This window comes from Bombus flavifrons, chromosome 8 (genome assembly GCF_040668555.2).
Source record: "Bombus flavifrons isolate JBK064 chromosome 8, iyBomFlav1_principal, whole genome shotgun sequence".
Lineage (NCBI taxonomy): Eukaryota > Metazoa > Arthropoda > Insecta > Hymenoptera > Apidae > Bombus > Bombus flavifrons.
Genome location: NC_138449.1, coordinates 4,084,463 through 4,156,551, shown reverse-complemented (window position 1 = coordinate 4,156,551; position 72,089 = coordinate 4,084,463). Strand labels below are relative to the sequence as shown.

Below are 72,089 nucleotides of genomic sequence, written 5' to 3'. Positions count from 1 at the left end.
ATTCTCTTAACATGCAGAAATGGTTGGTATTCGAAGCTTAACACGGCAGGGATATTACGACTACTCACTGAGATCGTATTTATATTAGTTATTGTACGTTGCTTTTAAACAAAATGCAGATAGAATGCTCATAGGATTTTCAAGTACCCGCATAGTTTCGTCATGTTACACCCTATTACAATAAATGATCTGGAACATATTGCAGTAATCTAATGTGAGGTTTCTAAGCAACCTGAAATGAAAAACATTCGATTAACTAGTTTGCTCGAATTAATCTCATTACAAATTAAATTTCTATTCAAATAATTGTATATTTTAAAATATTAACACCAATTCCGCGTCCTCAAATGCTAATATACTCGTACGAACAACAAATTCTATTAAATCAAACCATAAAATTCCCCATAGTAAAGAATGATAAATATTGATTTAAAAGCCAGTTTATTACAAGTATTTACGATATAACCGAGTTGTTGCATTTCCAAACTAACGATTTTACTCGATCTTCCCTTCTCATTTTCAGTTCGTTGAACCCGACTAAAAAAGTATCATAAACTTACACTTAAAAATATTTGACTGTATTTACGAATACCATTTCTCTCTAACAAAACGCGGCCGAATAAAACAAACGAAAACAAGGAAACCTTCGTCAGGTTCATAGCGATGGCGGAGAGAATCTCTTTATCAGATAGGAAGCTTGATGGAGGGCACTGTTTAAACAGCATGCCGCGTTGGCTGTCACGATGCCATTTGCGAATGGCATAGCGTCAAACGCAGACTGCGTGTAACCGCGATCTCGTATCTCGGCGAGAGGTTCTCATATCCCTTGTGTATTTCGTTCGTTGGCAAGCATCGTTCCCTCAGCCACGGTTATACTCGAGTTCTTGCTTTGGCGCCCGACTAATTATCCGCAATGGTAGATAGTTTCGCCGCATTTCGCGCCGGCTCGCCGCGCATTAATTTCCGTCCGCGCTCGTTTATGCGGATCTCCGCCTTCTGCCTGCCCGGTCGGTCACCGGACTGAACGGCCGACAACGAAGCCGAGTCATCCTCTTTCTGCTCGATTAAACGTTAATACCGAAGATGCCACGGCGATAACCGTTGATAAGAAAAGGTAAGAGGGAAGACGGCACGCCTTGCATCCATCGACAGTTACGTTCTTTGCCCAGTCTGTTAAATTTCGTATTTAAATTCGTCGAATCGCCTGAATATTAGCTCTCGATTATCGCTTTGGCCCTTTAATTCCACCGTTGATGAAAGCATCCGCGGTGGAATACTTTCGATGAAATCGAAGATTCAGTAATACCTAACGTTCATATAGAAGATGTTGATGATAATTGATGATAAGAAAACGAAACTGTACATATTGCCGTATATATCGTTATGATACTTTCGACTGCATTCTTCCATGTTTCGCTAAGTTCCTTGCCCCGTGTTTTTATTCGGTTTCTCTTTCATATTGCTCTCAAAAATCTTAAAATATCTCCTATTACCGAAGCATCGATATAACGTGAATTAAAAATACTGTACGTTTCTAAACAAAATTATTAAGATATCATATTATCTGCTGCTTTTAAGGTATAAAATATTGAGCTGAATCGTACTGGCATATTTTAGTGATTATTTAATTTTCTTTACTTTCCCAGCAAATATAACTATACTAATTGTAACACTTTTGAACATGGGTTTAATTAGATAAATTTATTTTTACTTCATTAGTATTGATATGTCAAAGGTGTCTTTATTAACGAGAAAAGATAACGATTTTCGATTATATTTTTTATTATTTCATGAATCAAATATTATTCTTTTATTTGATTGGGAATTATTAAAAAGGAATTAAGTTAGGAGATAATGGAACATACTTTTTAATTACAGGAGGCGCTTCATCATTCTGTACAGAGTGCACTGTAGTAGACAGGAAATAAAATGCATAAAAATGCAGCTTAGCGTAGTTTCACCCCATTTTATTGCTTGTCAAGCGTCTAGTGAAGTAGTAGATTGACAGGCGTTATGCTATGAATTATAAAAGCACTTGTCAAGAAAAGCTTGGAATTACAATGATAATCATAGTAGTTGCTTCTTGAAATTATGCAGAATTTATTTAGAATCGGGTTTAGGGTCAAGAATGTTTTATCGGCAGTTTGATTAAATTAATTAGTTAATGCAATCTCTCATAAAGTTGGTTATCTCCTACATTCCATAAGTAAATTCACTTGCACGTCTTTATATTTTATTTTTGTTTAATGTTGGGTTTGGCAGGTAGCCTAGAACACCAACATTTGTCAAACTGGATAAACACTTAATAATAATAATATCAAGCGTGAGTCCTAGGAAAGATTTAATCATAGTCTGGCTAGCACCTGGCTACTATGAAATTCAAATTCCTAAATGGAATAAAACAATTCATTTTCTCCTTGAAACTTAAATTTCTTAATGAGTTCATTATTAACACACCTGCTCGTAAAGTTTTCTTAACGTGAAAATAACTTAACGCAATGATTTAAAATAATGATTCTTCGTAAAGATTTGAATCGTATTAATTTTTGTAATATACGTAATTTACTTCTCGATTCAGTCGGCTGTAACGTTCTTCCGCAAACAAAAGCACAAGATCAGCTAGGATTCTGCAAAGTATGCCGCGTATGCTGATAAAGTAACAACAATGAATCTGAACGACGGTCGATAACACGGTTACTAGAATGACTGTAAAGTAGGAAGAGGGTGATGCAGACGCCGTGCACAAGATTAATACGATTCGATGCACGCCACGGAGCACGTTGCAATTCGATTACGCTTGTCTGGGTTAAAAGTCAAACGGCATAAATACGATTAGACTTAGAATTCATTGCTGCTCTTCGTTTCTGATCAAACGCCGCGAAATCAAGCGAGAACGTGAAAGACATCTTCTATGCTGTAGATAATTATCAGTCTAATGAATCGAGTATACGATCTTTCCGTTGCGGAAGTACGGTTTGCTGAGATTTTATAATTTATAAAGATTCGATCAAGAAGAGTTATTGTATCGGTAGTATAATTAAAGAGTCAAGCAGAGAATCGACTTTATTCCCAAGAATATCTAGAAAATTGAGAAATCGATTAATTGAAAAATATATTATATCGGGATTTTCGGAAAGTTTGTGCCGATTTTCGATAGGTAGCATTAGGACAGGCCTCAATATATCAGAATAATTGAAAACAAATGACATGTGTACATATTCTAAAAGGTGATATTTCAGGCATCTTTAAAAAAAAGTTTGATTAGGATACATTAATGTTTGTTAGTTTTATACTCTCTTAAATATGGAAGGAAACAAAGTGCATTATAGGCATTCGATACTTTTCTTTTACCGGAAAGGCAAAAATGCCACACAAGCAACAAACAAGATATGAACTGTTTATGGTGACAGTGCTATAGCTGAAAGAACTGTGCGAAAGTGGTTTCCTAGGTTTAAAGCTGGCGACTTCAATCTTGAAGATCAAGAACGTCTGGGTAGGCCCTCCGTCACTGATAAAGATCAGATCAAAACACTGCTCGAGAATAACCCATGCTATATGAGATGTGAGCTAGCAGAAATATCAAAAATATTAAAATCCACTATCCACGAACATTTTGTGAAGCCTGGCTATATAATCCGCTTTGATATATAGGTTCCTCGCGATTTAACGGAAAAGAAACTGGTGGATCGCATTTCCATTTGTGACTCGCTCTATAAACGCAACGAGGAGACATCATTTTTGAAGCATGTAGTGGCGGGGGATGAAAAATGGATTATTTATAATAATGTTGAGCGGTAAAGATTTTGGGAAAAGCAGAATGAATCACCTTTAGCCAGCCCAAAAGCCGGTCTTCGTCCGAAGAAAGTCATGCGCTGTGTCTGCTGGGACTGAAAAGGAATCCTGTATTATAAGCTTCTACCAAACAACCAGACGATAAATTCGCAAAAGTATTGCTCGCAATTAGACGAATTGAAGATAGTTGTTGAGAAAAAAACGTCTGGAACTAGCCAATCGGAAAGCCGTCGTGTTTCATTAGGACAATGCGCGGCCTCATGTGTCTTTGACTACTTGAAAAAAGCTATTGGAGCTTGGTTGGGATGAGCTACTCCATCCACCGTATTCACCAGACATTGCACCCTCAGATTTTCACTTATTTAGTTCACTACGAAATTCCCTTAATGGCAAAAACTTTAACTCTTTGGTCGATATAAAAAATCATATTGAATAGTTTTTGTTGGAATACAACGATATCAATCGCATGCAGATAAGGTGGTTGATCGTATGGATTCTTCCCTTCATTGTCCAACGCTATCCCCACTAGTGCGCGTTCGTGAGATGTACCATGGCGGCTAGCACGTGCATGCTCTTTCGAGAATTCGGCGGAAGAAGCGTAAGGATATGGATGGAACATTCTCGATGGGCACGTCGAGAAGCTACTAGAAGGTTCTGTAGCACATGTGACGCCACACAGACACCCACACAGGTCACACTCATTACTGCATACAGAGTGGGGTTCTAAACCTTTTTAAGGGCCATGGGTCACTAAGCAAGCCAGTCTGAGAACAACTAGCCAACTGTTAACATTCATAACGCTTACTTGTATTTTACTATAACTTTGTTTAATAAAAATCATATAGTATTGTTTCAATACACACATTGTGTCTTCCACAGTTTATTAATCTTAATTTCAAGATTAAATTCTAACAGTTTTTCACCGAGGAACCTGAGAGGAAGGATTCTGGAAGGATGGAATATTCAAGTTGCGTGAAAGATGGAGAGAAGTTGTGGAACACAACCGATATAATTCAATAATGTATATCGAAATTTAAATCTCTTTAGTCTATTTTTATTATCTGTAGAATCGCAACGAATTGCAACGAAAATTCTAAAAAGAAGTTTAACTAATTTATAGTTCAAGATAAAGACCGTTTGCTTATCACATGCTTGTAAGTATTAAATAAATTGTATCAAGGAAAGTTCAATACGAAAACAGTATAGACGATTCTGATAATTTGTATATTCGATAACCAGGGTCTTTGTTTCTTTGTTACAAAAGGAGATCTTTCTCTTTCTATTCGTAAGAAAATCTATGGAGACACGAGTGAATAAATATAGGAGTTTTCTTGTACGCCATGAACAATAGGGATACGCTTTCTCTTGTACATATCAGTCTGTCGGGGGAATTACATGTGATTAACGTACTAGGAAAACGCTGTGCGTGTTGTATACAGCAACAGTTTCTTCGAGGAGTAAAGAAAATCTTTCCAAGTGCGTCTGTACGAACGGATTATCCATAGTTGTCGGAACCGCAGTTAGCAAAATTAAACCGCAATCTCCATTTCCAAGTTTAGTAATTCTATTTTGCACAATCATTTCTCTACATGCAATGCTACTTACGCATCTTTATTTGTAAAAATCGAAATCTCATATTACCAAAATTGATCTTGCAATTTCCAGGTATTAAATTTCATATGTTCAAATTCTTTAGTTTGTTTATATCAAACATTAAAATTTCTTAACTGGAAAATTTTTCCAAGCTATTTCCAAATTTCGATTTTTATTTACTTCTCTCAAATTGATCCTTTACAATCGCATTAAACACTAACTTTGAGTTCTCGTTTATAAAACGATCCACTATTGTACGTAAAACAACTACAATCAAGTGCAATAATTAACCTATATTCGAATACACTAGAAGCTCATAATTCTGCCTACGACTCCTCAATTACTCTTTATTGTCATTAAAAAAAATATATATATGCCAAATCTAACTTGTCTTTTTACTAATCAGCTCGAGTTAACTCGAGTCTTGATTTATAAATCGATTCAAAACCACAATCGCAACAGAATCAACTTCTGCGTAGAATAAAATGAATCTGAAGGTCGGAAGCGTACTTGCTTGTCCGCGATTCAGCACACATTCTCGGGGTTGACTATGAAATCCACGTAGTCGATGACCGTGTCACGGCATGTCCAAAGTGTCCGTTCCGTTCATCGACGAGGAACCTACCGCAAGAGCGGCTTCGTAATTGGCAGGTACGGCAACACGATACCAGTACACTGCATTCTGTCACATCCCTCCTTCTCGTTTGTTTCAACGTGGTCCCTAGAAGGTTCACCCACACCACTGCCCTTCAACCTTCTCGAAAGAAACGCGTCTCCTCGGATCTCTTCCCATCGTCCACCCCAAAGACGAGTATCACTTTGCATCTCGTCACGGCGTGCAGCCTGCAGACTGCGTTCCGCATGAAACTTTATATTTGGTGGCCTTCGTTTCGCCGATGAGTGAAAAACGCGAGTTCATCTACCTTCTTCCCTGTCGCTATCAACGAGTTTTATATCATCAATTGGTTTCATCTTTTTGAAAAATTTTCTACGACTATATTGTATTTTGAAAGATTTGTGGTACGGGAGAAAGAAATTCAACATGATTGGTAGATTTGAAATAATTCGTTCGAACAATTTTTAAGAATTTGCGAATTTGAATTTGAATTACACGATACAAATTTATATTTCTGCGGTGTTTTCTTATTGTAAGTGAAATATAATGGAGTTTAAGTAGCTAGTACGTAAATTTGGTATATAGTATTGAGTTCTAAATATGAATTTACAACGAACGTGCAGACATTCATTCAGTGATCCAAAAATCGATCGAGAACATACGTTCACAGTAGCATTTCCGTATTCTAGACGCTTTCAATTCATCTCCTAAAGTAGACCAGTTAAAACCGTATTTGTTGACATCAAACTTACTCGTTTCCGTGTTACCATTGGGAACATCGTATTCTTTGCGCGTTACAGATATCCGGTGCGGCGTGTTCCTACGAAATCTGTAAATAACCCTGGAAATGAGTCAACCGCGGAAATCGAGGAATCGTATATCTGAGTGACACACAGAGAGCTGGGATCGCGGTTAACGAACGAGCCGCGACCGTCGAAAAGGGCGCTGTAAATCAAATTTAACGCGGTCGTTACGCTACCACCGACTATCCTGCGTTCCCGTTCCGCGCGTTAATTAAGATCTGATCTCTTTTTCATCCTTCGAACTGGTGCTGTTTTTTCCAATGGGGACTCGAAGTCGCGCATCCTATATATCTCGGCTCCTTATACATATCTCAAGGAACGCACGCGCTTCTCTCGCGGTAGCGGTTCAAAGAAGTATGGGAGCTGTTGTAACGGCAAAGACCACGATTTATATTTGCTAATAAGTCTGTCAAAGAGGTAACCAACCGCTATTACCGGCTTCTCGGTACGGACTCGAGTTTGCGCTGCTCCAGATATAGAGACGCATCGAGTCCAGACCCACGAGAAGGACGAAAGACGACCACTTACGCTGGACGTATACCTCTGGCCATATACAGATGTTTTACTGATATCATATTTGCTCCTTATACAGTAGGGTGCACTTGGGCCCAACCGGCTCGCGTCACCATTCGAGAAAGTAGCTACGCTGCGCCGGGCACAGCTGCACACGCCGGTCATTTCGGATTTTTAGAGCGACTTCGATATGGCCACTGCTGCCGCCGAGCTTTCCTGTTCGCCTCTTTCGCCCTCGATGCGCGTCCGCCAGACCAGCTTCCCCCTGCCTTCGATTATCGCTCTTTGTGTCGCGACGTGCGTGCGACCAGAGTCTCTCTGACTTATCGTAACAAGGACTCGGATCGCAGGAAAACATAACAGTACACGTGGACCGCGCCACATCCGGCGATATGCTAATTGAAAAACACGTAAATTCTGCCGCTTTGGATTGTTAGTTTACATCGGCAGCCGTGTTGTTTCTTTGCTTCGAAAATTTCAACCATTATCTCAGAGTCCAGGGAGCAATCCGGTTTACGTTTTGTTATTTGTAGAGATCGTATAAGGATAAACGATCTTTGAGAAACTTATAATAGTATCTTTTCCTATGTTAATCCGCATAAAGATTGATTCGACTGAAACTCTCCTTTTCGTCGTATACTAAAACGTATTCCCAGGAATTCGACTGTGACACCGTTACTTCTCATGCACCAGAGTTCACCAATGACCTCCGGCGGATGACGTAATCGGATGTGTTCAGGAGAAGAAGGATCACGTGGTCCATTAAAAGAAATAAAAGAGAATCACTCGAATCACAGAGAAATTTGAAGTTCCCAAGATCGTTTCGATGTACTTGATGTGCGTTTGCACGAGAAAACTAATCGATTAAAAACAAAGGAGTGAATTGGCGAGGTTTCGAGGCATTGTTCGTTGTAATTGGCGATTAAGCAATTACGAGAGCAGCGCGTTCGGCCTGTCGATCGGAAAGCGAACGGGATGACGCGACGGCTCGTACCTAATCAGCTGATTTAATGGCGGCAGAAATCGAGGCTCGAGCAACGGGGATGAACATCGAACGCGGGCGAGGAAAGAATTTATTAACATATAATCTCCTTTAATCGAGACACCGGTTGTCTGATCATCACGATGGCCTACGATAGTCGCAGCAATCATTATGCTAAGTAGTCTGAATCCTGAATCACCGAGAGCAACTCCACGGCCTTTGCTTTGCTCTGCTTGCCTCGAGAGCTTCGTTTTCACCTCCTCCAGTACGATGATTGTGGGTGGATGGAATGTCGATAGGCATCTGGGTACACTGGTTGGCCCAGCTGTTGTGTAGGATTACGCGAGTACGTGGCACATACTCGGCCAGGACCTTCCAAGATACGTGTATCCTTGTTCGTCGAAGGTCTGCGGTTATATCCTGTCGCGTCGCTCCACCTAGCCGGATCCTAACTTGGAATTTGATCTTGCGTAATTAATGTTTGTGCGCGATCGCCCATAACGGTTCGTTTGCCTGTCTGTCCACTCGCTTGCTCGACCAACATTCTTTTATTCTCTTCCTGGGTTCACAAACACCTCCAGCTCGCACCAATTTTCCTTCGCCGTTTATTCAAGGGAATTCAATTTGGGGAGTCCTGGACGAGTACCGAAGCCGTAACTCGATAGTCTAATTGCAGGTAATTCGTTGTAGTAGGATCCTTTAAGATTAATTGTTTCATTTATAGATAGCGGTAGTATATAGGCAATTATTTTCATTTTGGTTGTTTTGTTTCGATATGTGTTTTATATTATTTTGAAGTAACCTTCGTTCTATTTTCATTATAATACAATAATGTAGCCATATTCCCAATAAAGTTTATTACATCTTTTGGATGTTTGGTCGATATTTGATAAAGTTAAAGCGTAGTGTCATATTTTCGTAGCTATCGAGTTCATCTATCTATCTTCCTTGAGTAGCTCAAATCGACGATCGATCGATCCATCGTTTTGAACTTAAAAGATTCACACGGTGAAAGAATAAAATCGATCGAGACACCCGACACTGTTTACGAAATATTATCCACCTCGTTCGAGGTACTCATGTGTACAAATCTTGGTATATAAAACTTTGCACACGTGCGTCCCCGTATGAAAAAACTCAGAGAGAACGAAACCTAGACTATCACGGAGCAGAAAAAACATTCCATTTAAAATAGATTGAATACTTAAAACAGTGAAATTGACGGTAGAACTGAAATAAAATTAAAATAATAAAACTGAGCAAGCTTATAACAATCTGGAGAAAATGAATGAGAGAGATTCCAACTAAAGTTAAAAATCAAATCTCTTAGTAATTGATTAATCACTTCAAGTGGAACGAAGACATAAAAATCTATTATTTTAAGAGTAAAAGAGAGAAAATGAGGAGCAAGAAGAAAGACGAGGTGGAGAGAATAAGAGAGAATCCTGTTTGGCGGATGGTGGAGTGTATAAAATGACACGACAGCTGGGAAGTGCACTTCTCTGGCGCGACGTGCTCGTATCGTTTTATCTTTTATTTTCTATCGATGTTTTGCTAATTATTGCGTGTACCTAGTTAGCACCAGTCACCGTGTCGTGTTTAATGACAGCAGCAACAAAATAATCGTACGGCTGCCAATGATGTTTCAGTGACTGTTGAAACATGTACGACCGCGTGAGCGTAGTGATTAAGTACTAAAGTAATACTTGATTTTAAACGCTCATGTTTTGATATGAAAAAATAATAAAGAAAGAATATTTTGTAACTAATGATACTATAATTTTACCAAGATATCATTTCATAAGCGGTTTTAATTACACGATTGAATAAATTCATGAGATTTTTTCAAGCAAAATTCCACCTCATCATGACAACACAGTTTATAATAAAGTGCTTCTTTTTTATTTCCGTAACGCCCTTTAAATTCATAGCTTGATCCCAGGAAAGCTGCTATGAAATTTTCATTAATTTATGTTTTGAAAATTTATGAATTTCTAATTCGATTGAGTGGAAAATCAGAGGAATATAAACATTTATTTCAAAATAATTAATTTACCATCTTTAGCATTGCACAAAGCTACATATTCCCAATTATTTTAATATAAATAATGCACAAACACTATATATTCCCCAAGATTGTTGCAAAATGAATGACCATAATTCATCGGTCTTATCTAAATCTTGATCCATGCAGTCCTCGATCTAACAAGATACTTGTTATCACCTCGCTAAAGGCATTACGAACACTGTCGGTTTACACTCAGAACCCCTAATACCTCCGGTTACCTTACTGCAACAGTTATATCAACATAACGGACAATCAATTATCCGCGATAACTGCGTGCAACCGTAAATTTCCCTCTTGTGTTACATAAGCCCATTATTAAATGGGCATGACTCCTCCAGCTCGCAACAATGCAACAGCTTAAAACCTGTAGATGCCTCAAGATACCTAAATGACAGTCTGATATGAAACCCGCAATGATTTTCATCGTCATCGCGAGTCCCTTGCCTTCCAATCATTGATCGTTATTTCTCGTATTCGGAGCACGTGTTTGCACGGTGTTAGAAAACTGGTGGCACGTCGACACGCTGTAGCACGCCCGCTTGACTAATTAAGGAACTGCTGCAACGATAACACTTGCCTGTAAGTGTATACTTGGTGGAAGAGATATAGTGAGGTAAAATAAAATGCTAAGTTGGGTCGCCAATTGAAAAGTATACGAAGAAAACGTAAGAAGCTCGTTCTTGCTGGTTTTACGACCTCTGGTACATTTCTAATTATTTATTGCGGTTATCGAAAATCGTAAATTATAACTAACCGGCCATTATATGGCGAACTGAGAATCATAGTGTTGTAAACAAAGGTTTTGAGAATTTCAAATTTTAAAAGTACGCTCTCTTTAATTTCATAATTTAAGTTAAATGTAATTTTATTCTCTGCTCGTGATACGTCTCTGCGACTTAATGAAATATAATGTTAAAATTGTCAAACGATCAAAATTAAAGAAAATTGCTAAACTGAGTAATTACTTTCTATTTTATGGAAACTAGCAGTGAATTAATATACATCACTGTAATTCTCAGCTCCCTATATCGTTTTCACCTACTATACTAGCTCACAGAGGGTGAAAGAAAAGAGTAAATCTGTAGTGGATTGAAAAGATAGAGGGGAACAGAGGGAGCTGTGGAACAGTACACTTAATATATCCCGCGGGAAACCGATAATTAACATTCTCATCATGTAAAGCGGCTTGCGGCTGAACTTCTTGTCGCGTGGCCTTGCCTTCGAGGATCGAGCGGTCATTGTTTGTGCATCGGCATAAATACCGTATTCTCTCGGCTTTACACCGTGGCAACGATAATAGGATACCGCCTAGTGACAGCCTGTTCCTTTCTGCGTGTTATATGATGCGGTATATGGCGCATCCTGCTGAGACGTACTTTTCTGCTTCAAGTACGCGGCGCGTACGTTGTCGCGCCACCATTATCGAGCTTACGTTGCTAAAACATATTCGTGGAGCGGTTTATTGAGTGTATCGTCAGGATTTCCGGTTGTCGCTTCTTTCCACGGCGTAATTAACGCGTTTTTTTAATTGTGAGTTGATTTTATCTTTGGCTTCATCACGAAAAAGTGTTTAGAAGGAGGAATTCGAATGAATGAAAAACGCGCATATATTGCTGTTCGTAAGTGTTTGGGCAGTAAGTAAATAAAAGAGGAGGTAATAAATAAAAGATAAATAATTGAAAATTGATGAAAATTGATCCTGTGAAGATACACGAATAAAGTAGCTTGACTGTTCGATGTTATTATGTTGATTGTATCCAGTGATGAGAAATATATTCTTGTTTCAAGTTTTTAGCAAAGTTATGACAAGAAGTAAGGAATTAACAGTAGAAACACGTTCATCAATTACAACTTTAAAAATATAACAAAAATATTCATCTTTCGATCGAGTTGCATCAAGTATTCAAACACCTATGGATGGTACTATAAGTGGCAAAAGTCTCATAATAATTGAGAGAAGAGAGATCCAGTCGATTGGTCGAGAAATTGTAAGAAGTGTACAGAGTTTAGTTTGGCATAAATATAATTTGCATTTTGAATCGTTTTCGAAAGTAGTTTCCTATATTTATGGTAATAAGTGATCTTGAAGTATCGTTTAAGTAGATACCCCGTTGGTTTCTCATCGCCATTTTCATGTTTTTGACGAATAGCTTATATATAAACATTTATACGATGCGAGTAATGCGCGGTTTCATACCGATTCTCATTTTACGAGGTATGACCAATGTATACACATAAATCGGTTTATAGCGATTTAACGAGGGCTTGTATTAGAGAAAATAGTAGCTGACTACTGGCTTTCGGTTTAGTAAAGCATTCTCGAAAATATACTACATCTCATGTTACGTTAGGTCTATTATGAAAAAGAAAAACAAAAGAAGTAACTGCGTATTATTAAGAGAACATTTTGAACACAATTCAATATATTTTCTATTATTTTTATCATGATATTAAAGATTCGGCGTTAATTACTTCATGCTAATCGATGATGAATAAAATAGAATCGCTGGAAATTGATTTCCATCGCTCTGTCTTCACGATATCGTGCTTTTCTCTAATCCTGAAATTTATTTACGAAGAAATGGTATTCATGCCAAACAACTTAAGGATATTAATTTTCTAAAAGCCATTGATTCGTAAACTGTAGTAATTTCCGGTATCTCACTTACTTATCTACTTCCCGGTATCACAAGAAGTTTCGAAACAGCAAACAATGAACACTGCATTATGATATTTATGATACTTCAACTTGGTTGATAATATTGAGCTATATTGATTTTCGCTGCTATGCATCAAAAGGTGTGTATTAAAAGCTGAGAAAGTTGGATAATCACCTTTTTACTTCTTACCAATGGAGAAGATTATGAGGCATTATTCGTTGGGGATTACTAAGCTACTTGGAAAGTAGACAAGTACCTGTTTGTATGTTGGTTCCTTATCCTGACGAAGTGTTAAATTATTTAAAATCGAAATAGTTTGTACTGAATACTGCTGAAAGGTGCTTTTGTCCCATTGTTGTCCTACTTCCGCATAATATTGTATGAGAACAATTAGGTGATATTCTATACCCTTACTAAAGAAAGTAGCGATCCTCTACACCGTTGTATATTACTATTCTGTTGACGCTTTCACGAGTCCCAAAAGTATCTTTTTCAATATCAATTATAATCTCTAAACACTTACGATCTCTAGTCAGTCTCTTTAATAATTAATTCTAAAAATCAATAAAATAATCATCAATTGAATAACAAACTTGTTTCATATATTTCAATTTTTCATCTTTCTTCACTATGTACACCACGACTTAAAATCTTTTTGTGTAAAATTCAGGCAAATGAGAAAACCAATGCAGATACGCGCAATCTTACCTCTGGACAACAACTTACAATTCAGACATAATTAATTATCAAGAAGCTAATATATTGTATGTAATAGAATAATTGAATACGTAACGGGATATCTTCTATACAGATATATAATATGTTGTATAATAGAATTTTATGATATAGCTTTTTTGTGTGGAAGAGAATTGTTCGCAGCATCTGGAGAATATTGGAATTCTACACTTCCTACTTCCTCGTTGTAGCTCATTCCCCATTTCTTTTTCTTTTTATTTTTTTTCTTATTTTCAGTTTCCACCAGGCTGAGTATATGAGGAAACGTTGAAGGAAACTTCCAGCTCACCGGAAATGGCCGCAAATTAGTTTGAAAGAGAAACGAAATCGTTTGATGAACACATCTGATATACATACATATTCTACGCGGCGTGCAATATAATTAGAACATTACGCGGCATCAGATTCACGTTGCACGATTAGGCAAAGACTATTGTAGTCAGGCACATTTATTGTTAAACGAGAAACAAATTATCGTTTAGGGAAACGAAAGAGAAAGCAGTCCTCAATGTATAAAATTTTATGGCATCGTCAATCAAATTTATTGACAATATCGTTTAAGATAATTCCACGGTTTACCTGACTACTTAAGACCCATTATTTTGAACTACCTGTTATTTTCTTCCATGATATGTTGCTTTTATGAGCCACCGAAAAATTTTCTTTCACTGTTTCTTGCAAAATATCATTAAAACAGGAATCAGTTAGAATTTATTTGTCGTCATAGACATTGTATGATAGCTTGTCTAATTTCTGTTTCGTAGGTAAAATTAAATGTAATTTCATCGTTAATAAAATGTTGCAAGGATGAGATAATTAATTTCTTATCATCTAATAATTTTCGAAAAATAATTGTCTCGATCTTTCGCAGTTCAAAGAGTAATTTCTCTAAATGTCATTAAAGCTTCGTGTTTGAAATTTGTCATAGTAGTTGCTGCTTAAATGAAACTATTATTTACAGCGTTGTTTGTTTCTTTTTCGCGCCAGTTTTTGTGCACCATTATTTTGCAGATTATATTTTTTACAGACCTTTCATAAAAATATTCATGACTGCAGGATGTAACTTCATTCACTACAGAACAGGTTATGCAATAATTAAATATGCGAAGACACCAAAAATTGAAATAGGAAGGTATTAAAAGAAGTAAAAAATTTACATGGAAAACGATATAAAAGAAATATTCCTTCCTTAAATATATGACGTATATAAATCCTTTCCTTTCAAGTTACGTATTTATATATCTTACATTTCTCAAACTTTATTTTATTTACTCAATTACGTATTTACTTAATTATCACTGTATTTCATTATATCGATATTGTATTGCCGCTGTAAGTAAATGATCTTCACTATAACGATTACCTATTAGTTTCACGATGCTAGGTTAAATCATCTATAATTTTCCTCTGTTTGAAAAATTCTCGTTGTAGAGAATCAAACAATCAAGCATGCCTTTAATTTATAATACCGATTTAGATAAAACTACGTATTTGAATGAAGGTCTTTGTTACCTCTTGCTTCATCCGAAAATTGAATAAAATTAGTCCAGGTATACGAGAGTCATGTTGGAACGCGGGGCAACGTTCGATCGAATGTTTGGTACGCGTCGTTGACCCCGATTTCTGACTCATCCTGCGATTTCAGAGGGGCCAGATCGAAGCGGTCCCTTCGACTTGTCTACCCAACCACGCCTTGTATTGTCTCACTTAGGCCCACTAATGTGTGCCGTTGTCTTGGCCGTGTGTGCGTCGCACGAACATGTTACCGGTCGATCAAAGCAACTGAGATCTTCCAATATCTGCGCAGCGTTATGATTTACCTTTGATGCAAAATCACGACGCGTGGGTGGAGTGCAGCGATGGCTAAGAACCACCAAACGTGTAATTCGTAGTAATACATGGATTTATTTTTTTAGATACCTTTGTGTGAAATGATTTTTAATCGATCTAAAGAAATTTATATATCGATTAATCTAGTACGTAACGTCGCCTGTAAATAATTTATGAAATAAAATTACATGTTCAATGATAAAAGTTAAATTGTATATAGTACATATTTGACGTTGAATATATTTCTTATTCTGTTACTTTAGTTGCCAGTATACATTCAAGTTTTGACTAATGAGTTGATAATAGAAATTTGGTAATTGTATTTTTCTTTCTGAATGTCTGAAACAAACAATAATTTGAAATTTTAGAATCTTTTGATGACGCACCAACATAATATCAGTCACGACTTCCATAGAACTCTCGAAGACCATAGAATTGTTTTTTCAAATGGTGCTCGAATCCTTCCCTCGATGCTTAATCTCCTTGACGAAAATGCTAATTTTGGTACGGCACATCGCAAATCGGCTCGCGTCATTGTTCTTTCAGGCTGATCGTGACAATGGTCATTTTTAAATCCTAATAAACAATATGTCATTGAACTTCGTGCATATATTTACATAGACATATATATTCATACGTTACCGCTTGACATTTCTCGTTTCCATCGCCACTGTGTCGTATAAAATTCTAATAAATAATTATACGATCGTTAAATGCCTATTCATCAAATGTTCCAGTCAATTATACAAACTATATGTACTATAAATCTACTACATATATGACTTTACCATTTTATCTTGTAAAATCTAACGATCTTCCTACCTCGTCGAGGTACCCATTTTGTTTACAAAATGAAATCTTAAAACGTATATTCCTCTTACTCTGCTACACTAATTGTAATTAAAGAAAAGAAAAAAAATAAATCTGTAAATCTTTGAAAGATATCATTTGTTGAAAGAAATATCGAACTGGAGGATCTATGCAACATGCCATGTGAACGCGAGCCATGTTTAATTGCCCCGTTAATCGTTCGCAGTGCAATTAGCAGTTTGTCGAATATTTACGTCAATACGTCCAGGAGAGAAATAATTATTACACAACAGGATGCCGGTGATCCTCTTATTACCTATTTCCTGTCGATCTCTCCGACCTTATTCCGTTCGCCTACCTGCCGAGCGTAATGAAACGTAATGGAACGTAATAGAACGTAATGAGTGGATATACACCTGGTCTATAACTCTTGCCTTGATCTTGAGACTAGAGTCGCGTATACAGCCTCTCGCGCATACAGCTGACCGAGAAAAGCACGTCGATCGCCGATACAGGAGGGACATTTTATCGATTTAGCGTCGTTTGCCAAGAAGTTACCGTACACTCTGGAGCAGCGAGCGTTTCAGAAAGATATTAGAAGCGATACTTGGTCTCGATAACAAAAGAGATGAGCGATAACATTAACGGAATCAATAATACCAGTTACAGTTGCTTCGCAGTCGAAGATGAAAAATTGTGCTGTTTGTATAACACGAAATTTATATTTCCAGAGGCAATATAATCGAATGACTCATCGTGACAGTTATCACTTATCGTTGTTGATTCCTGTTATTAAGCAAAGAAGACGAATAAAGATCAAACGGAGCACGCACACGAAGAGATTCGAAACTGTTGAGGAAGTTATAATTAATTTATCTATTAGTTACCGGGCGCAACCGACGATCTATAATTCTGATCTTTCAGTTGCAGACCGTTATTACAAAAGAGTTGTGGAAGGGGAGCAGAGTAAGAGATCTTCGTCCGGAAATCGTTCTAATAAATTACGCTCACGATGTATCATTTTAGCGAATCTCGTATCGGTACTATTCGAATAAATTACAATCGCGTTACGCATTTGCCGAAGTGAGCTTAACGTTGATCGTTGGTAAACGTTCGATGATCGCCTCAGGCACCGGATGAACGTTCTGATATGAATACGATCACGGCGATATGTGTGTAAAAGGTTGATAAAATATAGGAGTTTAATATATATTATGAGAAAGATGTATTTAAATATATGTACATACGTATATCGCTGGTATTTCGAGCTCACCATTTTCTGGCACCTATTCTTAGTGAAATATTAACTTCTAGTTGATCATCGCCAATTATAAGTCGATATATCCGATAAATAAATGCAACAGTTTCTATTGCTACGTAGAATTCGATCCTCGAAAAAGCGGAATTTCTCATTTCCCAACCAACCGTGTCAGATATATCATCTAAACACTACCTGACTTCTTACATTTCCATCTGTGCTATCAAGGCGATATGTAGACATATCATATCGTTCTTTGTATATGAATACTGTTTAATGAGGTATATTAGTTTTTGATTGAATTTTATCTATTACAGTTTAATGTATTAGATAATCAAGTAGTTCTAATGCAACATAGAATTTGATCTTCAAGGAAGAAAAATTTCTTATTTATCAACCGACTACATCGGATACATCATCTCAACACTATAATGCATACGTAATAGAAAACTTTTCTCCTTCTATTTCTGCAATTAGTCATCTGTAAGAATATTTTGGTCTCTCACCGTGCATCGTCTCTCAATACTACAATAAAATTACTCAGAAAATATTAAATGAGCCATAAGAGAAACTTTGCTTCTACTGCTAAAATTGTATCTAATTTTTTCTGCCGCTTCTTAAATCACGTCGTTTAGATTTATTTCTCGAATCCATTGCAATTTGATGAGCTCGAAAAACTCCGTAGATTCTAAACTATTATCCACATTTACGTTTAATTGGCATTTGCGTGTGTTCCGCGTCGCGTCTGTCCACAAAAATACTCGGTGGAGCTTGGATAGTTCTTGGTTTCGAAGCGAATAAAAGACTGCCTTCTCACGATACAGATAACACGGCAGATTACACGTCCACAGCATACGGCATTCATCCAGGAAGAGATGTAATTAGAGTCGTATCCACCCCAAAAACCTGACGACCATGTCCTGACTGTCATTAAAGACACGGACATAGCGAACGTGCGATTATAATAATTTTCCTACTGATGTCCGAGCGACCTAATGTCGATCTAACGGTGTGTTGTCCGTTTCTAATCTCGGCCGTGCAAGGCGTTATGTAGATCCGTTTCTTTCCTTTCATTCACGTGCATTTCAGAGACGAACGTTTTCTCTAATTTCTTTTCACCGTGAGTTCAATCATTCACACCCGGTATCGTATTAATGAATGAATTATTGTACCGTTCAACGGGTTTCGAACGGCATGAATCACTGATGATTTATTAGAATCATAGGTTTTATTGAGTGTGAATAATCTGCGAGCAAAATGAGAACAGGAACAATATAATCTAATAATTTCGTAATTTTACTATCATTTTTATAACTCTGTGAGAAACTTTAATTATAGAGGAGTAATTTCAGTATAAGAAACTTTGGTTTTGTCGAATAGAATAATTAGTAGTTAGAGGAATTTTATTTTAATGGAAATAATAATTCAGTGATAAGTTCTAATAACGTCGTATTCGGCAATTTCCGAGCCATTTGAGAGAAGTTTACGTTTGTTAAATAAATAACATTAATTTAAGAACATATAGTCTTTATTAAATATGAAATTTAATTTCAAAGGATTTTATTTTATTTCAGATAAGAATTAGGTGGATATGTTTGATTTTTTCTGTTTAAATCCGTAAAATTGACTGAAGATAGTAGTATAATATAATGGAATACAAAAGAACCCTGTAGTGGCTTATACGTGAATTCTTCTCTCGTGGTCCGAATGCGAGTTCGCGTGACTGAAAAGCAGAAGAATTTTTATCTCTCGTAATTGTGGGAAGGAAGATTCGTGGCGCCTGTTTCGCATCGATTTCGAGTCAGACGTCTGATTCGCGTCTGTAGTTGGTTGTCAGTCTCGTTGTCAGACCCACGGTCGCTCTTCCGATTGACTCTTTCACAAAAACTTTATCGTGAAACTGATATAGAAAAATCTGGTAGATATAACAATTATTCTGCTTAATTGAGCTTTAAGTAAAGAGAATGGTAATGAGCGTTTTCTTGTAGCAAAATAAAGTTATTTTATAATTGCACAATTTTTTTGAACAGTATATTTAGAACATATTAGGAATGTTTATACTTTGATTATTTTAAAAACGTTTTAAATATAAAATATAACATTATATTTAACTCAGAAATCTCCTACTGACAGTTTCATATAATACATTTAAATACTAAATTCATAAATATGATATCTACACATTCAAAACTGCATATAATAGAACCCCTAGGCAATGTAAGAAGTTGTGTTCCTATTACTGAATTTTTCCCTAAACATCGCACACGAACCACCTACGCACAATTAAAGTAATTACTATCAATTCTGATGGTAATCTGATAACCTAGAAAAATATGACGTTCACCCTTCAAGCTTTCCAAACTGATACATAACCTTCAGTAACCATAATTTACGGTATCCATTTTCCATATACGTGTCTCGACCAAGCAACGATCGTTCCCTAGCATAATATCCCGCCTGTAAATCAGATTCGCGACAGTCATGATTTTTACATCTTTTCTCTTTCTTTCCTTTCTTTCTGAAATACCTAAATTTATAGCATCCGTTTAGCAATGGACGATGCAAATTAAACAATGCTACGTACTCGATATGCGACCGCGATGGTATGTTAAATACAGTTATCGTAACTCGCGTCAGGCGAAAACCGATGAATAACTAGAAAATTGATCGGCCGCTCCGAGTGTTGGACCACGAGATTAACTTCATTCCGCGGGAACCTTTGATTTATGTGCCGAGATCACTAGATATCGACGATTTACATATTTCAAATGATGATTGCCCCGACGAAAATGAATGCTGGACGCAGTCGTTGCATTTTCGAGGCGAATAGCGTACGTGACTATCAATCGACTTGCTAAATATTGTTATTGAACAAGGAAATGGATAACTTCTATGAATTCGATTGGTCACTAAATTATTACGACGATAGTAACGTTATTTTGTAGGTGAGGCAGTTTCGCGTAGATAAATAAAGTACCTATAAATAAGATTTCTGTGCAGGATGCGGAAATGAGGTTTATGATTTGGAAGGAATATAGATCTTACTTCATTAACATCTGGCTCGAATATAGAGTTTAGTTATTGATCTTTTAAATTAATTTGAACCATTTGATAAATATGTATTTTCTGCTCTAAGTCAATTACAATTTAAAAGGTATCGAATAGAATAAAATCATTTCCACCAATTGCAATTACAATAAATCTGCTCGAAACACAATTTCATGTATGTTTCACAAACGATTTAAAAAAAATAAAAGATACGTCTGCATTATATTTAACGTGATTCAACACGCTGAACATTTTATTAACACTGTGATCACATTTACGATGCGAAACATGAAAACTTGTATCGTCTGGAATGCAAAAAAATCGTATTTTAATTGCATGACGTGTTAAGAAATTGGAAACCCTATTTAGACGACGGAAAATCGTGAAATTTCATGTTAATTGCGTTTCAAAGATGTTAAGGCACGACGAATTGACAATAATTAGTCGTTCTAAGGATCTATTTCGGGAAGCTCACAAATTTTTCGTTTGGGAAAACTGTGTTTTTATTTCGAAGGTAGAACTGTGAAGAACTGGGCTATCGATCAATCATGACGACATGAATTTTATTCTGAAATCGATTATTACGGGCTAGCGTCGGGTTACGTACCCTGAGGAGGTAAACGGATAAAAGAGACGGTAAATCTTAAATAATCGTGAACGCTGTGCCGATAGATTTGCCATAATTCTTTGCCGCGTTCACTCGCTACGGTACTCTAACTTTCTACTGTTTCTGCAATCGCGTACCTGTATCGTGTCGATGTGATTGGCAGTAATTTTTGTATTTTATTAACTAAACTTTCAATGACTCCAGCGTAATTCAAACTTTGATATCAGCTGTTGCTAAAAATTCCCTTTTTAACTAACAGGTGCATATTTCTTTCGGAAGTATTCTGTTGAGCAATTTGTATAACCCCATTCGGATTACGGCAATTAGAATTACGACAATCATTCAGATCAAAATAAAGTAATTGAATTTAAATGGTTCCTTTTTGAGTTTGTGTTCGCACAAATTAAGACTGGTTTCACACGAAGATACACTTATCGTAATATGCGTCTGATAGATACATACATACAGTACAGTACGCCAATTAAATGGTGTTCACATGACGATTCTCGTGAGACGCAGTACCTCGATACTCGTTTCGTTGTAATTTCGTGCCTTGGCAACGATACTTACATATGAAAACGACAAACGAAACATTAAACAAACAGTGACACTCACACGGTACGTGACTCGCGATGCCTGTATTACGATACGCGTGTTTCCGTGTGAAACCGCCTTAACCGTTGCTTGAATTCAAAAATTGTATTTAAACGGTCACTTAATAGAGAATAGATACCTAAAATTATTTCAGATTACTTAACTTCACGGGACTTGGCTAATGAGTACAAGGATGGAAACCCGTTAGGAAATTTCAAGTCAACTATAAGTAATAGGTTCACACTGGTAGACTGCTGAATCCAGGCAACTCAACTGATCTGAACGAGTCTTAAATTCCAACCACTCCGCAGCGTATCCAGCAAGAAGCAATATTTAATGTCCGTTCGTTACATCATTATTACACCGTAAATCATCTCGGAAAACCATTTGAAACTTAGAATTAGTTCGTCATAAATTAAAAACCTAAAAATTTTACAGTTTTCCTGCACTCTATTCTTCTTAACGTTGCACAAACCCTTCGAAACTTGCACCACTGTTCGCCAATATAGGACAAGCAATCCTAATTACCCCCGAACGGTCGAATCGAATAAAACGATGCTTTTATCCCAATCAATTTTCTCAACGGCTTGATCAACTTGGTCCCGAGGAACCGGTAGGTATCGCGGGTTAAGTGATTCCTAATTACGTAAAAGCACGCTCTCGACATTCCAGGGCGTCGATGAACAATCACGAAGACACGACTTCGCTGGAGGATCGATCGCGAGATCGCTGGCCCGATCGTGAGCAAGAGCAACGAGGTAAAAGGCCGCCGCTATGACGACAGAACTAGAAGTCGTTGTATCCGGTATCTAAACCGGCAACTCTTTGTCATACACGGTATCGAGCTGGTTTGCCAGCAATTTATATGACTTGTCCTTTGTTTCAGAGTCCGGCCGCCGCGCCGGTGATTTCCTCCAAGATTTACGTGCTTCTGAAACTCTCCATTTCTCGTACTCAAACCACGCGTTTCGACTAGATATTGTGTAATACCTGGCGCCACAGCTACTGTTTATATTGTATATTCGTTAATGAACACGATTTGCTCTGACGTAAATACTCGCGGAACGCTGCGGTTTTGATAGTGATGAATAGAGTTGCTTGTATATCGTGAAAGATACGGAAGCTGGATTAGAATTTAAGTGCGAGGGTGGTAGAAAGAAATCGATGCAAATCTTTGTTTTATTCACAATGAGTCATTGTTTGTTTTCTAACTCTAATGTAGTTTCTTATGTATGTTCGTGGAAGATTGAATTAGAAATTTTCGATACAACCACACGATAGGATGGTATGAAAACTGTTTGTAACCATTTCGTGAATAAATGAATTCGATATTCGATGAATCGAAAAATTTAATATTCTGAAAATAATCAAACGAGTAACATTATTTTCAAAATTCAACATCGATGTAAGGATATACTTAGTCCTTCATGTTTTTCCCATAAAGAAAACAATTTCTACCGATCATCGTATCAATATCGATTTTCGTTACCAATCTCCGCAAAAATTTCTCCAATGATGTTAACACCAGTGCTATTCATTTCAAAAACTCTATTTCGCGTAATCCTAGAAAACAGTCAATTTACATTCAGAAAACTTCTAAAATAATATATACATGTAATACAGTAACGTAATTAGATACACGCCCTGCAACGTGTACAATTTCTATTCTATTTATCTACTCTTTCTCAATATTTCCGTGTATCTCCACAAACGCGCTAATTCACCAGGCAAGAAGGCTCCCTAGATAATATCGAATACATAGGTACGTACGTATGTACGTACATATAGGAACAATTTTCGTTCCGGTGCGCAGGAGGCTGCCGTTTGAGGTCATAGTTGATTCTAAGTCGATATAATCGGCGACTTTCTCCGGACCGTGTTTAGTAAGGTTTTATAAAGCAGAGCCGTGGCGAGGCTTGTCCGATCTGACGCGATAAGCTAGGCCTGAAAACCTATTGTTACCGGGGTCCCCTTCTCCGCGGATAAATTATCTAAATGCATTCGAATACCGTTCCGCGTCGGCTAACAGTAAACCGCCCCTTCATTTTTCTGATATCCATGGAGCAAGACAAATTTCTCGTTCTGAACCGCGATGATAAATTTCCCGTTGCTCGATGCCCTCGCGGACAGTCACGGTAAACGATCGGCTCAACAGCACTGCTCTGTTGTTTTCCTAATATTTTACTCTAGACTTGATTACGTTTCCAATTGTTTCAATGCGACTAGCTACATGAATACATCATACTTCAAGTAAATGAGAAATCAAGGTTCTGGGCGATAAATATTATTTTGTACATTTTACAAAAGCTTATTGTATCAGATAATCTTTCATAATATTATGATAAAACAGAGTTTTCATAATAAAAATGATTTTCGTATAAGAAAAATAATTCATCATAATCATGGTATAAAATATATATCTCCCTTTTTCACGCGTAAAATTATAGAATCTAAACAGAGAAAGGAGAGCTATGAAAAAAAAAATATTGAAAAAATCTTTCCAATTTCTTTCCATAATTACGATATCAAAAAACAACATTCAATCACGTAAATTAATTTATAAGAAAAACTGCAAGTGAAATCTTGTATTTTCTTGACGTCTTCTCAGGAACGTCGTCCCTGAATGAGTTAATTTACAGACCTTCGAATTTATTTTTTGTCGTATTATAACAAGATGATTTTTGTGAGTAGAAAGTGGCAGCAAAGCTACTCAATAAATACGTTAATGAAAATTGATATGAATTTAATTTAATGAAGATGGCATTGAATCGACGTATATCGAGCATTTTTAATTTTTATCTATCATTCGAAATTTTTTAATTTTTCTAACAAGTTATGCGAAATGCAATGAGACAGCTTAAGTGTGCTAGTGAACGTACATTCTCTGACGAATCAACGGCAGAGAAAAAATGTAAGAACAATCGCGGGACATTACTCAAAGTCGTTCTTTTTACAGATGGCAATACTTGCACCTCGAACAGTTTTCACAAATTCTATGCGCACAGTCAATCAACTTTTCCGCAAGGGCAAGCTTTCACTTGTCTTTCACACGCGTGCAAAACTAAGTAGATTTTTTTAAAGGCAATTAAGGTTACAAACGTTGAACGAAAAATGATTTCCACAATGAATATACGATGATTTATAGATACTTTTGAACAGATTCATTTATTTCAATTTTCGCATTAGAAATCGCTATAATATTTTTTAAAGCTTTCTCTAATGTCGAAACGAATATGTAGATACTTCTTAGAGAGATTTATGGTTATTTACAAGAAAAAATATACGATTTTCTCGTTGTTCCTTTAGGAAATGTTCCGGTATTTTTGATATATCCTTGGCAGATACTTTCGTAACATGATAAAATTGATTAATGAGTATTTAAAAAAAGTTTCTCGTTTCTATTGATCAATTATGTTTACATGGTTGGAATATCCAATTAGGTAATTATAAGTTGTCATTTATTGTCATTTCAGTCAAGATTTTTACAAAGAATGTTCAAAATAGAGATTATGATTAAAATAATGATTAAAATTAAAGGTATTTTTTTCAAACAAAAGACTAGCATACCTACGAGAAAAAAATGTTAAGCTTGTTCAAACATTCAGGTTACCTTCACTTTCTTAGAGATCTTCGATCTTCGTCTCGTGTGTAACACGTATTCTCGCAAGAAACATCAAAGCATAAACTAATTCGTAATACCAATCGCTCATCAACGGAGAATAAAAATAAAGAAAAGTTGATGTTCAAGATTGTCAGGAATTTTTTCGGTTTTGCGTGTATCATGGCGACTCAGCGATTTTCGTTCATGCACCTAACGTAGCAAATCGGTGCAACACGTTTAATTACCTATCGAACTAACTTTTTAGGGTGGGACAAGAGGAGAAGAGATTTTTCTTTTACGCTAGCGCACGCGGGAGAAAGGCGCGGCGATTTTATCTTTGTGTTAGCTATACGATATCCAGTACCGCTCGAGATCAATTTGCATAAGCTTCCACGGTGAACTAGGAAAGGCGCGTACTTAATTAACGTGTCCAGCTCGTACGGTCGCGTAGATTTATTCGAGATCGTAACCGTACGATTCGAGGAGTCATCATCTCGTTAAGGTGCTTTAAGGATTCCCAGGCGTTTCGAAAAACTGCCTACAATGCGGAAGTCACCGCGTGTTAACCGCGTCAACGGTCCCGCCGGCGTACCGCTAAATTTCGATAAAAATCCTATGTCCGACATTCGTGCTCGATCACTTAATTGCCCGTGTTTTTTGCCTTCTCTGTAAAAAGTGAAGAAAAGAAAACCGACTATTCTTTTGATACCAATTTTTTGAACGATCCAGGAATTCTCTGTCTGATATATGCAGAAAGATCTTTGGTATTTTCGAATAATAAGTAATTCAGACATATAGTGAAAGTTTGTTTTCTAATTTTGTTTAGATTTTCCTGACTCGTTTTTTTCTTCATATTGTTCATGACTTCAGATGATTGATTTGTTCAACATAGGTACTACTACTGTATTAAATTTGTTTAATTAGTGAATCTGTTAAAAAATTATTATCAGTTCTTGGTACAAACAGTTTTAATCAAGATATTCGTATTGTGCAGTAAGATTTTTATTTCTGAATATGGAGATAGATGAACAGAAATCTACTACTTTTGCTGTATGATTTACAGTAACAATTATATTCATGTACACCTATTTTTAGTGAAAGAGGCGCACGTATCACAGAACACAGGAAAGGCAAAAAATTGCGACATTTCATTTACCTTACTTTAATAGCTAATTAACTCGCTACCACGCATCGTCTTTGAATATCTGCAACATGAAAGGTGTTTCGACACCCTAAAACTTTTATCGCATAGGTGCTATATAAATATTAAACTCGTAGCTCCTTTCGCTAATGAGAAACCTGAACTATTCAAATCCACTTTATATGTAGAACTTTTCTGAAACCAAGTACGTTAAAGTACTTTAAAGTTATTGAATCCGTTGTTAAAACGAAATGAATTTTGAGAAAAAAGAATGTGACGATGATAATAAAAATGAAATTAAGTTAAAATTATTGTATACATATATTTTCTTTAAAAATAGTAACTCGCGTTCTTACACATTTTGTAAGAGAAAACAGAAGAATCTTTTGCGCTAAGTTCAAATGAACGTACATATACAGGGTGGTTGGTAACTGGTGGTACAAGCGGAAAGGGGGTGATTCTACGCGAAAAAAGAAGTCGAAAATATACAATAAAAATTTTTCGTTTGAGGCTTTGTTTTCGAGAAAATCGAATTTGAATTTTCGCTCGGTACGCGTGCGGTACGTTATAACGGATCTCACTGTAGATCGTTGTCTCGATGGAAAAATTAAAAAAAAAAATTTTTTTTTTAATTTTTATTCTATATTTTCGACTTCTTTTTTCGCGTAGAATCACCCCCTTTCCGCTTGTACCACCAGTTACCAACCACCCTGTATATGTCGGGTTTTCGTTAGAATTTAGGGCGTGTAACAATTCTTCATTTGAATTAGCCATCGTTTTGTACAACAGAGATTATATTTACAGGTACAAAAATGACTTTTACAAAGTTTAAAGAACAATCGTAGTGTTTGAACACGCCAGATGCAATTGACAATGTTCTTGGGTTCGATAACGAATCCACGGTCAACGGGATAATTCTTTACTAAGCGTAGAATACTTTTAAGCACAAAATAAGATTGCTGGGACGCTCGGTATAAACTGCTCGATGTGTAACTTTCCAAGGCGATCGCACGAATAACAGACTGATGAAAATTTTCCTCTCCTTACAATTGCGTTCGTTTGTTAAATACTCGTTAGAAGCACCGAGAAAGTTCCAATCGCCGTTGCTAGGCAGTTTCTGCCTGGAGTTTGATTATTAATACAACGTGAGTCCCATTATATCGGCACCTCCGAGGTAAAATCACACGTGGCTAGGCCCGTTCTTGAGGCCGTATGCCGCCACAACCACATTTCTAGGAAGAACCATACAACCACTCCACACCTCTGTCATGCAAAACGTCCATCCCGTGGCCCCATGATCGTGGCTACGTTCGGCGACCAGTTGTCTCGCCTCGAGCCCAATCTCACTATAACAAATCTCGAACAATTACAATCAGATTGAATGACAACAATTGCTTAATTACGGCTATGGTAGAATATAGGCTAAAGTATTAGAGGATCTTCTCAAAGTTTCAAAAGAAATGCTGCGGTTTCCTTTCATCTCCGATGTATATATATGTATGTCCTTACGATCAAAAGAAAAGGGAGTCCTAAAGAAATAAAATAAATCCAACGCTTTTAATTCGATATAAGAAAAAACAAACGAATTTTTTAATTTCAATTCATATCATTAATATACTCCTCTAGTATTAGAGAGAAAAAAGAAAAAAGAAAATATTTCAAAGAACAAATCACACTTTTTTAATTCGCCCGAAAAGCGAGATACGTATATTCGTTCCAAGCATTATTCACAAAATTTAATTCGTAATTTCTTTTTCCCTTTACATCGTACAACTTCTATCTCATATTGCACTACTGAGTTCTAGTGAAGTTATTAACGCGTACACCTTCACTCGAATCTACATCTGAATTTTGCTAAGTTCGTGGGCACGTTTCTTAACCCCACGGGGAAACGTTGTTGCATGCAGATGCCAACAGTGTAGCTTAGCACTTGGCAGGCCGAAAAATACCGTGGAAAAACGGTCCCTCTTACAATTACGATCCTCGTGGTTTCGCGCGAGAGGCCGCGCAGAAGTAACAGACATTTTTCCATGCGCGTTAGAAAGGAATTAATTTGCAAGATAATGAGCGTGCCGATGTAGCTAGCACGCGTTCCGTGTACACCAACTAGGCATTATCGATTCGAAAAGCAAACAGCACGCACGAAAACGCGTTTCTATGAATCATCTCATCCGTATTCAACGACCACAGTTTTGCGATTCGACCCTGAGGAAGCCACCTACGAATGTACGAATCGTTCGCGAACCAACGATCACAGATTAATCACGATTCGATCGAACCTGCCTGGGTTACTCTCCGCGTGGTTGTTGTTTCAAGCGTGTACGCCATTCTTGGATTCGTGCCAGTTGCTTACCATATTTTCTTTTTCTCCTTTCTTCGTCTTTTATCTCTCAAGAATCTTGCATGAATGATTAGCGTCACCGTTAAACGATGAGTTGGCTCGTAGACTGGCATGAAGAAGGAAAGAGAGGACGAGATGATCGTCAAAGATCAATCTGTTCCTTTTTTTGGAACAGTGGCTTTATAGATTAATTAATTAAACGTATTGATTGAAAGCTGTACGGCAGGATCAATGTAATGAAGAATAAAACGTAAACGATTTTAAAGGTATAATTACTAGTGATTATGAAGGATATGAGATATAAATACATGTTGAAGGAGCGACTTACTTTCTGTTAATTATCGACTTGCACGTAATGTTTGTGATTGATTCTATGCTCTTTTTATGATACTATGTCTTGTAGATATAGTATCACAGAAAGAATATCTTGTTGATAGTGCTTGATATAATATTTAGATCTTTCTATCAGAGAAAATTATAAGATATAGTAAAAAGATAATGTTTACTATGTTTATTATATGTTGCATTTTCGTAGTAATTTCAAATTGTCGAAGAAGTAAGAAGATTAATATCCAAATATCATGAAAATCTACAAACGCCTCCTTTATAACTTTTAAGCTTCAGAAGTATTTTATCTCTAGAAATTGTATCGTTAAAAATTACTTATAAAAATTATTTTTAAACTAAACTCTCCAAGTTCTCTGGATAATGCAAAAATCTTTCCGAGATAAATTGTATAAACTTGTCGAATTAAAATGATTACAGTTTAAAAATAATTCATAGCCAAAAGATTCACCCCATTTTCTATGCGATTTAAACGAGACGAAATAGGAGAAAAGAACGAGAGGCACTAGAGAGGTCTAGTAACGTAACTTACTTTTCCACGCGGGTGAACGATTTCCTCTCGGTGTTCCAAATGGAATCATTGAATCATCTCACAGACTCGGATATACTGTACACTTCGTTGCTATTTCTCAACGCGATCCATGCACATGATTCCTTTATTTTCCCAGCTACATGCACCGACATACCCACCTACTGTGGATCAAGGACGACACATTGCACGCTCACCTGCATGCTTATACGCGATTTTAAAATGCAACGAAGATTTTGCACGCAGTGTAACGAACTTTTATTGATTAATCGACAGCCTGAAACTTCTCGCGTGATGCAACACAACTTCTTCCTTGCCAGAAGTTTCTTTTCAACTTCAAATGAAAGACGTGCTTCAGTGTTTGATGAAAGAAGTGAATACGCAGTTATATTCTGTAACTATTCTTTTTGATTTTATGAATGTACGATTTGACTATTTTTATTTCCTACTTATCATAACTTATCAAATAAAGAGTGGAAGCAGTATTTTTTTCTAATATCATTTTCTCAATTTGTAGTTTTTTAAATACATAAATTTTTGAAAATTTTTATACTCGTAATATAAACAATTTCATATGAATATTATATGATTGCACGAACGTACAAATGATCTTTTTCAATCTAAAATTTATTTAAGATATTTAAAAAGTCTTAGAGGTAACTATAGATTTTAACAATTTTTCTAGTTAAAGAAATATCAATTAAATAAATTTATATCAACATTAAAGTTTGATTGAATTCTTTGAATTCCTTTAAGGAATTGAATGTAGAATTAGAGACAAATAGATAATAGAATTACAAATGGTCAATGAAACTTCTCTAAAAAAAACGCGTTGTTGTCGCAAGACGGAAGAAAAATCAGTCCGAAAAGGCGAACTGTCTTGCAGGAAGTATCGAGGCCCCTTAACGGGATCCTCCCATTGGCCATCTATCATAAATTATACATTATATCGTGTAAGAGGCGGCCCACGTGGCGGCGAATCGTAGAGTGCAACGATGCGTCTTTTTTTGGCCTGTATAATAATTTATGTTCCGTCGTACCGCAGTTGAATATCGATTCCCGCTCGTATAAAAACATTTAATTATAATATGGAATTGCCGTTTTAATTTGCGCCGTGATATTTCAGTGATTTTTCTGTTTACACACGTCTCCATCTGGTTTCGTGTGTATCTGACGTCGCATCCGCTTATTAATCGTGAAAACTCAATTATGTATATCGTCAAGGTAGCAATTTTTGAAAGACATGCCAATTTGTTTTACTACGTTATAAAGTCTTCGAAGTTATCAATTTTTAATTGTCCGCGCGATATATCTTTCGTGACTTTAATACACAGTTCATGAATTTTGTAGGAATTTTTACGAACAAAATGAAGTTTAATTATCAAATTATATTTCAAGGATACCAAGGACGAGCTACAAACTTCCACAAAACTAATCGACAGCATTTTATGGTGGGTGACAGCAGTTAATTGATTAAATTACCTATTGAGACTACGCTATTTAATTCTTGAGTGAATTAATAAGGGGTACCAACATGTTTCTATAGAAACTAATCCTGTACGACAAGGAAAAGCGTGGGCATGTCGAATTGGAAGAGTAATAGAAGACGACTGTAACTAATTACAAAGTAACGAAAGACGTCCAGTAAAACCGATAGTCGGTGCCATTTTATGACACCGTGAAATTAACTTCCTTGCACTTCAAAAAAGTTGTGGTTAATGTTTAAGAGGATAATTACGAGACGATAGAATGAAGTACTTATGTAAGTATGTATATGTATTTGTGTTTACTTCGTTGACACTTCGTTGATTGATGATCCTCAATTTGTATGGTAAATATGCAAGCATGATCGTTGTAAGCTGTTGAACAATATATAACATTAAATTTGTCTTCCACGTACATATCATCGAGGTAATGGATTGCGTCTCTGAATTATATTAAAAAATAAAGAAAGATAAAGAGTATATAAATAGTGTCTTTTATTTTTCTCTCACAAAAAAGGAAGCAAGAAACTCTAATTCGTATTATAACTTTTATCTTTCGAAGAGATAATTTTCCAACTCCCGACTACTAGCATTGTCCATGAACATACTACAAAGTGTTCGAAAATTCAATATATTTTATACGAAGAAACGTTTACGCCACCATTCCGCTGGATTCTCTCAGTCGACTCTCTTAACGCGCTGTCCGCTGACTTAATTAGGCAATCCAGTGCCGCCGGTAAAATACGACGGTGGTTATTTACGTTCATTGAGCGCCGAAATAAGCGGCGCACGATGTCCAGCCGCGACTTGACAAAAAGCGTGCCGGTTATTCTGTTCTCTCGGTTGCACAATAAGAAAATCGATACGACGGCTTCGACTTGACCCCTCGACGGGTTCCTCGATAACGGTGCATCATCGTAATACACGATTTGCCGATAGATCAGAATGGATGCTATACATTTTTCGGAACGCGTCCCATGCTCTTCGTTACGAGTAATTTATGTACGATTTAGAGAACGAATCGCGGTTTCTACGTAGGAAGGAGTGCAGTCGAAGTGAGTTGCATGAACAAAGCTTTTCGTGTCCTAAACTCACCAGGCGAATTCTGGCCAAACGGCGTAGCGTGAAATTGCGTGCGAATCAACGTACTGTCCGCGCCGTGCCGTCGCGAACCAATCATAAAAATCCGTCACCGTGAATTATCTCCCCGATAGTTCTGATGTCAGCTGCCTGAGTTTTCAATTGGTTGCTTGAATTCTTGAGTTTTAGAAATTTTGCAATTTTAAGATTATTGATCTAATATTTAGTAATTTGCAAATTTTTTTATTAAAAATTTAGAGATTTGAAAGTTATCGGTTGGAAATTATGTGATTTGGGGATTTTTGATTGGAAATTTAGTGGCTTGAATCAGTTTACAGATTAACAGTTTAGATTAGAGCTCAGATTGGTCAGCTATCGACTGAATTACGTATTCTTCTCTTGATTTGCATCAACTGCAATGTCGTTTTATATTTTTAATAGCGAAACGGAATGCTCATATACGTTACATCATTAGAATAGATTTTGCCGCATTAGATCTAACAGTGATTCTGTTATTTTTCTTTCTCTCATTTGGTTTTTTTCCGAAATTTGTTTTTATATTCCAATATTTTAACGATATAACATTTTCATGCATGTTCCATCATCCGGACAATTTACAGAAAATCATGTTTTATTTTATACGTAACAGTTTGTTGTATAAATATACAACAGCTATACATAAAATTGTTTACTTACGTTAAATCTTTAACAACAGAGTATTTATTTGTTTATAGAAATTTTCTATTTTGTTTGCTATACTGCTACAGTATATTATGCAAGTAACATTCAAATATTGCATTCAACTTGTTAATCCATAACTTAAAACCTTCAACTAATTTTTAGTACGCGAGAAAGTATATTACTCGTCTTTGCTGTGAGCTTCTGAGTAACAACAAATTAAACATATAATATAACAAAAATCATATCATACGATTGCGTTTAACAGGCTGCATTTTCTTCTTATTAAATCGAATTTTATTGTCATACTCTTTCCCACCTGATAAAGTGAACATTTTATCTTTGTTGCTCATTGCTGTAGACGTATCTGCAATATATTCACTTCCGATATCAATTGCATTAGATAACTCAGCAAATAAGCAATAATTACCATTATTACATAATTCATTATAACACGCTTTCGAATACAAACTACTGAGAATTTAATTACTTTAGTTTGGTTTATTAAAGTATTTAGAGTTTAATTAAAATGACAAAATTATATACCTTCGGAAGATTTTCGTGTCATATAGTTACGCACTTTTCCAAACCATCCATCATTTAGTCTTTCTCGATATTTAGGAGTGGTAAATGTGTATAATAACGGATTGACTGCACTGTTCACGGGTAATACAAAGACTACTACCCATGCGTGAAAATCAGCTACAACAAAATATTCAACTAGAGGGATGAAGTAAATCTAACCTTTATATGCGGAAAAATATGAAAAATATTTACATCATATATATGTATATAAATTATATATAACTATGCAATTTTATAATATTTAAATATTAAACAGGCCGATAATTTCTTACACATTCTTATATTTAAAACTTCAATTTACCTTAAATGTCTATTTTTAATATGCAACATAGGAAAAATGCATTTGTTACTGCTGATTATGAATCAAATTATCGTTAATAAATTATTATGTATTACTAGAAGTGTATAGTCAATTAAGCCTAAGAATTTGTGGGCTAATTTGTATCAGAAAATTTCACATTTGTTTTACGGACTAGACAACAATTCGTTAATTAGAACCACAATTAGAACTGTCATAAGTATTAAAACAGCAGACAACAGGAAGGAATTAGTAATACTAATGCAGATAATTTACCTGAAATAGGATACTTCATCATAGCTCTAATCTTCAAAACGATAATTGGTGCCCAGCAGGCTGCATCCGTTAGAACGATAAGAAAAAATCGTAAGGCGAATTCGGAATCGCCAACAGACAAAGAACAGGCGTGTCTCGTTTTCCAAATGCTCAGAAACATACCCGTGTAAGCGTAACCAATCGTAAGCAGCCTGTAATGCGAACAGACTTAAACCGACATAATCTTTACAATTGCTTTTTGTTATGCATAACAAAAAAAATTTATTGTACTGGTGAACTACTTTTAAGATCGTTGTTTCTTTAATGTTGATCGTGTCTGCTTACCCCATAAGGTTTAATCCCAAGAAGACGAAGGCCGAATATTCCCATCCAATTAAGTACGGATCGTCAATGTGCAAGGGGAAACACATTCCATTTACGCCGTAAAATCTCGTGCTGCTTCGCCAGAGAATCACTTTCGAATGAGTTACAATTAGTTTCAGAATGCTGTCCTTTCTTCGGTTATCTCTGCGTAGTGGCTACAGCGGGGAACTTTATACATGCAATAATTGTTTGCAACAGAATAAACATTTGATTATACTTGGTGCACATGGTATGTTAAAAAGAAATTTTTTTTTTTTAATTCCAGGACAGACAAAAATTTGAGGAATCCACTTTGATCGTGTGATATTCGCTTCTTTACTTTGGTAACCTAACATAACGTGAGTATAAATTAATTATGTGCTTATAAATATCCTAACCTATATAAGAATTAAAACTTACGACTTGGAAATTTCTGTAATTATAATAAAATAAAGTTTCTTCATCGCGTAAAAATTTTAGAAAGTCTCAGTATATGTGTACTTGTTACATGAAATACAATTATTCAAAAACTTCTACTATTGTCCCTTTCACTTTTAATGCAAAATAGAAATAGTTTAATAAATTTCCCAAAAGAGCCTGATAAAACATCTAATAATCAACAATTACATACGTACTTTCAAATCACTATACGTTACTAGCTTTTGAATAATCAGAACAATCGACGCAACGCAACGTTTAATTGATTCACAAATTGACGAAATAAGAGCATGTTATCTGGTTCGTATCATAACCGTTGGGTTAACAAGCGATCGGACATCTTGACAGGTTATTAGGTATTATTACCAATGATGCCGAGGCCCATGGACAAATAAGAAACATGGAGACGAACCTGGCACGAGAGCAAGGGTAATTCCTGTGATCCAAATGATGATCATCGATGCAGTTGCCGTATGCGGTGTCATGGTACGGTGACCTTTCAGTGGAGCTGCTATTAGCATATATCGTTCCAGAGACATGAACGACAGGATCAATACTGAAACCTTGACGGATCGATTTTATTTCAATATATTAACGACCAGCCATTCGTCTTCTTCAGATACGTTTCGTCTGACTCGCACAAAAGTTTCATGGATATTATAACGAATAAAAATCCGTATAATCCGGTATAAAAGTTAAACAATGTACATGAGGCTTTTAAAATATTAGGGAAGCGAAAAATACTTTAATACAAAAGATACTGTTATAAATATTAAACTGCATATTAATTAAATTTTATATGAGAAATTTCGTGACATTTAAAAGTAGATACCATTGAGTACTTAGATTTCAAAAATAAATACATTTATGGTAAAAATTTTATTTAAAGATTTGAAATAAAATATAATTGATAAGTATACCTCCAAAGATGTCATTGCCAATAGTCCTACAAAAGTACAATACCACGAAGACATCCATGAACTGGCGACTTGATTGTAATTATCGCGGAATGTTATGTCTGCTATAGCGATTATGAATAGATATAGCCCCATCAACATGTCGGAAACTGTAAAAAGATTATAAAACTTCTATAACTATCACGCTTGTATGATTCAGTGATTTATGATGGACAATATTGAAACTAAATGACATTGATGTGTCATTTTTATAGCATATTCGATAAACGAGACCGGCATTTTATATCCCTTTAAATAAATATTTGATGTATTTTATATACCTGTCCATACATCAAATAACAGGAATCTTGTCTAATTTTTCTCGAACGCGCATAAGAAAAATTTTTTAAATATTGAACATTTTTTTATTTGATATTGATAATATTTATTATTCTTAAAATTAAATAATGCGTAAGTGATATACATATGGATTTAATACTTATATTAAATAATTTTTAAGATATAACGTACCTGCTAGATTTCGGATAATAATGGTTAAAACGCGATTCTCATCCTTGGCTGTGAATCTCCCCCAAAGAACAAGCATATTACCCGTACAAGTAACACACGAAATTACCCATACTGCTGCTCGTAATAAAGTTTTATCGAGCAAATGTGATAACGACGATACTCCTGCATAAAAGATTCAATCAATCTCGAATTAATCGTCCGATTATATTGATATTTCTTTTACTAATATTGCAAGTTTTTAAGGAAGTAATAATGTTCATAAATATATGAGAATGTTTGCTAGCATTTTGTAAATATGTATTACTACATATTTTATATGTGTTATTAAAATCATCAGTGATATTATAATAGCTATAACCTTTTAAGCCATTTAATGAACTAATAACAGACCCATAATTCATTGACGACCGTTTAGGTATTTTATGGAAATTGAACGGAATTAAAACCATTTAAATTAATGATCATGGTAAACTATAATTATTTAATGACGAACCAAAAGAACGGGTATTCCCCAACATAACATCTAAAGTAATTGTAGCTGAATATCATAACTGAATATATAAAAATTATTTAAAAACAATCTATCATTTTTTATGTTTTTCAAATTCTTACCGTCACTAGCGGGTCGACATCGTTTTGCTTTCGGCGCGTAAGTCGCACAATAATGAAATTTCTTGAAGTAGCTAAAAGGTAATATGAATCATCATAAGAAATCAACGATGTAGTTCATTGCATTCACAAAATAACAATGTCCGATGACAAATATATTGACAGGAGTTCCATTTACAAAGGAAAGTAGTTTGTCTGACATAATACGAATAAATCTACTTACACGAAGTCCAATTGCTTGAACAGTGCGAACGCGTTTTTTGGTAGTGCATCCAAATTTATACCTTCCAGATCTCTAAGATTTTCACGAAATTAGCTATTTACTTTGATAGAAATTTTACAATATCAAAATTAATACAATAAATTATAAAAATAATATGTTCTAAACTTATTAAAAGAATCTTAATGCTAAAACTTACAGAGAATCCAGTCTTGTCAATGGACTCAACACGGCCATCGGTAAATTATAAAAGCGATTGTAACCTAATTGTCTGCAATAAATATTAATCCAATAATTTTCGAAAATTATTCCATTTCATTACTTGAAAATTCTGTCTTTACGCGTGCTTTAATTCTACCACAAAACCACGATAATCACATTGGCTATTCGTATCGGCCTTATTTTCGTACGTGTCGGCATAATAAATAAAAGTTTTAACATCAGCATACGTGACGTTCCTCTCGTTTGCTTTTCTAACGCCGTGCGTTCGACGGTAAATATCAGGTAAATATGTTGCAAGCACGCGCATAGCTTAAGACGTGTAGCGTTACAATTTATGTGGATACCGGTGCCTCGTATACTTACAACCTCGTCAGATTTTTTAACGGCTGGAATACATTCAGCGGGACGGTCGTTATTTCGTTGAACGCCAAATTACTGAAAGGGAAAAGATCCGTTTTGCACGATGCACAGTGATGTACGAGGGACATAACTTCGTTACATTGCCATAAGGAGCATTCGCAAATTGAGGTAACGCGAAGAACTTACAGTTCGACTAGCTGCTCCAAATTTCGGAACGTGTCCTCTTCGATCGTCTTTATTTTGTTCTTTTGCATACTCCTGGCCAATGGTTGATGTTGCTTGTTAGTTTAAAGTCAGTAAAAAGTATTACTTAATTCCTTAATACAATTTATTAGTAACACTTTTTTATGTAAAATTATAAAGTTTAATAGGAAATATTTTGCTACGGTAGACACCATTACTTTAATTTTTAATTAAAAAAGAAATATTAAGATTAATTATTAATATTAACGAAACAATTGAAATAAAACGAATAACAAGAATTACGTCATTAGTGTATTTGCGACTGCGATTAGAATAAATAAATTACTAATAACAGTTGTAAATATAAAACGTGTATAGGAGTTAAAGGATTAATTTTCTATATTTGTTATTTACTTACGTACGTACAGTAATTTTAATGATGGACATCCAGCGAACAAAGTATCGGGTATTGATTCGAAATTATTTTCATCTAACAATCTGAAATTGTATAGAACGAAATTAGTTTCGATATTTCAATTTCAACGAAACGATAAAGCGTTAACTTACATCTCGCTTAATACCGGCAATTCTGGCAACTTCAGTCCTTTCGAAGTTAATTGATTTTCATTCAAATTTCTATAATAATGTAACAAATTAACATAAGATCAAAATCGTACAAAATTTCTACAAAATTACAATTTATATTAAATGACACACATGAAATTTAAAGCAATGCTCCCTTCTAAGTCTGAAAAATCTGCCACAGTGATTCTGTTCTTATTGGCCCTCAAAGATTCCAAGTTGGTCAAACCAGTAAAATGTCCAGGCAGAAATTCGCTAATTTGATTGTTATCCAAAGCTCTGTTCATAAAATACACAGTATGTATATTACATTAAAATTGTGTAATTACTAATTTTCTAATACCATTGAAGATTTAATTAAAAGTATTTATACTCACAGCCAAAACAACTTAGTCAAATTAAGAAAAGCTCCTTTTTCTAGCTCGTGTATATTACTACCATCAAGATATCTGAAAAATTATGTTTTCTTATCAAAAATATATTTATGCGATACTTGTAAAAAAAAAAAATGCACAAAGTAAATAAGAATCTTAGAAACTCACAGTATACGGATTTCTGAGTATTGCGCAAAGGCGCCCATTGGCACGCGTTTAATCGAGCTATCATACAGAGTTCTAAAAAATTAATCACAATAATTAAGAACAATTCACTAACGCGATAAAAATAAAAAAAGTGTATACATTACGAAAGATTCCAGTTTTTTAATACTTAAAAACCGTACATGGAAGTAGTTTGAGAAGATAGGTTTCTCGGAATTTCCGAGTAGTCGTGACAAGTTGCGCGACACTTCACGTACTTACAACCGACAGGAATGTCGGTGGCATCTACGAAGAAGAGGAAAACACGTAAATTACCAATTCTTATCTCGTCCATTGCGTTTTGCGGTTTATCGTCGCATTTTTATTTCTGTTATTCGATATTGTGTTCCGTTGTTCGATAAATTATGGATATTGCATTACCACAAACGAACTCGCTTACAGGTTCGGAATCTCTGTCACTGCCAAACCAGTCCAATACACCGTGATAATCATCTGCATACAAAGTAACACTTTTTATATTGCCCCGTTCGGTATTGCATTTATACTGTATAAAAGGGACACGTATATAAAAATGTCAAACATCGTAACTAAATTTTAAATTTAATTCGTTCTTGCCCGAAAAAGGAGTATCTCGATATGTTCAATACGATCGTGCAACACGGAAGTATCATATTCGAACTATAAATTATTCGAAGATCTTTTTGTAATGGACCTCTTTGTCGTGAAAATTAAAATGGATGTAGTAATTAATGAACTAACAGCAATTTTGTTCATCATCCCCGTGAGGACATTGACTTTGCAAGTCGCACCAGTTTCTCTGTGGTAGACAAATTGTGGTATTGTAACAAAGGAACGTTCCCACTGGGCAAGTGTCTGGAATTAGGAAAATCAAATTATCAGCAATTATCGAACGATATGAGTTCGAACAACACAATGTAAATGTCACGAATGAAGGATAATTTAGATCGATTACCCGTTTCCAAACGTAAGACAGTATATTACTGCTTCTAGGTAATTGTTCAATCATTTAAATTCTTTATTTTTTATAAATGCAAATGTATAATTATAAATGTGAAGTAATATGTAGTTGTTAGGGAACAATTTATTGGATTGTTGTCGTTTGTAAGATTTATTAAATATGAAGCTTAAGATTTATTAATGAAACTTCTTATTAATTATCAGAAGTGTGACATTATAAAATATTACCGAATCGTTTCAAAAAAATCTTACTATTTCGTATAACACTTAGAAGATATTTATGATATTTTGAATATTGATCTCTTTAATAATACGTTTTATTCAGGGTACAAATAAAGGTATAAAACATACGTTGTACGTACCCTTATGAAGTTTAAGTCTTTCAATTAGCAATAATATAACTTAATAAAACAAATGTTTTATTATCCAATAACTAAATTATCTACTTCGAAGAAATGTATTTAATATCAAACTACAAGACTAACAAATTAAAAGAATTTCTGACAATGTATGAATTTTTAACGATGCTATATCATAACGAATCAACTTTTAACGATCTTATATCATAATGAATGAAATCACATACCTTGATTAAAATAATACATCAGCCCTGATAACAGGCACAAGGTCGCGATTAAAAATGCGCCGATAGCACCGATGCGTTTGTACCTCATTTCGGAACACGAACGTTTCGATCTTTAAAACGATCTAGCGCCTCTGTGTTCCACGGACTTCCGTGTTTTCCCTTGCATGAACAACGTTTTCCACGTGCACTCGGTACAACGACTGCATGACACTGGTTGCATTCACTAACTCAGTCGCAAGCTGCGGCGTCACGCACACGCGCTCTTCATCGTCCGCGAATGAGGATTTCTTGCCGTTTGCTGCCAGGCATTTCACTTCAAATTACATCGATCGATTGTCTTTACGATTGTTATATCGTAGGCGAACGAACGATTTGATCGGAAAAGTTTCTTGCAATGAGAAACAAAAGTAGTATGGTAAATATTGATAGACTTGTTTCTTGTAAAAATATAATTTTTGACTGAATTAATAGTTGGTCAGTAGCGGTAGAAGAAATGTTGGTAAAATTATTGGACGGTATGTGAATTGAAAACATGTAACACAATTAGGCAGAATTCACAGGTGTAGGTTTTATTGGATCATTTACAAGGATAATTCACAGATTCTTGAAAATTTTGTTACTTCTCCTGTTCTTTCTTTTAAGTAAATTTTGGCATTCGTTTCTCGTATGGATTTGTATGTACAAGTCTACATAAATATACAGAGAAACTATGTGCTTTTGGCATTTTAGGAAAAATATAATCCTATTTTCTTTGTAACATATTAAATAACATACTAAATAAACTTGCTTTTTAACAAAATGAATTTATTTCTTTTCGAGTGTACAGAATATTAACACTTACATTAATACCACTTTAACGCAACGCTATGCGTTTTTATAGATTATCACTGTTATATTAACTGTTACATAATATTATAGAAATTTATTCTAGTCGATACAATGTTGCGCCTCAGACCAACGCTACAAATTAAATGTTACGTATTTTATCTTAAACTCGAACTTTTCGAACGAAAGAAACGCAAGTGTAAGAAAATAATAGCGCCTTGACCGCGAGCACAAGAGAAAAGTTACTAATTGCAAATGGCGGAGGAGATAGTAATTGGTCTATTACGTGTTCGCTATCAAAGTTTACTTTCGAAGTTCACTTACGATTGTCGCTTCAAACTTCCTAACGTATGCAGATACGTCGGTGACAAAATTGCGACAGCGATTCGAACAATTCGCATCAATGGCGTGTCGCGCCTTGAGACGACAGCGATCAGAGAATATGTAATCACTCATTAATAGACAATTAATATCGATCGAAAAGACACACGAGAATCTCTAATTTTCCGATACATACTGTCTCTTTTCTACTGTCTTTATGAAAAGTCTAATTACCGGCTATAAGAGAAGTACCATAAATTCAGGAACTTTTTTTTCCACTATTGATCAAATATATCAAATATACATACTTAAAGAGCAACTGAATTCTTACGAATCGTATCAAAAGCTATAACACTAGTTCCTTTTGTCATGTGTTATTTTACCATCCTTCAATATGTACATCGGATTACAGTTGACACGAAAAGGATCTTAATCTCCATAAATTACAATATACATGACATTTGAAAAAAGAGTAATATCTCGACAATTGCAATTCGATACTGTAACAGTCCTCAAGCTAAAAGTCTGGAGTCAAGTTGTCACGTCTTTAAGAATGAAGAAACCGATATCGTCGTACGTAGAACTGTTCTACGACGAGAACGTGATCTCGTGGAGCAAACGACTCTTGAACTTATCCGGGCTATGGCCGCATAATCGTAACGATGTTCGATTTTTCTTCTACATTACGTACGTCGTGATCTTCACCTGGTTGGAGATTGTGACGCTACTGCAGAATATACACGACCTTGAGAAGACACTGAAGAATATCACGCTATCGTTCCCGACCGTCTTGATAGTACTGAAGGCCATGATGTTTCGGTTGAACATGCATCTCGTGCTACCATTGCTGACGGTCGTAAAAAGGGACGTGAAGCTTGGATTGTATAAATCAGAAGAGGAAAGGCGAACGGTCGTTTGGTATAACGTGGCCGCCACGTTATTTTCCACCTCGTCGGTCTTGTCTTTATTCTTCGTGCCCACCTTATTTTATGCCAAACCAATCGTCAACTGTCTTTTATCCAGTAAGTTCAATCTATAGTTCGATGGTTCGTATCTATAATTCGAGAGAATAGATTGATTCTGTCGATCGACGAAGTTCAGGCTGTTGATATTCTTATTCAAAGAGGAATGATATTAGTGAGAATAATCTATTGATAATAAGTGGGAGTCAATGCGATATATGGATAGATGCTACTCTTGATTACTTTTTGATTTAGTGTCACCAAATAACTAGAGAATATATTAATATGAATTTTGTGCATATTTTTGCTTCGAAACATTTCTCTATTCCTTAAATGCTCTATATCGTCCATTGTGCAAAATTTTTAAACCTAAGGGTAAAATGAATGATGAGTAAAATGAAGATAATTTAACAAGTAAATGTGATGCGTGAATAAGTAGAGTTTATTTTTAATTGCTTTTTGGTTTATTTTCCGTACTTTAAGTCAAGCAAAATATGTATTTGTGTGATGTCGAGCATTTCAATTCCCATCAACAAGAACTTAATTTTAAATTCGGAAATCGGTACTTGATGTTTCAAACTTAAAATGTAAAACAACGTGGATTGTGGGATGGAAACAGTGGTAAAAGTGGCGATTTTATTAAGCCGACAGGTATTATCAACGCGTCGCGAATACTCATGCAGGATAAATCAAGACTTTAAAGCGAACTTTATCGCCCAGATCCAGGAAACGCATTCGATATCCGTATCCATACGATCACGCGTACAGTTACCTCGCGTATGCAGCTTTATGGTGTTCCAAGGCGACAGTTACTTCCTTCACGATACACAAAACGGTTACGTTTTACGAGCCTGTCACAGTTTGTCGAAGATTTTGCACGACCACCGACTGTGCGATTCTCTTTTTCGCGGTCGTTTCCAGCACAGTTTCGTTCGACGGCCAAGCAAACGCGAATTTATGTACTCGATGCTCTTCTTCGGTCTTCCTTCTCTTCATTTTCGATAAGTGGTATAAGTAGTGGAATGTGAGTTTGATGGAATAATGTATTTTTTTGTATTTTTGTACTTTTGTAAAATCAAAGCTTTTAGTATTAATATATTATTAATAATATATGTAAGGTTATTAACTAAATATTATTAACTCTTCAACTACAGACGACTTTTCTAATATTGTCTATAAAATCGTGAACTGACCCTATTCGTTATATTTTGAGTATATATTTACGTTTCGTTAACATATCACATTAATTCGCAGAATTCAATAATTGTACGCTTCCTTACGAGTTACCGATGAAAGTGAATAACATTTATGAAGTGACAGGAGTACAATCATACGCTTTATTATGCGTTTATTTAATACCAGCAAGTATGTTGTTAACAATCGGTGCAACCGGCGCGGACAGTCTTTTGGTGACGTTAACGTTTCACCTTTGTAGTCAACTTTCAATTCTGGCACATCGTGCCAGAAATATCAGTATTGAACCGCAAATATATTCTCCAGAAATGAGAGCGCTCGTTGAACGACACATCGAACTTCTCCAGTAAGTCGATGAACATAAAAATAAAATTCCTTCGTTGACCTGGTACGATCTGATTGAAAATGTTATTGTTAATTTAATTGCAGACTGGCAAGTATTTTAGCAAAGGCATTTAGTTCTCTGATGTTTATACAGACATTAGGATTAATATTCTCTTTATGCATCGTGGTCTACCAATTACTCATGGTAATGATATAATTGTTTACATTTTGTAGTATTCCTGTATTTAATTTATTTGTAATTTAATTTACTTCGCAATCTTTTCTTGGTTTTTTAATGGCTTTAAGGAAGTCTTGCTTATTCTGCACTCTCAATTTATTATTATTTTAAAATAAATAAGTAAAATTTTATAGACGACCGACTCTGGAGAAGATATAAATACCATACATTTTATAATTTACTCATGCGCTGTTATACTATTAGCATTCTCCTACTGTTTCTTGGGGGAGTGTCTAATTAACGAGGTAATTATCAAAAACAATACATAGAAAAAAGTAGTTTTTATTATTTATTTCAATATTTCTCATGTTACAACCATTAAAATATAATAATTCAATAATTCAAAAATGATCACCGTAAATCGAAAAGCACACAAGTAACTAAAATTTGTATGACTTCATAATTTCAACAAAAGTACTAACTGTATCGCTTCCAGAGTAGTGAAATGCAAGTGGCTTGCTATTTCATAAACTGGTATGACTTACCGGAACAATACACGCGATCTTTAATGTTTTGTATCGCTCGATCACAGAAACCATCATACCTTACCGCTGGCAAGTTCTACGTGTTTTCCTTAGAAACGTTTGGCGTTGTGAGTTATTTTCCAAATATAACATCACTGAATATTATTAAATTCTTGCACTAAATTTGTTTAGTAGATACATAATTTACACGTTTCAACTTATTTGTAGATAGTAAAAGCATCGATGGCATATCTCTCCGTTTTGAAAAGTATTATTTGAATGATTACAAGGATCAACTCAACTTATTGAATTTATTGAACATATAAAAGAAACAAATTATTCGAACCATTAATTACGGATATACGACTTGATCTTATAATCGAACAGTGAAACGATAGATTCAATTCTTAAGTATTAAACGTAAAGCTGTTAAACGCGCACTATAATTTTCTACTGTGATAAAAGACTCATCTTTCGTAACCTTTCAACTTCTTTAATTTTCCTTAGTAATAATCACTTTAATCAATGCAATTATATATTTCCTTCATATCCCTAAAACATTACTTTCACTATCAATCTTCTTATGATACGGTAAACGGTGTACGATCGACGATTATTAACCGAACTAGAATTAAGTGTCAGGTCTAAAAAGAATAAACGTCAACGTCGCCCAGATAGAATGACTACAGAGATTGAATCTGTCGAATCAATTTTTCTCTATTGGAAGCCACTTGTACGTGGTTTACAACGTACCAGCGATATACGTATATCAAGCTCTCGGAATGTATCATTCTATCTAATCGTCGTCGAACACAAGTACGTGTTGGCTGAAGGAATTAAAAGAAAAATTTATTTCGGTTTATTCAAGAAAGATACAGAGTGTACAACTGCCGAGGGGGATACAAATTATGCATATAACTCGTGCTTCACGGTAAATAATTGTCCCTATTGCCAGGTCGAAGCACGTGGACCCTGCCGTCGTGTGTTATCTCTTTACAACGACCTCGATCCTACGAATGGAGTAACAGCTAACGCGCATACGGCCTTCACGATACACCGATCTCTCGCCACACGGTCCGCTGCGATCCATGCACGTTTACAGCACGTGTGTACACTTTCAGTGGCAGGAACTTAAGTAACAGTGTGCATCGTCATGTACCTTTGACGCCGATCCGGAGAGACACGGCTGATCCTCTACGAGGTATTCAGACATGGAAAAGAAACAGACGGCAGAGGCTTTGCACGCGTTTCGTTTCAGAACAGAGATACACGGCCGCGACTTATACGATCGCGGGACAACGAACCAAACGATGGTTGGTTGCTTGCTCGGTGTACGATGGTATGGAGCGAATTCTTAGTAGTCATGGCCGAATCGTCCAGACGTTTGTAAACAAAGGTACATTATACTGATAAATTTGTTTTAAACGAATACATGATGATTATAAAATAAAAAAAGAAAAAAGAGAAGGAAAGAAAAGTTAAAGGATAAATGTGAAACGATAATACAGGTAAATAATAAATCGTTCGAACGATACTATGCGGTAGCGGCTATTAATAGCTCGTATTCATTTCCAGCGGAGCAAGTTAGTGTATATCGAAAATCGCTTTTTCACCCTTTCCTCCCTCGCGGTTATCATTTTTCATTTCTCAAAGTTGATCATCAGCACAAAACGGTTTCTTCGTCGGTACGGAGAACGTAAAAGAATTTCGCCACGATTAGAACGATTCGCTCACATGCGTGTCCTGTGACCGTGATGTACGATTCTTGATAACTAAAAATCAAATCCATACCAATTCGCACGGGCGTGCATGGAGATTTTTAGGAACGGGACCGTGTCGGTCGGTATATCGTGACAGCCTGTGTATGCTATACAAGCACATAAACACATGGTAATGTATTCGATGCTGTTTATTTCTTTCTTTCCTTTTTTTTCTTCATTCAGACAAAACTGACTCACACGTTCACATGTTAATACGCAGCCTCGCAGATGCATTCGCGGTTACCTCCCACAATTATGTTCCGTATAAAATCGTGCGTCTGCCTGTGCACGAGGTCCTCTGGTGTATGTGTTTGTGTGTACGAATATGCACGTTAAGTGTACACACGATACTTCATGTACAATATTCTGTCTGTTCTCTGTGTATTTCGAACTATATGTATGTGTTCGTGCGTACTGTTCTCTGTGTGTTTGCGGTTAATGGAAGCGAGAGTTCACTAAATGTCTTTCGTTCTGAGTTCTTTTCACGTTGTGTTCAAGAAACAGAAAAAGAGCGGGAGAAAGAGAGAGACAGAGAGGGAGAAAGAGAGAAAAAGAGAGTTATAATACAGGACAACGCCCGAGAAGAATTCTAGATCGGTCGAGAAACTTTTGAAATTTTTTACTATTCCGCGCACTCTCAAAATCACTCGTTTCTAAACGATAGACTTAATCTTGCCCTCAGAAATTTTTTTCGAATTTTTCGTTTTTACCTTTTTACTCGTCTCTTTTTTGTTTATTCGTTTATATTGTATAAGAGAGAGAAGTGTGCTACGGATGGCGTGTTCACCGTTTCATTTTTTATCTTTATCTACTCGTTTTGTTTGCTTTTTGTGGGGCTTTTTAATTGTTTTATTCGTTTATCGACTCGAGAACGTCGCATCGACACACAGAGAGAACGACTCGACGTTCTCGAGAATTGATCGAGAATATACGAATGTGTTATAGACATGTCTGACGTTTCAGAACGAAAAAATACGTGAATGGAGTTCGAGTGCACGATCTCATTCGTTTTCTTTTCTTCCTTTTTCTAAGAAACGAAAGAATTTCTTCTTCCACTTATTGTTACTACGTGCGAGGATAATATTGATGTTCACTGCTTATATTAATCTGCCTGATAGTATTGTGTAAAATCTCACGATACTATTCACGTCATTTCAATCGCGTGTTTTCTCCGTTAGATAACGTTGAACTATTATGATGTACATTTGTTCTTCGTTATATGTCCTATTTCGATAGCAAAAAATTAAATAATAATATTAGTGATAATTAACGAAAATAGCAACTGTTATCATTATAACTATAATAACAATAAGTAAATTGACTACACGAAAGTACAGCGTTTTCTCTTTGTAATTGTATTCGTAAATATTATTGAGAACTATATTAGTAATAAAGAGATAATGAGAATTCCAGAAGTCGTGTGAGATTTCAAAAACTGAATGCTGAACAAAAATATTCAATGAGAAAAGTTTGGACTATTTAAAAAATATTCATTGAGTATAAGCAGCATGAAACTTTTAATTATTCTATGAAATTCGTTGATATTGTAATACGATTTAATCATAGAAAATTGTTTCCTGAGCATTTTCATTGAGCATTATAAGCTGCCATACTTAATCTAATCGTATCATAAGAGATACTCGAAAAATCTTTGCTGTCGCGTCCAAACTTGGAAAATTAATTTAATAACAGAATTATCAATAAGCAATGGAAAAGTCTCGATTAAAGACATGATTTTGTTAGAAAAAATACGCGCAAAGCTTGGTATGCCGATTTCTAACTCTTTGAAACGCTAATTTATACGAGCGCACACTTGGCTTCACGAAACGTGTATTTTTTCAAAGAAAATGTTTCTCTATAATCGTAACTTTCCCTTTCCCGATCAAGTATACGTTTAAAGTTTCTAATCGATTATCACTACGTTTAACCAAAGAATCAGTCGAAAATTCTTAGAAATTTATGTATTGCACGATAACTAGTCGTTTTCGAGTCCATTTTATGAAATGGCGAAAAATGGAAGAAACTGAATTTAAAGAAGAGGACCTTACGTCAAATATAAATAACGTATTTTATATTTTCGATCTATGGAAGTAGTATTACGACAATTAAAAAATTTTATTTATTAAAAGACACAAACGAGCAACCGAGAAACATCTAGCATCTATTAAAAAAATTAAAAGACATAGATTTTTACACAAATTTAATGTGTAACTACTAACCCTCTATAACCGGATTTTAATTCGTCTATAAGGATAAAGGTTGTAATTGATTATACCCTTCGTTCTTATTCAAGAAATAGGAACTGACCATTGTTGTAAGTGGATTGTAGAGTCGTAAGAATACAGTGGTAACATAAATTCGTGTAGTAAACAGCAAATAAAACAAATGTAACTTTCAAAGCAGATATACGTTATAGAGGGTCTCCTTAAACTATCGATTAATTACGAAATGTAAGTATGTTGTGAGGCACTTCTCTGCATATTATGTGAGCTTTTTATGACTTTATCACTGCTTTGGAGTCAGTTTTTGAAAACAACTATCAGACTAGCAATATCAAGCTAAACGAGAATACGAGGATATTTCGTAATTCAATCATCACAAGAAAGTATTTTTTTTAGATACAACATTGAAATAGTTGCCACCCAAGATCATTATCACTAGATTTGTAATAGTATTTTATTGTGAAATCGAGAAATATAATAGCTGTCAAATTTTAATTAAAATTATATTGAGAAAAAATGATTTTATAATCGATGTACGACAAAAATTCATGGGAAGTTATCCAAATAAAACAAAATCGCAAGTGTTAAATCTGATAAAAATAAATCTAGTTCACTAATGTAACACTAAGCTGAGATTAATGAATAGAGTCTAATGTGTTCAACTATGAAAGCAAAAGAAGAAAATACCTTTTTGTAAAACGAGTCCGAAATAATATTGCAAATATAACTCTTTGTTTCTATGATCTTTGTTACATCTAACAAATGTAAAATTAATACAGAATAGAAATGATTAATCACTAACGATATAAATATCTTTTTTCTTTTTTTTTTCTTTTTTTTAAATATTAAAATGCGTAACATCGAATCGAGATCCATTCTCATATCGGAATGAAATATTTACAAATAAAGCAAGCAATTCATATAAACAGCAGAATAAATAATATCCTTCGTAGCGGAAAGCATAATAGATTGTCCATATTCTTCTGTAAGAAAAATTTTTATTCTGGATTAAAAAATCTTAGTTTACATATAAATCGGAATTTTTATGTACATTTGCCTAGATCTGTAAAAATCTCGAATGCTCGTATTAATCGAACAGAGTGGATAACATAACAAACTGATAGAATACGCTATAAATAATATAACATATTGCTTACCTATTATACACTATTCTAACTATACCATAACTGAAGCTATAACGGAAAAAAAGAAGGAAAGCCATTTTCTAATACAGCATAATTTCTCGACTATACATTTACACTTCAATTGGCGCAACGTAAACCATACACGAGGAAAGAAGCCGTATAAGGAAATGAAATGATCTCAAGATTACGACGAATATGTACAAATAACGAAATGGTCCCTAATCTCAATAGAAGTAACTATAGTATTCGCAGAGTATCGAAATAAGTCTTAATCGAATCACATATTTTCGAAAAAGACTTATGAAACAAAAATATAGAATGTGGTGTGAAAATAAATGATAATAACTGTATGAATGTAGAAACAACTATTTAATTTGTGTCACGATATTAATACACGAGTCGATACAAAAATCATAATTTGTATGTAAATATATATCACGAAAATTACCCTGCAAATACTTAGTTTCTGAGATTAACCTATACGTTTCAATGTATCGTTTGTATCGATACTTATACATATATTATTATTATTAAAGAGTGAACATCAAACACCTCGAAACGTGTGTTAATAACCGACATGCCTTTAACACAGTTGGTAATTCGTAAAGGAAAGCAATGAAACGATAAAAGATAGAATCGGGGTCATTACAGGATGTAATTCTAAACTGAAAGGAAACTGAAGGCAGTCGAACACCTGAAAAACTCACCAATAGGTGATATAGATGATTTGAATAATCCAGATGCCAGTCCCATGTTGCATTGTTAAAGCTATAACTTCGTTTTCTGTGAATAAAAACTAAAAAGCGACTCTTCATACGAAACATATCTTCTACGTAACACGATCGTTAACAAAGATAGTCAATGGCTTAATTACAGGTGTTTCATTTACAGAGTATTAACTATGAGTAACCATATATTTGAATCTAATTAATGCTATAATCGATGATTCTTCTGTAAATGAAACATTCAATTTCTTATGCCAGTGCCGGTGATTTTCCTTCTGTTACTCGATAGGTTACGATAAAGAAAAAAATAATTTTTTCAGGCATCTTATGTGAAAAATATAGAGAATGCCGTATATATTAGAATTAAGCTCGTACAGCAACTAATATTCAAGAGAGATATTCGTTTAGTATAGATAATATAAATAGCTGAAAAATATTATAAAATAATTAAAGAAACTAAGATCTACTATCATACTACGATTATACTGTTACAAACTTAAAGAGACACTGTTTGTTTCATATAATTTACACCGACGCGAGAGTAACGATTTGTTGCATGAATTATTTACAACTGAAACGTACATCCTTTTTTTTATCTTTTATCTACTTATGCATTAAAGAAATGCTTTTTATACAAGAATACGTTTCTTCCTCGCAACATAGAATCTTTTCTTTCTTCCTTTCTCTTTTCATTTAGCTGAAAATCCTAATAGAAGCATTTAATCAAAATATCATTACCTATTCACACTTCAGCGCAATGACACGAATTATTTTCCTAAACCTGACACCGTGTCTCTTTTATCTTTTTTCCTTTTCCTTTTATTTTAATTTTTTTCTTTCTTTTTTTTTACTAATTTTATGGATAAAAATTATTATAAGTGATATGTACAAAATGAAATATAAAAAAATTATGAATCTTAGAGACATAGCAATGCTCCATTTGGTTATTACTAACTCTTCGGTCGCAACTTTCCAAAATGACCAACGCGATTTTTATGATAAAAAAGTAACATCACAGACACTGGCACAATCATTTGTTAGTGGCTTTTTTTCATTGTTGTCCAATTGTTTCCATTGACTGTTGATGTTGTTCATAAATATTAAAATTAGAGCGTCTGTCACATAATCGTGCATCGATTGACTCCAACGGGTAGTTTTCTCCAACGCATGACGTTGCTTTGTTTTTACGAAACAGGGGACTTACAGTGGGCAGTGGATGGTTGCATGAGAAGCGATTACAGTCTAGATGGCCCAGAGGAGCATCTGTGGATCGACGTGAGGTAGTAATCCTGCAGTGGTCAAGTGCAAACGTATCCTTCCTGTGCTACTGTAGATGTACCAGTAGGCCCTTCCTAAAATATTTCAAATAACGAAACGGTTAAAGTACTAAGATTGTTGGGAAAACTAAAGTAAGAGAAAGAAGCGGGACGTCGCAAATAAATTGAATGTATCGATACTGCTATATTCTCCGCTCCTTACCTCCGCAAGATTCCGATTTACGTTAAAATTAATGTCTTCTCCGACAAATCCAAACTTATCTTACTATTGCTGCTCTATTTTTATATGTAGTTAACTAATCTGTTATATGACAATTATTGTTCATTATATGTATAATATCTTACATCCTTAGTAGCTGTCAACGTTTGTTTGTATTCATCCAAGCTAAATCCGGAATTACTATCTTCCCCACAAGACTGGACGACCAGCGACCCGTCTTCTCCCTATAAATAAAATTTTATTAAATATTACTGTAGTATCGTAGACAAATGGCCTAAGAAATATCGGATGAACCATAAACAATGTCGCGAAAAAGCCTAAGTGCTGACAGATCAATGTGTCGTCGGTCTTTCAGTCGAATAGTTACGCGGAGAAAAGGCCTGCGTGACTATGGTCACGAGCGGTTGCGAAACACGTACGTGATGAGGCTATAAGAAAAGATAAAGGGATGCTTAAGGGAGAAAGACGAATTAACAGTCAGTCGTGAGTTGAGAAGTCAGAGAGTGTGGTCCGCGTGAAAGAGAGCGTTAGAATCGTGGTGACGAGAGTTGTAAATTAACTATTTAATTGTCTTAGTTATAGCACATTATTGTATTTAGTTCACGTTAAATAACCACCGTTTCCTGTTTAATCAACTCTAAATAAATAATCCTACATTACATATCAAAACAAAGATAATTAATTAGTAATGATTAATAATATTTTATTTTCAGTACCTACATGGGCTATTGCTTGCTCATTATCGGTGACCCTTCGCTTTTTTCCGTATGCGTCTGTGCTTTGGTCGGATAGTCTCTTCCTGTTCGTCAAATCCCCTTGGTTTCGTGGAGAAACGCTACCAGTGTTACCATTCCCAGCAATATTTCCGTTTTTATGTACATTGCCAGAAATCTGTAAGAAAGAAATCATCAATAAACAAGTGCACAAGTAAATAAACAAGGGAAATGAGATTAAAGGAAAAATGAATTACCTTTCTTTCTCGTTTGAGCAAACTAGGAGATACATAAGTGTGAAGATCCTTTCTCTTTACGTGTTTCGCTTCAATCCACATACCATCTTTTAACAAGTTCAACTGTTCCGCTTGCCTCAGAACTATAATTTTATTGGTTTATGAGTATGTATGAAAATTAAAAATTAAATTATTTAATTACACATGTCATAATATACTTACTTGAGTCCACGAACGATTTTATATCGTACGTTAGATCAATGTTTAAATTTTCGCTTTTAGCGAATAACAAGCCGATAAACCACATGGAGCAGTGACCCTCCGGTTCTGGTTTTAGCGGTGGAAATGCCTCCGGATTCACGTGTGCCAATGTAATGTGTGGATTTCTTTCCAGAGTACCTGTTTTTAAGAGTTAGGGTTTTGCCATTTTGGCACCCGCGGATTATTAGCATTAGAGTATCGACAAAATAAATATTCAAAGTCAAAGTTTTTATGATTACAGTAGACACAGATTAAGACAGAAGCTTATACAATTCATTGATCTAGTCCATTTACTCCTGCGTAGGATGCATAATCTTGTAATATGAAAACCTATACGCAACTTGTAATAACAGCAATAAAAGTAACCTGTTTTAATCTACGTCATTTAACTGGAACAAACACATGATATGGTAAACTAATAACAAGACAGCCAATGCATCGTCATTGAAGTTATCGATAAATTCACGAGATATTGTGCAAACCGTAAGTAATAAAAAATATAATAGCCAGATCGTGTTTAAAACTTTTTATACGAATTGATAAATAACAAAAATTAACGCATTATTTATTTGATTACAAATAATTTAACTTATTGGATCGTTCGATTAATTTTTCTGTACAACACCTCGTTTGTTATAATAATGATTAATGCACGTTTATCGACGAACTTTATCATATCTACATACAGTGGCTCACGAAAGTATTCGAACACTTACATTTACAAATTTCAATTAATAAAATGAGGTGTACTAAACTAATTTGTCAAAACAATTTGGTATCTATAGTGACGGGAAAGTTTCAAGATTACATCAGTAAAATTTAAAAACAATTCAATAATATAGACAGAAATTATGATACATTTATTAGAAACATTCATGATAAGTGTCTCACAAAAGTATTCAAACGCTGTAACACTGTTGATAGTTTTTCATCTTCCTTTGCACTGAATGTAAACATCATTGCTAAATGAAAATATTGGTACGTTCACTTGATATTAGGATATCGTTTCAGTAACAGTAACGTAAAAGTGTGCACAATAGTATTTAAAATAAATACCAAAAAGTACAAAACAAAAAAGTGTGAAAGAAATAATATATAATAATAAAATCATATAGCAAGATTGCCGGAATTGTGAACAGAAGTAAGTCCACAATACATTATATCATAAAAAAGTCAAAGAATGAGGGAACACTTGCAAACAAAGCTCGATCAGGTAGACCAAAAAAATTAGAAGACAGGAGAAAGTTATCATTCGCGAATTAAAAAAAAATCCTACTACATTCGCTCCTCAACTCGCAAGTATGGTAGCTGATATGTTTCATAAAGTAGTTCACCCAGAATAGTAGTTCATGGCAAAGTACCGCGGAAGAAGCCATATATTAATGCGGTAAATCATAAAAAAAAGACTGACTTCTGCAAAAACCTATATTAATAAAGAATTCTTTTTGGGATAAACTCATCTTTTCAGACAAACCAAAATTTAACATTTTTGGATCAGCTGGTCAAAATTATGTGTAAAGAAAACCAAATACGGAATTGGAAATTCGACATTTACATCAAACAGTGAAACACGGAGGTGAATCGGTTATGGTGTGGGGGTGCATGGCTGCCAGTGGCACTGGAAATTTGATATTTATTGATGGAATACTTGGTAAATATAAGTATTTAAATATTTTAAAAAATAACCGTAAAGAAAGTGCCCGTAAATTAGAATTATTGGAAGATTTCCACTTCCAACAAGATAATGATCCTAAGCATACTGCTAAAATTGTGAAAGAATGGATCATATATAACACACCACACATGTTAATTACCCCATTGCAAAGTCTAAACATAAATCCGATTGAAAATTTATGGGCTGAAATCGGAGAAAGATGAAATAAATTTCAGATAATCTCAAAGCAAGTATTGAAGGATGAAATTATAGAAATATGGAACTCCGTTGAGTGTAGTTTTACAAAATCATTGGTTTACAATATGGAACGTCGATTGAGACACACTATTGCTGCTAAAGATGGTCCAACAAAATATTAATATTAAATAATTTAATAATATATATAGCGTTCAAATACTTTTGTGAGTCACTTACAATATGTGTTTCTAATAAATGTATCATAACTCCTACCTACGTTGTTGAATCCTTTTCAAATTTTACTGACATAATATTAAGACTTCCATCTTCCTATTGATATCTGCTTGTCTAAGCAAATTACTTTAATGTACATTATTTCGGCCATTTAAGTTTGCATATGTAAGCGTTCGAATACTTTCGTGAGCCACTGTATATAATTGAATATATTTAATATATGTTTAATATTTTACCTATCAAATGTCGTATTTTAGACTCGACAAGTCCACACCATTCAAGCTGATCTTCGGCAGTCAAACTTCTCGCCAATAATACAATATAATGTTTATATTTTCCAAAGAAATTTGGAGGTTCAAATAATTTGTCCCACGTTGCTTTCCCCATGATAATTTCTTCTGTTATCGAAAGTCCGTTTTCGAATGCCTCTTGCATAATTGTTCTTGTTGATACTGATACATTGAAAGTTGAATTTTGTTGAGGATACGCCGGTGTGATTATTGGCATTAAGTGATATCTATCTGATATATTCACCTTGGGAAAGAAGTTTGTTAAATTAAGAAACTTTATTAATATAAAATATATTTTAATCAAAAGCAATATTAAGAATAATTCTTAATAATGATTCTATAAAAATCTATATTTATTCTTTAAGAATGATTCTTACTCTGGGATCCCAAACTGGATAGCCTAAATTAACATTGTCAGGTTGCTTTAAAAGGACTGGTTGTGGCCACTTCCATTGTGAAAATACAAGGAAAAATTTCTCTATTAATGTTGCTGCAACAGCATTAGGATAAAGTTGGCATGTTCTTGCAACCAACATTGCCCAAGACACACCACCTAGATAGCCTAATACATTACTATATATACCATGTCCTAAAAATGAGAAAATAAAACAATGTATAAAAAACACTTGTCTCATCTCAAAACATACGAAAATTAAAAAGCAGATTATCTTACGTTTTGCCCACAACTTAATGGCTCTAAGTGCCAGCCTAAAATTTTCTATATTGGGTACTAAACGTAGTATTTCATCTGTTACTCTACAACCATTAAGGCTTCTTACACATTTTTGATCAAGATTTTTTAGAAGCATGTCATCTTTAAGATCCTACAAATATGGGGAAAATTTATTTGATATGCAATTTACAAAAAGGTGGAGAAGCATTACATACATTATTTAGTAAGTTACTAACCATTGAATCAGGTATTTCTTTAAGTGACAGTTTGGCAAACAGCATATCAATTTCAATACCATCAAAATTCATTTTTATTACTGGTACAAATGCTTCTTCTACTGCCTAAAATATGTTAAATAACACAATTAAATAACTATAAAATTTACATTTGAACAAATAAACATTTTATGTATGATATGTCTCAGATATATTTAATTAGAGATTTTTATTTTTAATCAACTAATGATAACTCTAAATATTGATTGCATTACTCACTGTGTAAATGTTATGTAAAGAAAATGCAGATTAAATGGACAAATAATTGTTATGATTACTTGATATTGTGTAAAGTACATACCCTTAAATCTGTAACTTCTTCTTGCATTTTCAGTAATTCAAAAAATGATGCAAAATAATCCGACCTATAGATGTGCCGTGGTACAACACATAGAGCATCTATATCAGCACCTTTGTGATGTACCCCTAACCTATATGAACCGAAAGTATATATTTTACCGCCAACTTGTTCAGCTACGCTGGATGGCATATTTCTGGCAATACTTGTGTCCCGTATCCATTGTTTCACCAGTGTGTTTAATTTACTAATCAAACATAACAATTAACATAATACATAGTTAGTAGTGTTCAAAATATCAATATTATACAATGTAAGTGTGAATGCAATACCTTAAAATTTCCATTCTGTGATTTAACTCTGCCTCTGACTCAAATACATTATATGGCTTTAATGCCTCCTTTAATTCATTGGTCCTAGTAAAATCACTGGGCTTCGGTTCTGCTACACTAATAGCAGATGTCATACCCAATGTACGTAGGTTTTTTTCTTCTTTGGATGATGCATTTGAGTTTGAGTTATTACCTTGTGATGACCACATCTTGACACGCATTTATTTGTTCTAGACCTGAAACAAGGAGACAATGATGTTTAATTGCATTGGTTTTAAAACAATGTATTAAACATAAAAGTTTGTACATTTACAAAAATGACATGGATATTAACATTTGATTATATAAACAATGAACTGTATTCCAATATATATGACTTTCTATCATTAAAACAGTTAATTATAAATTAATAATTGCACATCTATATAAAATAATAGCAAATAATTAAGCTAGTGTTTTATAAATAAATGATTTTAATAAGTAGTTTGTATAAAATATAGCATTAGACACAAATTTACCCAAGTACGTTCTCTTTACTAGTTAAATCTTATTCATATATAGTTTTTTAACACAACAAATAAAATAAATACGGATAAACACAACATATTTGATAGAATAACATCGACATAAAGAGTACTAATCAACCCTTCATCATTCTCATGTATCATATCACAGGACAATAATCATTGTACCTAAAGTATTTTCGATATCTATATTAATACTACATTTTTGAAATGCTACATATCAGTAAAGAAGTTAATATAAAAGTGCTCGTAAATTTGTCCAGGAATGTGATAAAGTGACGATATTATGAAATCTTGAAAAAGATAGGGCAGAAACATAGATCAGAAATAAAACTTCTATGTCTACAATATATAATATTTTACAAAATATGCAAACATTTTTAGTGATTGATTTGAACGAGCGAACACTTTTTCTTCATTCTACACGTGATCAGAAACACATGAGAGTGTGAACGTTATATATTCCTTGGATTTTTACCGATAATACTTCGTCAAAGATGCGATGACATGATAAGGATAAAGAAACTTCGGATGTGTTGTCTGTCAGGTTATAAAACGTGCAAATGCCTCTAGTAAAGATGCATCACGTCCATCCGATGCTTGTGGACGACTCCTGAAAAGGAAATTGTATTCCTAGCGCGAATAGCACGTTTTTCAAGCTCTGCTTAGTCGCAAAGCAGCGCGAACAATTTGTAAACAATTTATGAGGTAGCAAAAGAATCCAGAGAAACGAAGGTCCATAAGTCACAAAATTGTTCGCGTCGATCAAATTATTCCATACACCACTAGTGGAAATTAATCAGCCACAACACCAATTGTAACACACTTCACGCACAGGACACTTCGTGTTGCGATGTATCTTGTAAATAAATAATTAAACGTTAGTACTTGAAAATAATGGACAACACGCATACGCAACCGTAGAAAGCCACCTACAATCTGAACATGGCGTCGCTAACACGGCCTTATATACCATTCAGAAACTATATAGATAGAGCTGCAATCGACTGATTTCTAGCGCCGTGTTTGATTTGACTGCCATCTTACATGGAATGAGAAATTAACATTGCATTTTACATCTCGGTTATTTATAAGCAGATTTATTGTTTATTTTAATTTTTTACTGTCATATATTATATTTTTTGACATTGTATAATATTTTTTCAAAGGATATATTAATTAAATCATAGATATTTAAAAGAATTATAGCTGCTGGCCCACGCATTGTTGCAAGTGGAGAAAGTGCACTGTAGAAGTCGCAGTGGACTAACATTGCGCTTCTTTAAAACGTATAACTTATGGCTTCCATGTCGAACGTGCTTTTATTGTGATATTTACTGTTATGTACCCGAAGCAACGGTGCCGTATGATTTCATCGAACGTGAAATTGTTATAGCTTCGACTAATTTTGCTTGAAGTAATACTTAAAATGTCTTATCGAAATACTCTTATCCTAAATAAACTATTATGCCAAAACAGGGAAATAACATCCGCGTTATTTTTATCGCCTTGTAAGATTATGCAACTTATTCATTGCAAATACTAAAATAATACATTATTCACAAATTATCATTGACGTACCGATAACAGTACATACAAAAACTATACTTTTCATTTTTTAGCAATTTATATCTTATACTAGTCACATCCTTATATTTAATATATGAAAAATAATAATATAATAATTCCAATATAAAATAATAATTCCGCATCATAAATATTATCAAAGTTAAAAGAGGGATCTACAGGAAAAGAGAAGGAAGTGCATTTAAATCAATCAGAGAATTTTCGAGTACACCTCAGTTATTAATGCATTAAAATAATCGATATTTAATACACTATTTCGAATAAAATGTACTATATTGTATCATATATAATTTCAGTTTTATTTTCTTCAAAAATCACGGCTATTTCATATTGAAGCACAAACCGCGTAACGACGCGAAATAGTTTTCTAGTCCCGGTCTTCACCGAACGGTGGCGATATCACGCCAAAGCGACAATTTTGTTATTCACGCGCCGGATCGTTTTTTCTTTTATTTTTCTTTTCTTCCAGTAACTAACAGTAACGTAGCAAAAGAACGCCGGAAATAAAAGCCGAATGTAAATGACTCTTTCCATTGCTCGAGTTTTGTTTGCGGCCGAGAGTTAAGCTGCATGATACCCACGGGGATGCTTCAGCCAGAATACTTACTAGCTGCCGCTAAATTAGCGGCGGAATTAATCTTTATCCACTCTCATTCTATCCAATCTTACGTGGCCTCTTCCTGACCGCCTGAGCATCTCAGCGAATACAGTAATTCGAACTTTCACCCTTTCTTCCGGTTCAGGAATCGGAACTGATTTCGGAATTTCACAGTTATTTATTGTACTTTGATATTGAACGATACAGCTGTGCTGTGAGAGCGTTCTACACTCAAATGAACTTTTGAAAATATTTTTCTAAAATTTGTGCAATTAAAAATAATCAGCTTAGGAATTGCGTGGATAATTTTAGTACATTAGTCGACATTATGTTACAGTAATTAGAAATAGGAATCAGATTCATGAAAGTCGGTTACTGATTGTGAGTAAAGGTTTCAGAAGTTTGAAGATGTTAAAATTTCAATAAAGATAGTCAATTTTAGAAAATATAGAAAATCCTAAAATATCATCATTATAGCGTTTGTGTAATTGGTATTATAGCATACATAAACTAAATTTCTTTTAATTTTTGAAATCATTAATTTTTAAATTTTTATACAGTTCGTGGACGACAATTTGTGGACATATTTATAAACTCTGTGAAAAAGCATTATTAAGGATTCAAAAGGACGATACAATAAAAGTGTAACTTATAAAATTCCCAATCCGAAAACATCTTTTAAAAAGTGTTCCATTACTTTCTATTTTAAAATTAAAAACCGCAGTCGTTTTTCGTTTTTCAATTCTTTTCATCTTGGTATGAGTACACAAATTTCACAGATAGATCGCATAACTTTTTACCCATTTCACACCTCCTACGATCCTAATTTCTTATTTATTTCGCTCGAGTATTTAGGTTATTCAACAACTTCCTGTATTCAACATTTAACTTTTGTGCTGACTTCCAAGAATGCGTTCAACATCGGGAATTTCATCCTCACGCCTTTTCACCCTACGTTATCATCGATTTAAGTCGACCAACCTTTTGTCTCGATCAATTCGTACCAAGACGCGAAGTCAGCGTCTCGTTTCTTTTTCTCTTCCTTTTCGCGTTTACATTTCAACGATTCTTTCCCTATTTTCTAGGTCAATAGTATCGCTTAAAGCTTCGTTTCCTCGAGTGGAAACTAATCATCATATAGGAACAAAACGGAACGCAAATTTAGCTTCTTAGAATTTTTCATCATCGTTATGAATACATGGTACGACATTAGAAACTTGTGGTTCGCCTGTCCGGTCGGTCGCGCGTCGTTTAATTAAGACGAGTTGCCTCGCGTATCTCTTTAATTAAAACCGTAAATTAGAGAAATACGAACGACGATACTTTATAACGGCGATGGAAAGAACGTCGTCTCGCAAAAGGTTCAATAATCTTAAAGAAGCCGTCGCGTATTTCCGGTTACCTGCAATTGCCCTTAACGACAAGGGAAAATTCTAACTTGGATGGCTTTAAATCTCGGATTATTCCGGCGACTGAAATGCCAAACTCAAAGTCCATCAACGTTGCCATTGTCTTCAACGTTGCCACGACCTTAAACGTTTCCACGATCTTCAACGTTGCCACGATTTTCAAGTACGAAGCTAAGGTACATCAGGTTCCGTACGTGCCATGGCAGTCGGTGGAAAGCTGGAATTATTTCTGTCGCGATGGATAAAATGAATTTGTACGAATGCCAGATAAATTTATGTATAAATATCTCAACTACATTTACGTTTTATAGCTTAAAGGTAGCAAAACGGAAACCGTAGAATTAATGTAGAATGCAGAATATAAAATATGGAATGTAGAATATATATGTAGAACATAGAATATAGAATATAGAATATAAATGTAATGTGGAATATAGAATAAACTTTCATATACGAAATTTGAGACTAAGAATATGGCTATGTTATAATTTCGAAAATATCCATGATATCTATCTATAACATTACTAGTTTTAGAAGCAAAGGTGTGTTTTTACTGAAACCAGTCGATCGAATTATCCAACATATAACAAAAATCGCAGAATTTTAACTTTCATGCGTTTTCTTCCTAACATAATATGCCTGTTAAACTGCAGTTCTAAAATGTGAGAGAAGTAAATAGGATGAAAATCTCTCATTAACATCGTAAAACTCGCACGATAAAATTGTAGTGCTGTTGCATGGTACTTTTGCTTTGAATCAAGTCAAGAATTAGTACACGCCGTAGTGAAATTAACCTATTAATTCGACTAACCTAATAGCGAACTACACTATTTCGAAGAGAACGAAGTTCCATATGTAGATCAAAAATTGCTGTATTTTTCAAGGGTACATATTTGGTCTTGGTCATTAATGTTTGCGACACTCGGATCGATAAGTGAAATAAAGATGCGTTAATTCAGAGATACATATTTTTTAACATATTTCTTTGTACTGTAATTTGGGAAGATTTGTCCATCGTAATGTAAGGCATATAGGTAGGCATACAGGTAGGTATAAAGTAAAGCATTGTATATCGTTAAAGGTTATTTACTGGGTCGTTTCCGAGGAGAGCGGCAGGATGTCCATGAGGATTTCCCCAGATATAAAAAAAAAGTTTTCTGCGACGCGACGTGTTGAACCTTCGCTATCCATATCTTTGTGGTTTACATATCAAATTTACTTTTTGAATCCTATAATGTAGATATTATTACATTCATATAAATTCATTCAAAATATAATAATTTATCATAAATTAGTGTCGCCTAGTTTATAATATCGATGCTAATGTTTTCTGCAATACTATATTTTCTGATTTAAAATTTGTATTTTTTATATGTGTCGGAGATGAAAGGACATCGGGACCTTTCTTCAGAATGTTCGGAAAAACCCAATACCCCAATCCAGATGTTTACGACCACGACATTTAAACAATAAAGGAAGAAATAGCTATGCGAGGCTCGAGGTAGCATAATGAGTACCCTTCATCGTAAAATACCTTCCAACCTTAATCCGACATATAGATTCAATATTCTTTTGTAGAAAATTTTTTTTTATTTAGTTGTTTACATTCACAATTTGTCCGATTTGGACATTTAGTAGAATTTTGTAGAAAATTAAAGAAGAAAGAGAGAGAGAGAGAGAGTAACAGAGTTTAGTTATAATTACGGTAGGTAAACCTGTACCATACTGTACTTTGTACTCTGCCATAGAGAAGATTAGTATGAGTAATTTATAGCTGTGTTGGGCCATAAAACTGAGTCTTCTAAATCGAACCCCTATTGTACGTAGTGCTAATAGCTTACACCGTGTTTATGGCGAAAAGAATATTTAAGAAGTGTAAAGTTAACAGAAAACCCTGCAAATAAAAATGAAAATTTAATCTACAATGTGTGAGTAGCCTTAAGTTTAGAACTCTAGTTATATAATAAAAAAATAAAAATTCAAATGGTATATTTATATGACACATCAATACGATATTTAAACCAAAAAATGTGGATGGCAAAATGTTTTTAATCATATTTTATTAACTCTGTGATGATATACTATTGATGTACTATTGATCGATATACTATTCCATTTTTTTAAAATTCAAAGTTTTGGCGTAAGTTCTTCCAAGATTAATACAAGAACGGTTTCCGTGATAGATTCAGTGATGTCTTCAATTTCGTAGGAATTAATTCTCTAGCTCATTAGCGCACCGATTTGAAACAGCTGTAAATAATCAGGTAATACTGCTGGCACGCATAACTCAGTTCGACCACATATGCTACGTAATCAATAATTACAATACATGATAGCAACGAATTTTGATTCCCTTTCCAATGTTTAGTCACTCCAGAGGCGTGAATAATTGAAACCGGCAGAATCGAGTGTGTAATCTAAATCTAAGTTAATAGGTCACGTTGCTCGCACAATAGTAGCCTCTATGATACCGGAGAGATTAATAAAGGTATAATTTACTACAAGATTTGAAAATTTCAACGCGTAGCTCTTCCATTAAAAAAATGGAAATTAATCAGATTATTAATAATGGAAAGAAACTCTTTAATACAACTATAAATTTGGCTAAAAATAGGTTACGATGGTCTCTTATAATTAATTAGAATTTCATAATCTAAAAGTTGATTTGATGTTAGAAATTACGTTTCTTTACACATAAAATTATATCTTGGAGAGTAGATAACATAACGATGTTAATGAAACGAATGTTGTTTCGTTATGTTTTGTATAAATATTCATAACATGAACTTTCTTTAAGTTTTGATAATTAACAGAATTTTTAAATATTCTGTATCTGCCTAGTATTTACAAGCACTTTTGCAGAAACTCAAACATGAAAACATATACTTACTGACTAAAATTAAGAAACATTGTGATCGCTTAGAAATTACTGTATATTTATATGTAAAAAATAATACAAGGTGATAATAGCCTATACATGAAATTACAATATGTTTTTTCTCCATTATACTTGTTCTACAATCAATATTGAATCAGGTGAACAAAATAAAACTATTTGACGAAAGTTAATAAGAATAAGAAAGTTAAGAAGAAAATTAATAAGTTTCCTGTTTGAAATATTAACTATTTTTAATAAAAACTAAATAAAAAAAAAATTTAATAGGATATTGAGTAAGTCTTGTAACCCTTAGGTTTGAGAACTGCATGGCATCTGCGTGATATTGATTCAATTAATCGAACACGAAACGTAATCGATATTTCACTATATCTCCCTTTTATTCGTAGAAGATCGATTTCCCAATTGACGTATAACGTAACCGTGTAAACGTCCAATTGGATCAAATCAACAGATTGACTTGACTACTTAATTATATTAACATTTTGTCCCAGAAAAGAAGTCTTAATTAATTTAGACGAATGTTTCGGGTCATTATCGTGTTAAAATGTCCATTCTGTCGTCATTTTTTAGTTGGTAAATTGCAACATATGAGTTCGTAAAATATCATAACACATGAATCTGTCCATAGTTTCTTTTACTTGTATTAATGCACAAGGGTAGTTACAAACGTTAAAGTTATACAGGAAATTTAGAACAGTATCACTTCTTTTATTTTGGATATGTCTTATTGTTATACAATAAAAGATATTTTGTCAAAGAAATATTATCGACATCGAAAAGGGCTAAAAAAAATAAAATGATTTCTATCTTATTTCTATCTTATTTAGACACATATGTAGCAACGGTTAGATTACACATTTACTAACTAAAAAACATATTAAATATGAAGGAGATGAAAGGACATCGGAGCCTTCCCTTTGGAACCTCGGGAAAATCCCTTAACACCGTAATCTATATTCTATCATAGGCGTAATTAAACAATTGTCGTCTTTCGATCCGATTGTATTTGTTCGAGATTTGTGATAATGAGCTTGGGCTCGAGGCGGCAGCCAGTCGCTGAACGTAGCCGCGGTCACGGCATGAACGCTTTGTCTAACAAAGGTATGGAGTAATTTTATAACTCTCCTTAAAAGAAATATTTGTGACGGCACGTGACAGTAAACATTCCAACGGTTTCTGTCTCGTGGCTCGTCACACGCAGACCCTATTCTTCGAGTAAGATGATTGCCAGATGTCGATGCGTCTTCGCAGTACATGTTCGGCTAGCCTGAGGGCCCGTTATAAATCTTAAAATTTAGTTGGCTAAAGTCCTTCAGACAGACAAACAATCTTTGTCCCAGCTACGGGAAGATAGGAGAGACCTATTTTTCAACGAACGGCGTTTCCCACTAGCAACTTTCCCTCGAGGGCGGCTAGCATCTTTTTCTAACCACCGATATGGAGATTGATCAATTAGCAGCAACGCCAATTTCCCTCACCTTCTAAACGAAGGCTATCCTCGACGAATCCAAGGATCTCGTGTCCTTAGACACACTCCATCATAGTTTTCCTCTGCAGCATCATCGCGACGAAAAGTCACTCTCTCGCGAGATCGTATTAGCGACTTACTTAGCGTCTGTACGCTCGGTGGATATTCCACGTTTTAACAAAGAGTCCGACTTAGATTTTGTGAGCACGTTCATCCATCATCCCGTCGACCGCGGATTCGTTATTGAACCTAGGATTATTGTCATTAGTTTCTCGAGTATCTAATTACCACGGTTACTTGTCCAATTCTATAATAATCGTATTTGCACTAGTCAATGTCTTCTCTATTGCTTATCGACAATGTGTAATAAAAACGAAGATTCGTTTCACGCCCTTAACCCTAATTCCAATGTAAACCCGACAAATATATTGCAATATATTGCAGTCTCGGAGGTGTCGCAAAATACCGTAAATTGCTTGCGATATGGCGATACTTGAGCAATACTAAAAAATTTTAAATATAAATTACGCTCGGTTCACATCTTCAAATACCATAATCTTCTTGTTTATATTCGTTCGAGGTAAGTGATATTCGTTCGTATAACGAGTTGTGCTCGTGCACAGGCATATTTCAGTTAATTTTTAATTGTCAATAACTAAAAAAGAAAGCCGAAGACTCAATTTTTTTATTCATAATTTTCATCTTATTTTAGCTTCAAGAACCACCCCTTAAATTTTTTTACACCTGTAGCGAACACACTGAATATTAGCAATGAAAGTAGACTTATGCCCGAAAAAAAATTCGCAGAATAATGTTTTCTGCGAGACAAACACGAGTTGAAGTCTATACTGAGAAACGCAATTTCAAAACGCTCGCCCAAAGTGTTGCTTTGGGATCGTGTTGATATCAATGCAACAATCGGAGAGTAATCACTGAACTCATCTAAATGGAACTGACGAACAACAAATTCTTTGTAACAACGATAGTTAACAATGAGCAAATTGAACAAATTTTGCAAATGAAGCCGTTCGGTGGCTTACCCCTAGGAGATGCAAAAGGTTTCATTACGACAGCTTAATCCAATCCCGAATAATCGAAAGGCATGCATTAAAATTGGATTTTCACGAAAAAAAAAAAAAAAAAAAAATAGTTTATAAGAAACAAATACCAAAAGGTTTTATTATTAGATCAGCGAGAGGACATGCCCTACAGGATGCAGAAGGAATCATCTTAATTGGTCAAGCCATTTTGAAGAAATCGGCGAACGTACACGAAATGGCTATAAAAATATTCGTTAAAAAGGAATAGGTCATGATTACCAAGTTGAAAAATTTTTTAAGGGGATCGACCGGAGAACATATCGCGCAACATGCAACATGAATCATCCCGATTGATCAACCCGTTTGGAACAATCGGTGAACATACATAAAAAGATATACATGCCAAACATAGATATCTTTCTTCTTTTCCCAAGTCGGTATAAAAACAATTGACTAAAATAAAATTTCGACAAAAATACGCTCAATTAAAAATATATTAAGCAAGGTCAGTATAGTAGTTAAATTACAAGGAAATTTTAAAGTCTATGAGATACTAGCACATGAAGCGACTCCTCGACAGTGCATATTCTTACTACTTGCGGCTGATATATGGAATGTGAATTCTACTATCGTAGCTCTCTTGCTCCTTGTCGCGACAGCCACACATATTCAAAATTACACTTCCTCACCAAGTATGACACACGAACGTAGAAACTTCCTGTATCTAACTTTCCCATATTTGACAGGAGAACCGAAATCCCTGTAGCCCAACTTCTATAAGAACAATTTAGCATTTTAACCATGCAACACTGAATAAAACAGTCTATTGTTCAACTAACACGTGCTATAGTATTATTCTTATTAATCCTTATGATCTCCATTCCATTCCAACATTTTTCTATTTTTTAATATCTCATCAATATGCAACATTAATTAACATTAATTTAAGTCACGATTATAGCATTACATATACATAGAAATTACCAATATCTCGATCCAACTTACGTATGTCTAAACAATGTTATCTCGTGATTGTGTACAACAGAAAATATTACAGAATTTCAACAAAATTTGCACTCACGATGCTATCGCAAAATAAATTCAGGTGAAAGTTTCACATTTTAATTGCGTGAAAATGAATCGTATTTCCCTAAATCATTTGTGTATCATCACATGATTGCGTTTATACTTTAAGCGCGTATTTCGCAAAACGAGAGTTTTTCTGCGTCCCTGTAGTCATTTTGTCAGCAGTGAATACGGCTTCCCGCCGTTTTCTTCGATAAGTTTACCATTCCCGACGTTCTTCCGGCGTCAATACTGTTTGTCTTCATTTATGCGCTTCTGCAAAGCGGAAAGGGAACACTCGCTGATCGGACATCAGATGAGATGAGGAAGTAAAAGGAAGCGAAGAGCGAACAGACATATATGTGCATCCCCTTCCTAGAATGTATGTGAGCGTCGCAAATCGGCCCAGATCTCTGTTGAGACAAAAGGGCGACTAGAAGAAAAAAAGCAAACGAGTGAGTGTCTTCTAGCCCTTCAGAGAGTAACCCACATAGAGATAAACTTAGTTAATATGTAAATAAAGTTTAATTTTTTATTCTCTCCAAATTCTTTCCATACCTTAACATGGTAACAGAGCGTGGTTAATGGTTCTGTAAGTTGGTTCAAGTGATTAAATTATAATAAGTGATTAAATTATAATTATTATAATAAGTGAGTGAGTCTCAATAAGTGAAGAAACGTTCAAAGAAAATAGAAAGATTTCGAGCACGTAAGAACGTTTGAGAAGGGACAAGAATTCAATCAAAATGGAGAGAAAGGAAATCATGATACCGGTGTTTGATGGTGAGGATTACGGTATGTGGAAGAAAAGAATTACGATATTTTTGAGCTATAAAGAATGCGATACCGATATAACTAGAGTGAAGACGGATACAGATACTGCAAACTGGGATAAAAATGATCTAAAGGCAATAAACATAATTTACAGTGCCATTTCGAATATACAACTAGAATTTATTAGTGAAGAACAAACAGCATATGGAATAATGGAAAAGTTCGACAAGATGTACTTGAAAGAGTCTACAGCACTACATATCGTATGCAGAAGGAGATTGGAGAAGATGAGGCTTGATAAGTACAGTGATTCATCATCGTTCTTTAGTGATTTTGAGAAACTAATAAATTTTTTTTTTATTTATTTATTTAAATTTTACAATTTGTCCAGTAGGACATTTTTTCTATTTATTTATTTAAATTTTACAATTTGTCCAGTAGGACATTTGGTAAAATGTTATATCTTAGTAGTGTAATAATATAACATGTGGGTGGTTACCCCCAGCGGGGTACCATCTTCGTGTTTGTTAGGTTATGTCCTTTGTGAGATCTGTTGAGTGTTTCCTTTTTAGTCTTCTTTCTATGTTTGATGTGTTGATCGTTTCCGCTGCCAGCCGGTTCGGGTGCGTTGCTATTCTTTCTCTGTACTTTCTTGCGTATCTGCTAATCTCCTCCTTGACCGTTGGTATTCCAAGGTCTTTCCGTATATCTTCGTTTCTGACGTACCATGGTGCATTTACTATTGTTCTAAGTTTTCTAGCTTGGATTATCTCTATTTTGCTTATATGGCTCATTGTTGCTGTTCCCCATAGTGGTATTCCGTACGTCCAGACTGGTTTTATGATCGTTTTGTATATTTTTAATTTGTTTTCTATGCTTAGTTTGGATTTTCGACTTGTTAGCCAATGCACTTGTCTCCTTGTTGTCTGTATTTTATATATTATTGATTTAATATTAATCTTATAATCAACCGATCTAAGAAAAACCTTATTAACTTCTTTAAAAGTTCCAAACAACCCATCTTATTACAACTGCGAAACTCAAACGGAGAAAAAGAACAAAATTTTATTCCGAATTAATTAACGCAGTGCGAAAGGGAACCTCCTTCCAATCGGAAACCAATTTTACTGGCGATTCCTTTTTGCTGAAAGTGACAGATATATACGCCGTCATTAAACCAATATTACCCGATGATCGCAAAGTTATCCGACTCTTTTCATATTAATTCAATCGTTCAGGATTACGATCGTATTACTCCATCCAACGTTTTCGAAATACGTTTGTCGATCGAGCCAGGAAAAAAATTTCATCGCCTTCGAGAGAACCGACTTCGACGAACTTTTTCGATGGACAACGTCGACACGAACGGCGGATAGTTTCGTGACTACACTCCACATTAATTTACGAACATTAGTTCGTTTCTTTGTGTGTGCACCGACAGAAAACCGCCGATGGAAAGGGGAACTGCGATTAAAACTAATCGAAAGTATCGGAAAAACGTGTGAGCCGATGTTCTATTTACAAGATATCCAATAAACGCAACAGCGTTTAAAAAATTCCATTTATTTTTGCGTTATTTTTTCTGCATCGTCGACAGTTTATCGCCCACTACGATATACGAACGTATCGCGGTGAAAAAAATGTGTTGCGCAAAAATTGAAACGTAATTTAGGTGTCATCGCATTTTTCTCGTAGATGTTGGTCGTGGATTGCCTGTCAATGATTTGTAGTTCTTATTAACTTTTGGAGATACTTCTGTATCTGTAATGACTCCTATTAATATTCGGATACAAAAAATACGTTAATTTAATTATGGTTAAATATATAGGTTCGAATATTAATAAGAATCATTGCACTTTGATCCTAAATTTTTAAGGGTATTGTGTACTTTGATCCTTAATTTCATAATTCAGAAAAATCAAGATATGCATTTATGGAAAATTTTAAAACGCAAAAATGTACAGAATGCGTATAATGTGCAAAAATATATCCAAATATTTGTTATAATATTTAGTGAACGAAACAAGTTTCGATTGGGTTTCTCTAATTACTTTCATAGAAATATGAAGTTGCACAAACATTCGTAGTCTAATTATATGGAATTTTAAATAAACTTAATTGCCCATCTTTTACTGACTTATCAGGCTCACGAGCTATTTTATTCAAGGGTGAATGACCGGGCTTAACAGGTTAAATCCGGAAGCTCGTGTTATCTCAAAAAGTTTCCACGCTTTTGTTGCTAGGAACACAGTTTGGTCTTCGTAGTGTTTACGTCGTTTGAACTATGTTTGTGGGAAGATGGATTTAGAAGTATCGCACTGTATTAACGTACGAAGGAAGGAAAATACAGGAAATACCAAAACAGACGAATAAAGTGCGAGAACTGATAGAAATCCTGTTTTTGAGAGACAGGCTGACTCAACTTCCATTTTATGCATTATCTCTCAAATACAGTATTTGTACTTTCTTATATAAAACAACATCACTGTTATGACAGTATAGCATTGAAATATATTTATAGATATTATTATATTTACGCATATGTACAAAATTTTAGAATTAAGTTTATTATTGTCAGAAGACTTGGGTCGGGTAGGCTATACAGATACAAACTCTTATGGTATATAACATACATTAGTCTCTATCTTTGTTATAGATAAAAAGATGACAAACAAATTTTTGAAATAATCGATGTTAGAATACTACTAATTGTATTGTATTGCTTTAATAAAAATTGCAATTTGGTAGAAATTTTCTTTGGGAATCATTGCAGCTCAAATTAAAGTTATTACATCTTCCAAATACGTCACAACTTATAATTTTTCGAATTTCAAACTCCGTAATCTTTAAAAAACAATTTTCCAAAGTTATCTTTCCTAATTTATAATCAAACGATATTTGACTTATACATGATATGAGACATTTGAATTATGAAATAAATTAATCTGTTTAATTTAATTTATAAAATAAAATTGTACTTTAAAGCTTAGGTATGCAATATGTATGCCGCATATGTATGTATAACGCATGCATAATGCTGATATCGAAAGACGACAAAAAGAAAAGAAAGGGATTAAAAGATCAATCGTGATTGAGGAGTCGGAAGCGAAAGTCTTACGTGGAGTCGTGAA

The 72,089-nt window shown here is 34.6% G+C and overlaps 3 protein-coding genes across 5 annotated transcripts; 1 reads left to right on the top strand and 2 right to left on the bottom strand.

Annotated features, from left to right (window-relative positions):
* Window positions 1-33,211: 33,211 nt before the first annotated feature.
* Lgr3 (Leucine-rich repeat-containing G protein-coupled receptor 3) lies at window positions 33,212-41,095 on the bottom strand. 2 transcript variants are annotated; one of them, XM_069118627.1, is made up of 21 exons: window positions 40,754-41,095; window positions 39,949-40,062; window positions 39,610-39,681; window positions 39,372-39,474; window positions 39,193-39,264; window positions 39,028-39,099; window positions 38,786-38,929; window positions 38,636-38,704; window positions 38,495-38,566; window positions 38,072-38,143; window positions 37,889-37,960; window positions 37,503-37,574; window positions 37,307-37,378; window positions 37,087-37,157; window positions 36,475-36,636; window positions 35,968-36,113; window positions 35,460-35,610; window positions 34,592-34,721; window positions 34,268-34,458; window positions 33,655-33,810; window positions 33,212-33,475 (listed from the first exon to the last, which is right to left on the bottom strand). In XM_069118627.1, the coding sequence occupies exons 1-21, from the start codon at window positions 40,839-40,841 to the stop codon at window positions 33,351-33,353; spliced, it is 2,226 nt and encodes a 741-aa protein (XP_068974728.1). In that variant the 5' UTR covers window positions 40,842-41,095; the 3' UTR covers window positions 33,212-33,350. The 2 variants fall into 2 exon arrangements, with proteins under 2 accessions (XP_068974728.1, XP_068974729.1); XM_069118628.1 differs by lacking the exons at window positions 39,372-39,474; window positions 39,610-39,681; window positions 39,949-40,062; window positions 40,754-41,095 and adding an exon at window positions 39,505-39,523.
* Window positions 41,096-42,252: 1,157 nt separating this feature from the next.
* LOC138182617 (odorant receptor 82a) lies at window positions 42,253-45,360 on the top strand. Its single transcript, XM_069118651.1, has 6 exons — window positions 42,253-42,921; window positions 44,116-44,401; window positions 44,485-44,584; window positions 44,752-44,862; window positions 45,054-45,209; window positions 45,310-45,360. The coding sequence occupies exons 1-6, from the start codon at window positions 42,354-42,356 to the stop codon at window positions 45,358-45,360; spliced, it is 1,272 nt and encodes a 423-aa protein (XP_068974752.1). The 5' UTR covers window positions 42,253-42,353.
* Window positions 45,361-45,904: 544 nt separating this feature from the next.
* Window positions 45,905-59,040, bottom strand: hrg (poly(A) polymerase hiiragi). Of its 2 annotated transcripts, none has more exons than XR_011173754.1 (12): window positions 58,597-59,040; window positions 57,595-57,830; window positions 57,266-57,509; window positions 56,926-57,030; window positions 56,690-56,840; window positions 56,394-56,605; window positions 55,963-56,260; window positions 53,602-53,778; window positions 53,401-53,522; window positions 53,147-53,321; window positions 52,556-52,654; window positions 45,905-52,285 (listed from the first exon to the last, which is right to left on the bottom strand). XR_011173754.1 is itself a non-coding variant. In XM_069117927.1 (12 exons), the coding sequence occupies exons 2-12, from the start codon at window positions 57,813-57,815 to the stop codon at window positions 52,232-52,234; spliced, it is 1,854 nt and encodes a 617-aa protein (XP_068974028.1). In that variant the 5' UTR covers window positions 57,816-57,830; window positions 58,597-59,039; the 3' UTR covers window positions 45,905-52,231. The 2 variants fall into 2 exon arrangements, 1 of the variants encoding a protein (XP_068974028.1); XM_069117927.1 differs by having other exon boundaries at window positions 53,151-53,321; window positions 58,597-59,039.
* Window positions 59,041-72,089: the final 13,049 nt, after the last annotated feature.

What these genes read in the sequence shown, in the direction of transcription:
- Lgr3 (XM_069118627.1), bottom strand. Translation starts at nt 40,841, where the DNA reads ATGAGGTACAAACGCATCGGTGCTATCGGCGCATTTTTAATCGCGACC. An exon ending in TTCAAGCAATTGGACTTCGT is followed by an intron (nt 37,158 to 37,306) that starts GTAAGTAGATTT and finishes ATTACCTTTTAG; the next exon opens with CTACTTCAAGAAATTTCATT. An exon ending in TTGGGATTAAACCTTATGGG is followed by an intron (nt 34,459 to 34,591) that starts GTAAGCAGACAC and finishes TTCGCATTACAG; the next exon opens with GCTGCTTACGATTGGTTACG.
- LOC138182617 (XM_069118651.1), top strand. Translation starts at nt 42,354, where the DNA reads ATGACATTTGAAAAAAGAGTAATATCTCGACAATTGCAATTCGATACT. An exon ending in CGACACATCGAACTTCTCCA is followed by an intron (nt 44,402 to 44,484) that starts GTAAGTCGATGA and finishes ATTTAATTGCAG; the next exon opens with ACTGGCAAGTATTTTAGCAA. An exon ending in GGGAGTGTCTAATTAACGAG is followed by an intron (nt 44,863 to 45,053) that starts GTAATTATCAAA and finishes TATCGCTTCCAG; the next exon opens with AGTAGTGAAATGCAAGTGGC.
- hrg (XM_069117927.1), bottom strand. Translation starts at nt 57,815, where the DNA reads ATGCGTGTCAAGATGTGGTCATCACAAGGTAATAACTCAAACTCAAAT. An exon ending in ATGAGCAAGCAATAGCCCAT is followed by an intron (nt 52,655 to 53,150) that starts GTAGGTACTGAA and finishes TTTTATTTATAG; the next exon opens with GGAGAAGACGGGTCGCTGGT. An exon ending in CGTTGACAGCTACTAAGGAT is followed by an intron (nt 52,286 to 52,555) that starts GTAAGATATTAT and finishes GAAATATTTTAG; the next exon opens with GAAGGGCCTACTGGTACATC.